Consider the following 72,089-nt stretch of genomic DNA (forward strand, 5'->3'; position numbering starts at 1 on the left):
TTACTGTCGATTACTTGAAATAAAGTAATCATTACAATCGATTACAATTACTCGATTACGAGTACCCCATCCCTGGTCATTGCAAAACAAGAATGTTTCAGATCACAAAGAAAAAGATATGCTCCAAAGCAAAGAACATAGGGAGGTAAAGAATCTCAATTTTATGTGCACAAAATGTAAGGAACAAGCTAAGCTGAAATTAACTCTTTTGAAATATAGGATGGTCTACAGATGTCAGGTTTGTTCAAGGAGATTTGTTAAGTTCTTTCACTTGACATCACATATGAATAGTCACGTGTCTAGCACTGAAAAGACATGTGTTATCTGTTGGAAGACATTTAGTCAAAACAGAAATCTAAGGCTTCACATGAAAAGCCATGCAGTTTCTCATAGGTTTTCTTGTAAATTGGGCAGGAGAAAATTCACTTATCGCCATCAGCTTAACATCCATAATCAATTACATTACAATCCAGCACTTTTCTGTTTCGTCTGTTGCCAGGACTTTGATAAACTTTACCGATTTGTTCTCCACGAGAAAAAGGATCCTAAAATGCACAAAAGGAAATCCTATCCAAAGGAAAAAAACTTCACACTATGAATCCTGGAAACTAGACAGCATCTTATAAGTAAGTTGTCTGCAAGGAAGAATTTAGGTACAAAAAATGGCTAGACTATCATCAAATGACAACTCTGGACTTGAAGCACAATAGATTTTGCTTTGTGTGTGGAAAAATGTTCAAACTACCACGAATGTTGAGAAAGCACATGAAAACTCACCCAAAAGAGCCAGAAAAAAATGAGAAAATCTTTCTTTTGCCACATCTGTGGTAAGCTTTTCATGCAAAAAATAAATCTGTGTTCCCATAAAAAGGGCCACACTGTGAAAGAAATTAAAAACCCTGGAACACAAACGCGGTCCCTAGACAGAAATTCTGTGTATGAGTGCGGTCTCTGTATCAGGGTGTTTTCTAGGAAGAAAGAAATGTTGATGCACAGAAAGGTACACGAAAGACCTGTCAGCCACAAATGTGAAGTTTGCAATGCTGTGTTTGCCAGTCTGTCTGCGTTGAGCCACCACAAGCATAAAATACATCAGATTGAATTTAAGCAAATTTGTTAATCAGCAACGCATACATGAAAAACTGAATTTAAGGGGAAATATGTTTTTATTTAACAGATTCATACATGTAGATGCTAAATGAGTACATATTAGTATACACTAATGTCAACATATTGATCACTGTTAATTATTGGAAATATAATATATATATCCTTATATTACAATACAATATAGTAGAAACATCGACAGCTTTTGTTCTATAAAATGTTTTGAAAAATCAAGGTAGTTAGAGAAATGATTATTGAAGGTTGAAGTTTAAAGCTGAGTTGAACTTGTTACTACAGCAAAGGAGAATACATGGCATTGTAGTTTATCAAAGGTTAAGGATTAATATCCGAGTTCAACTTACCACTAGAGCAAAGCAAAGGCGGATCCAGCCCCGGCCCACTAGGAATGCGCCCCCCCCCCAATTTTTTTTTATTTTTTATTGTTGAAATTTTGTTTGTATAACAAGCATATACATGTACATGTACCTTCGGTTTAGTCCAGTTTAGTACATAAGTTGATAAAATGATACTACTGCGCCCCGGGCCCGTCCTGGACTTGCCATTGCAAAACAGAATACATGTATATGGAAGTTTATGAAGGTTAAGGATGATGTTTACTGATGGTCTTAGTTGACAGAAATGGATTGTTATGAAGTACACTTTAAATCAAAATTTGCTGTAAATTGAGAAAAAAAATCAAAATCGATATAAAATTGTATTGCTTATTATTTAACAAAAAATATGCAAGAACAATGGTTAATATACTGTGATGCAAAGGAAAATTGGACCAATTTTTTTAATTTTCACTATTGCACAATTTTTCTTTTCTTCAGATATTATTCTGTAGGTCACAGTGACCTACATTTTGAATTTTGCAGGTATTAACTCAAATGGTTTTAGATACTTATGTTGGGTACTGAATTTTAAGATCATCAAATCTTGACAGTTGATGCATCCTAAGGTCTTGGAGTATATCAACCAAAAGTAGGCCAGATTGACCTACTTTTGAAATTTCATGGCTATATCTAAATATTTTGGACAAGAGGCTAAGAGAACCATTAAACCTTATCAGTTGAAGCATCTTGTGTCCTTAGAGTATTTCAACCAAAAAGCAGCTATAGGACACAGTGAATTACTCTTGGGATTTTTACACTTTTATCTCAATAATTAGAATAAGATGCTTAAAATCATCAAATTTTGTTAGATGATGCATCTTAGGTCAATGGACTGTTTCAACTAAAATGTAGGTCCTAGTGACCTACTTTTGGAATTCTATAGTTGCATTGCAATATTTAGCGTGCTATGTCAAGGCTTAAAATAATCAAACTTTGTAAGTTGGCATATTTGGTTCCCTGTATTGTGTCACCCCCAAAATAAGTCACCATGACCTCATTTTAAAATTTTAAAGATATATATCAATATTTTAATTAATACATGTACATGTAAGAGGCTAAGAAGCACCAACTCAATCACCAATTTTTGTTCATGGTGAAATAAGTCATGGTTACGATGTACCTACTTTTGGAATTTTAAGGCTGTATCTAAATATTTTCGGATAAAAAGAGATTTAAAATCTTATTCTTTCAGTTGATACATCTTAGTCAACAGACAGTATCAATTAAATGTAGGCCACAGTAACCTACCCTCTAAATTTCTGGTTGTATCTCAATATTTAAAGTACAAAGAGCCTTAAATCATTAAATTTGGTTAGTTGACTCACTTGGGTCCATGTACTATGTCAACCAAAATGTAGGTAACTTAATTTGACCTACTTTTGGGATTTCATTTTTGTATCTGCATATTTCAGATCATAATTAAGAGGCTTAGAATCAATTAACCTTGTCAGTTGATGCATCTTCACTGTGCTCTTGAGTGTGATATCAATTTGAAAAAGTAAGTGACGGTGAAGTATGTTACTGAATTTCAAGGCTTCAACCAAATAATTTTGATACTGAAAGGCCTAGAATTGAAGTGATAGGGTTGTACAATTTATCAGAGGAGTGATTCTAGGCTCTTGGGCCTCTTACATTTGGAGAGATTTATTGCATCTTCATTTATTTTCTCTCATTTGTGATGTGGACATCAAGTTTATTAAATACCATATACTGTATACAGGGAAATTTTTGCCCCCATTTTAATTTTCGCCTCTTTTGCCCTACACACAGGTGGGCTAATTTAAAACAGGGCAAATTAAAAAAAAAACAGTATAATTTGTTAAACAGAATTGTGACTGAGCGAATTTAAAATGGGGCAAAATTGTATGCAAGTTTGAAAGGGCGAAAATAACATGGGGTAAAAATAACCCTGTACACATACAGTAGCAGGAATTTTTAGCAGGGTGCTAATTTTGGCTTATTTTAGCAGTTTTGAAGTAGCCCGCTAATAGTTTAATCACTAAATTTGCATCCTTGCAAATAAGTACTGAATAGTAGAAACATCAACTTTGGTCAGTCTGTTGTTAAGCATAATAATTTTCATCTGGTGTTGGTTTTTACTCAAACTCTTGCCCAAATCGGTACCCAAACGTATATTAAACGTACTGGAAACTCACTAAGAAACAAACTTCCTCTCTTTTACAACGTCATGGAACTGTGTGTCTGCCAAAATTATTAGCATACCTTTGAGCAAACAAAACGCCAAATTTCACACCTGCTGTAGAAACAGGATATAATGTATACAATAAATACAACATCTTGACCTACATTTTGGTTGACACACTCCAAGGACCTTGAAAGCATCAATATTAACAAAGTCTGATAATTGATCATGATTCTAAGCCACTTAATATCTGAAATACAAGAGTATTTAAATAATGCATAGCCATAAATATCCAAAATAAGTCACCGAGACCTACATTTTTGTTGATGTGCTGCAAGACTTAAAAATGCATCAATTAACAATGATTGATAACCCTAGGCTTCACAGTGTCCCAAATATTCATCTAAAACAATCTGAAAATGTATGCCATAAAATTCAAACAACAAATAACAATTTTAAATCCACACTTCCTCAGGAAGGTCTCACATAAGTTTTTTTTTTTCTGGACCAGTGGTTTTAGAGAAGAATTAAGTTTTTCTTTTATATTTCAAATCATAACATTCATTTGCTATTGTGGTCTCATCTTACCTCTGGGGGTTCATGATTGGAACAATTTCTCACATAAGTTGCACATTTTATGGCCCTGTGGTTATTGAGAAGAATTTTTAATAACCCCATCCTATTTTTGCCCTTTCTTGATTATCTCCCTTTGGATGTGGATTTGGTCCTTCATTTGAACAATTTTTAAAATCCCCTTTACCAAAGGATACCTTGTGCAAACTTGGTTAAAACTGGCCCCTGTTCTCGAGAAGTCATTACTGATAAAACTTTATGTACAGACAGATGACAGAGAGACAGATGGATGCCAGACAAAGAGTGATCAAAAAATCTCATTTGAGCTTTCAGCTTGGGTGAGCTAAAAAGTTTATGCACATTGCACACCTCTCATCCACAAATGGCAACTAGCATAAGCTCTTTGAGCTTTCGGTTCAGAAAAGCTTAACAAAAGGCCCAGGGGCCACATCACTCACCTGAGCACATTGGCTTGGAAAAGGCACAAATCAGTTCAGTATTGAGAAGTTTACATGGGGGGGGGGGGGGAGGCTTGAATTTTAAACTACCTGGGGATGCTTCCATATCAATTTAACAAATGGTTTTGCTGTTCTTGAGTGGAAAATTTTTAAGGATTTTCTCATATATATTCCTGTGAAAAATTTTGATCCCCCATTGTGGCCCAACCTACCCCTGGGGGTCAAGATTTGAACAAACTTGAATCTACATGACTTGAGGATGCTTCCACATCAATATGACTAAATAGGCTTTGCTGTTTTTGAGAAGATTTTTTCCTATGTATTCCTTTGAAAACTTTGACCCCCCATTGTGGCCCACCCTACCTCCAGGTGTCATGATTAGAACAAACTTGAATCTACATGACCTGAAAATGCTTCCATATCAATATGACTAATAACGGTTTTGCTGTTCTTGAGAAGAAGATTTTTAAAGATTTTTTCCAATATATTCCAATGTAAAACTTTTATCCCCCATTGTGGCCACACCCTACCCCCAGGGGTCATCATTTGTACAAACTTAAATCTACACTATATAAAGAAAGATTCATATAAAGTTCAACATTTTTCGCCCCCTGGTTCTTGAGAAGAAGATTTTTAAAACATGCTTCCAAATTTTCACTATTTCTGAATTATCTTCCCTTGAATGAGGGCATGACCCTTCATTTGAACAAATTTGAATCCCCATCACCAAAGGATGCTTTGTGGCAAGTTTTGTTGAAACTGGCCCAATAGTTCTTTAGAAGAAGTCGAAAATGTGAAAAGTTTACATGCAGATGGACAATCAGAGGGACAAACAGACTACTGACAAAGTGTGATCAGAAAAGCTCACTTGAACTTTCAGCTTGGGTGAGCCAAAAAACTCACATGCTTTAAGCTCAGGTGAGCTAAAAACCATAACCTTATTTAGCATAGACTCCGCTCAATTTACACAACACTAATGATCCTCTTTATTTTTATTCAATATTATTTTATGCTAAGAAATACAGTATTTAATTTCAATATTTCAACAACCAAAAAGATACAATGGTTATAAAATAATTCTACATGGCACTGTTCATCTTGTGGTCTCATCTCCTTATCTAGAATATATTCTGCTTTTGTTTCTTTTCAAAAGTCTTCTCGAATATTACCCAATTCTGCGCACAATGATTTCTCCAATCATTTTATTTTCTATTTAATTTCACACTTTTCATTAACATGTTAACGCACTTATTCACAATGTTTGAGCTGTATTCAAGGTCTTAATAACACAAAAAAGCTAAATGTGTTGCTAATCCTGAAGCAGGTGTAAACTTCCAAGTCTGCAGAGCAAACCATGATGAAACAGTGTATCCATAATTTCTTCTTGATCTTTTCTAACTAAGAAGTTGTAAGGCTTTGAGTAGCGGATTACACTTCTCTCATTTTCCACTGAATGACCGTGTGTTAAGTTTGATAAATGCTCTCTGTCCAACTTCAAACACGTGAAAATGATCTGCAATATTGATATAACGATGTTATATTTATCTTATACAAGCAAATGTGAAAAAAAAAACCTTTACTTGGACTGATTTCAGTATGTTTCATACATTGGCATCACAAGTACTTGTTTGTACACTAAGCCTCTCCAATAGCATGACTTATCATGCCATTGCTGTTCTTGAGAATAAGATTTTTAAATATTTTTCCTATGTTTCACTATGTCAACCTTTGATTGTCCATTGATGCCCCACCCTACTGCCAAAAAGCTAATTTTTACGTAAGTTTCGTCTTTTCTAGCCCAGTGGTTTTCTTAAATGACCTTAAAGGACACCCACTCTATTCTTGCCTTTTTTAATTATCCCCCCTTGCATGAAGATGTGGCCCTTCAATTGAACAAAGTTCAAAATGTGAAGATGTGAGAAGTAAACAAAAGACATACGGCCAATTAACAAAATTTAATAAGAAATGTACATTGAGCCTTTCCAGCATTGACATTAATTTAAATTTACTAACCATCATGTTAACACAAATTATTCCTAAATTAATTTGTATCTTGTAAAGCAGACTTTTTCCATTCCACTAAGAGCTCTCCTCCATGCCGCCCTAACAAGCTCTCTAAACTTCAAGTTTCCGATATTGAAATCAGCGGTAGTTTTTTCATCATGTGAAAACGACCAGCTCTTCACCTGAAATCAAATTTTTAATGTGCTTAGTTTTAAAATCTACAAATCTGATTATTAACCAGAAATCTATGATGACACTGTAGCTCTACTTATTTGTAATAAAAATAAAGGAAAACAGTTTACAAGCACCTGCACTTGAAAAAAAAAATCTTAGTTAAATGTACAGAATCATGCAGCCTGATGTTTTTAATCTTGAAACAATTGCAAGTTTTGACATCAAATGAAATGTAGGTTTAGCAGTTTGATAGATAATTTCACACAATTTATCCTTTTTTAGCTGGGTTCAATACTCAGAGAGCATTAACTAGCTACTGTCACTGTGTGTCAACTGGATATGCTGACTGCACCACTGCCAAAGTAAATTTACAAAATACAGTCAAACCTCATTATATCGAACTTGATGGGATGAGAAAAAACTTCGAGATATCCAAGGATTAGGATTCGAGATATCGAGGGTAAAATACTTAAAGAATAAGTAGTTGGGACTTACAAATCACTTTGTCATATCCATGATATTCGAGATATCAGTGTTTGAGATACCGAACTGTATATATACGCACTAGTACAGTACTTACCGTAATATGTTTACAGTATACATTACTCAAAATTATAATCATTAACAGATACCATTTAGAACTTTCATACTAACCTCTCCTACAGTCACTGTCAGTAGAGATGAATTACTTTTAAAACCACTGTGACATTCCCCTGTAACCTGTATCTCAGAACTGGAACACTAGTTGTAACTACTCTATCAAGCATCATTTGCATTTTTGGTAAAGCATCGCCTCTCCTGCAAAATTTGAATTGACTCCCTTACTTCATTTAATAAAAATACCATTTTCTTTTTAGAAATTGATAAATAAGAAATAATATTCAAAAGATGTCTCATAAAATAAAATATGCTCAAGATATGGTACTGTATGTTTTAATTCTTTTTCTAACTCACGATAAAATCATCAAATGTAATTTGTCATGAAAAGTTTCAAAATGAAACAAACTCTTTTGTGATGAAAACAATACAACACAATCTAATTCTGAGAAATTGTGTCCCCCGCTTAGGGAAAAAAGAAGAGCATGCGCAGTTTGGGGGGAGGGGGGGCACCCCCCCCCCTGGATTTGTAGAATTATTAAATGTATACATGTATATTGAAATAGAAAATGCTAATATGGATATAAAGATTTGATTGCTTATTCTTTATTATGTGTATAGAAGATTCTTTTTATATAGAATATTTATCACACTGTAATAATGATTTTATGAGTTGTACATGCCAGACGTCATAACTTTTTCATTTCACAGGTTGAATACTATCATTCAGTAAATCCAAAAAAAAAAAAATTCAAAAAAAAAAAAGGATCGTCCGTGATTTGACCCCGGTACCTCTCACTTGCTAAGCAAGAATCATACCCTTAGACCACGGATGCCACTTGATTATACAAGAAATTAAATGCAAACATTAGGTCACATATAATGTTTATCAATATTCAAATTCGATATTGTCAAAATTTTACACAATACATGGTGTCTAATTTAGCCTTTACTAACCAGTTCTTATAGACGCAATTAGAATATAAAGTCCGCCAACAACCTGTATTATATGTAATAACTCTCCACATGCCCCTGTGCTAAAAATAGTGCCAAGAACTTTTAATACAATAAATAAAAAATTTTAAAAACGGGGTGGGACACTTTGAGAGGAGCAAGAGAGGCTTTAGGGAGTTAAGGTATAAAATTTCATTGCAAAAGCTCAAAAGCTTCTTGAGATATCGCCGGGAAATGAAAGTGTTACACACAAACAAAATGTATGAATTTATGACCTTGAACTTTGACCTTTTGACCTCAAAATCAATAGGAGTCTTCCTTAGGCCACAGGGAGTTGTTATGTAAAATTTCATTGCAAAAGCTCAAAGGATTCTCGAGATATCGAGCGGAAACGAAAGTGTTAAAACAGACAGAATTTATGACCTTGACCTTTGATATTTTGACCTCAAAATCAATAGGGTTCTTCTTTAGGCCATAGGGGGTTGCTATGCAAAATTTCATTGCGAAAGCTCAAAAGATTCTCGAGATATTGCGCAGAAACGAAAGTGTCACAGACAGACAGAAAAACAGCTGGACGGACGGACGGACAGCTAGACCCAAATTAATATCCCCCACTTTCAGTGAAAGCGGGGGACAAAAAGATAGGAAAACATGCATGCTGTCCTTGAATTTTGTAATTTGAAAGCTGTTCATTTAAACATGCAACAAAGAGGGATTTGCTATTCTAAGCATCTTACTTTACAAAGCTCACCTTGACACTGTTATCTACCAGTATAAGGCAAAGCCTCACCTCACACCAAATAAATGTTCTGGTAGTGTTCATCCCTAGAAGATACATCAATCTTAATTTGCAAGTTTGGTATGGGTAGGATTTATAGTTCATTGGGAATGGACCTGCCTGAAAAACTATAATCTGGTCAACTATCCAGAAAATGTAGGACAAATCCAGCATCAGAAGCAAGTCTGGTAGTGTGCCTCCTTAGATGTATCAATGCATCACCCATGATAGCTTGCTTATCAAAGGGCTTAATTCAATTACTGGGAATGAAACTTGCTCCAACTAGAGGTACAATGAACAAGCTCATAAAATAGTACCCCCCCCCCCTCAACCTTGAACTTGCTAAAAAGACCTTGGTTTAAAAAATGACACATCCTCTGGTCATGAATATTCTTTTAGAATTATGGAATAGTTGTTGACTAGGTGTTTCCTTTATAACCCCCAAAACTTCAATTGCTGGGGATTAAAAAACAGGAGGCCCATGGGCCACATCGCTCACCTGAGCACATTGGCTAGGCAAAAGCACAAATCAGTTCAGTATTGAAAAGATTACCGGGAAGGGGGGGGGAGCTTGACTTTTAAACTACTTGATGATGCTTCCATGTCAATATAACAAATGGCTTTGTTGTACTTCAGAAGATTTTAAAAAAATTTTCTCATATATTCCTTTGTAAAAATTTGACCCCCCATTGTGGCTCCTCCCTATCCCAGGGGTCAACATTTGAACAAACTTGAATCTACACTACCTGAGGATGCTTCTAAATCAATATGACTAAACACAGCTTTACTGTTCTTGAGAAGAGATATTTTTTCTATATGTACATGTTTTTTTGTAAAACTTTCAATCCCCTATTGGGCCCCACCCTACCCCGGGGGTCATCATTTGAACAAAATTGAATTTACACTACCTGAGGATGCTTCCATATCAAAATGACTAAACATGATTTTCATTTCTTGAGAAGAAGATATTTTCCTATATATTTCTATTTAAGACTTTGATCCTCCATTGTGGCCCCACCCTTTCCCCAGGGGTCATGATTTGAACAAAATAGAATCTACACTACCTGAGGATGCTTCCATATAAATATGACTCATCATGGCTTTGCTGTTCCTGAGAAGAAGATTTTAAAAATTTTTCCTATATATTTCTATGTAAAAAGTTGATCCTCCATTGTGGCCCAACCCTACCCCAGAGGGTCATGATTTGAATAAATTTGAATCTACACTACTTGAGGATGCTTCCATATAAATATGACCAATCAGGGCTTTGCTGTTCCTGAGAAGAAGATTTTTAAAGATTTTTCCTATATATTTCTATGTAAAACTTTGATAGTCTATTGTGGCCCTACACTACTGCCAGGGGTCATGATTTGAACAAACTTGAATCTACACTTCCTGAGGATGTTTCCTTATAAATATGATTCATCATGGCATTGCTGTTCTTGAGAAGAAGATTTTTAAAATTTTTCCTATATATTTCTATGTAAAACTTTGATCCTCTATTGTGGCCCCACTCTACCCCCAGGGGTCATAATTTGAATAAATTTGAATCTACACTACCTGAGGATGCTTCCATATAAATATGACTCATCATGGCTTTGCTGTTCTTGAGAAGAAGATTTTTAAAGATTTTTCCTATATATTTCTATGTAAAACTTTGATAGTCCATTGTGGCCTGCCCTACCCCCAGGGGTCATGATTTGAACAAACTTGAATCTACACTACCTGAGGATGTTTCCATATAAATATGACTCATGGCTTTGCTGTTCTTGAGAAGAAGATTTTTAAAGGTTTTTCCTATATATTTCTATGTAAAACTTTGATCCTCCATTGTGGCCCTGCCTTACCCCCGGGGGTCATGATTTGAACAAACTTGAATCTACACTACCTGAGGATGCTTCCACATGAGTTTCCTGACTCTGTGGTTCTTGAGAAGAAGATTTTTAAAAGATGTTATTAATTTTTCATTAATTTTTTATTATCTCCATTTGAAGAAACTTGAATCCCCTTAACCCAAGGATACTTTGTGGCAAGTTTGGTTGAAATTGGCCCAGTGGTTCTTGAGAAGAAGTAGAAAATGTTAAAAGTTTACATACAGACAGACAGCTGGACGGACAGACAGACAGACGCCGGACAAAAAGTGATCAGAAAAGCTCACTTGAGCCTTTGGCTCAGGTGAGCTAAAAACTTTATTCATCCAAAAAATGTAGGTCAGATCCAGCTTCAGAAGCAAGCCTAGTAGTGTGCATCCCTAGATGCATCATCCATACATGTTTAGTCACCATAGGGCTTAGTTACTTTGGAATAAGATCTGTTCAAAAACATTAAGCTGTAACCCTTTTCACAAAATGTTTAACTGTAAGTCTCATTGTAAGTCTCATTTAAATAAACATGAATCCCACTCACCCAAGGACACTTTGTGACAAGTTTGGTTTAAGTGGCAAACTTTGACCAACTGACTCCAATTTTTTCTCTCCAGAAACCACTTTAATACATATATTGCATTTTCTTATCTTCTATAAAAAAAATCAAAATATCAATTCGAATTGCAACATTTCCTAAACGAATAAGGAAAAGACAGAATAAAATAAGATTGATCAAAAGTACTTTTCAGTGTGTGCTTATTGGATTATCAGGCAACAGATAAACTTCAGCCTTTCTGGCCCAGTGGTTCTTGAGAAGATTTTTCAAGATTTTTTTCTAAATATTTCAATGTAAAACTTGGATTCCCTAATATGGCCCTGCCCTACCCCCGGGGGTCATGATTTGAACAATTTAGAATCTTCACTACCCCAGAATGCTTCCACATAAGTTTCAGCTTTTCTGGCCCAGTGGTTCTTGAGAAAAAGATTTTTAAAGATTTTTACTACATATTTCTATGTAAAAATTGGATTCACTATTGTGGCTCCGCCCTACCCCCGGGGGTCATGATTTGAACAATTTAGAATCTACACTATCCCAGGATGTTTCCACATAAGTTTCAGCTTTTCTGGCCCAGTGGTTCTTGAGAAGAAGATTTTTTAATGACCCCACCCAATTTTTGCATTTTCTTGATTATCTCCCCTTTGAAGGGGACTTGGCCCTTCATTTTAAGAATCTAAACTCCCCTTCACCCAAGGATGCTTTTTAAGTTTTTGAAGTTTGATTAAAATTGGCCCAGTGGTTCTTGAGAAGAAGTTGAAAATGTGAAAAGTTTACAAGTGGATGGACAGACGGACGGACAGACGACGGACAACGGTGATCAGAAAAGCTCACTTGAGCTTTCAGCTCAGGTGAGCTAAAAAAAAAAAAATCTTTTAAAAAACAATTCCTGTCACTTGTATATTAAAATACGAAACTAATGGCAAGAAGCAACATGCAACTTTCCAAATGTGAGCATTAGAAAGTGTATTTGTTTATGTATGTTTTGTTTCTTTCTTTCTTTTTTGGAGAGGGGGATACCATCTTATAGAATTTAAAAACAAAATGACTTGCTTTCACTCCTTACTTATTCTATATACTGCCTCAGTAAAAAGGCTCTACCTTTTAATCCAGGGGTCCCCTCATAACCATCCAGTCCAGGAAATCCCTTAGGTCCAGAGCGTCCAACTTCTCCAGGAATGGAATCTCCAAATTCACCAGGCAGGCCATCTTCCCCTTGTAGTCCAGGCAAACCATCCAAGCCCTCTAGTCCTGGGTCTCCAAAAATACCCTGGAAATATCAAAAATATTTATAAATTCAAACCATAAAATTTCTTTCCATAATGCCATCTCTTTATTCTATCTTTATCCTCATTCATGATGACATGATCTCAATTTCGTGATTTACTGGACAGAATACACTAGACATAGCATAGATTAAGTAGCTTTGTTATCTTTTTAGTATCTTTTTAAAAATAAGCGATTTCCTGTAAATTTTCGGGCTACTATTGATAGAACTATTGACATTATATCATCCATTCATCATTTATTTTAAAAATTACATCTTTTTAAACAAAGCCGAACAGATTGTCAATTACGATGTATCTAAAATGGTTGTATACCACTTTATGATTTCTTTTAACTAGAAGAGAAAGGTGTCAGTAAATGCAAAACTTATTAATACTATCCACATTGTACTATTTCCCAATGCATACATTTATTCTGTGCATTATCTATACATGTTTCTCCATATCATTCTAGATCCATACAGTTGAAAAAATGGAAAGCAAGAAGAACTTGGAAGAAATTGTCAGACAACAAAGTCTCATCATTTAAGTCCTACTTCTCAAAAGCTAACAGACTATGAAACGATATTTGATTTTTCTCTTACTTGAATTAGTGACTCTTACCCTTTCTCGAAGTATCCCACAGAAACCTGGGGGTCCACGGGGGCCACAAGGTCCTGGTGATCCTGCTCTGCCAACTGGTCCCCTTGGTCCCTGCTCGCCAGGCTTCCCCTTCATTTTTAGAGTGGAGGGGACTTCCAAATCCCCAGGCTCACCTTTAGGTTCAACCCTCTCAACTTCTCCAGGAAAACCATCTGGACCCTGAAAGTTTTATCCACTTCAGTGCAGATTCCCAAAATACAAAATTATGATAAACCCTAGCTTATACAGCAGTGGCGGATCCAGAAGTCCATGTAGGGGGGGTTTGAGGCCCGTAGGGCCGAAGAGGGAGGTCATGGGAGGGGGTATCCCCCTCCCATAGGTGGGGGTTAGGGGGGCCTCCCCTGAGAAATTTTCTTTAAAAATGGCTCCAAATGGTGCATTTTCCAGCATTTTAGATTGAATTAGTTAGTTTTTGGCCACTTTTTTTCTAGTTGTTTTTCAAGACCGACCTACCCAAATTTTCAAGAAATTGAACAAAAAATTAAAAGTTTGGGATTATTTTTAACTTCCATGTTGACTTGAAAAATGAGACTTTTCTAAAGAAAAAATTAAATGTAAAATCTGATAAAATTTGAAATATCGCCATTTGCTATATAATATCCAATTCTTCATTTTAAAATGCACATCCAACACACTGTCGCATGTGAAGCTTTGTCTACCAAAATACAACTGCATGATGTGCAATTTTCCAACACTTAGAAAATTCGAATTCTGTGTAGAAACCCTAAATTACTCTTTTCAACTACTTGACTATACTGTTCATATAATTTGCAATGTAAACAAATAATGATATTTCATATTGAAGAATAAATATAAATTATTTTGGGAAATAATTGGAATTATTGCTTATTCATTGAGGGGAGGGGGGGTAATTATAATTTCTAACATAAATGCACTCTTTAATTTTTTTTTTACCCACTTGCCTGCCCAATGTTTGGGAAAAAAAGTCTTGGAAAGAAAATCAATAAAAAAGTGGCCAATTCTTGTTTTGACAGGACCTCTACTTTATACATATCAGTTTTACCACAATTCATTATACAAAGTTGTAACCGTTAGTTGGGTTTTATTCAACATCATTTGGAACTGTAATTCTTTTTTTAAAAAAAATGCAGATCTTTTGCTTTTTAAAATTGCATTGTAACTTCCATCTACAAAAGGAATACTTTCAATGTGCTTTTTGATACAGGCACAACGTAAACAACTAGTATACGTCCCTGATGTATTAATTTTTTTTTTCTATTAAATAATAATCACAGTTTATTCACGTACTTCAATGAAGTAACATTCAATTATCGAAAAAAGAAGAAAATTCTGGAAACAATATTACTTTAGCAATACCAAAACAAAACCGTAATAACTAAATGCAGTTTTGGTTGTTAGTGTATGATGTTGTGTCATCACTAGCTGCATGGACCATCATGATCTCTGAACAGTACTGTTGATTACCTGTGTGTATATTGTGTGCGCTCAAGCGGAAAGGGATTTCGCATGGTGGCTATATATTTCACCTCTTTGTGTAAAACAGTGGGCTTGGAAAGAGTCGCATTTATGCAATATATCGTTAAAATGACACGTAATTTTTTTTTTTTATCGGGCGGGGGGGGGGGGCCTGAACCCCCCCAACGGAAACCCCCCCAAACCCCCCTGAATCTGCCACTGACAGGTAAAAAATTAAATCAGCTCATCTGAGCCTTTGGCTTAATTGGGTGAGCTAAAAAAATCAAATGGGGGGGGGGGGGGGGCATTCCAACAATTTTGTTATTGAACTGTAAACCGGTCCAATCTTTAAAATTATTTGACTTCTTCAGAGACATATATGTCTCCGACTTCTTACATTACATCTACAGTAAATTCTCAATTAACCACCACCTTTTTGTAATTTAGAATTCAATGTGGTGTAACAAATTTGGGATGAATTGAATTTCCCATCTTTGGGGAAACAAGAAGTAGAGTTACCATTCTTGGAAATAAAACATTTAGCGTTTATTTTCTTAGTAGTATTTATCATAACATAAAAACACATTTCAAAATAAGAAAATGCTTTAAATAGGTTTTTATGTATTATAATTTTGTTTTTAAAAAATGCAGTGAGGATTTTCCTGTTCTATTGCCAATAAAATGTAATAGGAATTCCTGTAAATACATTTGTTTAAGGCATTGTCGTTGCTGAAACTTTCACAATTAATACTGTATCACTATTTTAAAGCAAACTTTGCATCGTTTGAAGTAGGGATTGTCAAACCAATATAGTTATTGGTGAACTTTAAGAACAACTGCTTGGCGAAGCCATAACGATATCATTTTTATTAAACAGAAAGCAAATTTTTAATACTGTTAATGTTTAATAAAAATTATTGTTTATTTAATTCTCTAATTACCTTGTCTGTTTTTACAATGGTGATCTGGATAGCAACAACCAAATTAAACGCTTCACTGACTACATGCACCTGTGGTGGTATATGGAGATAACTGACACTTTGGAATGGACGTTTATTGTGAAAACAGGGTGGCGGATGGCGTATGTGAATTTGGCATTATAAAGAGAATTTTATAAAGCAGGAAAAACGTTCCAGAAAAATCATGGCATTATTGTGAGGATGGCATGAATCAAATGGCAATATTTCAAGAATTGACTGTATTTTATTAAGGTCTTCCGCTCCAGGCGGAAGACCTTCTACTGATTCTGATGGTTAAGATTATTAAGGTCTTCCGTTTCCAACGGAAGACCTTCTACTGATTCTGATGGTTAAGATTATTCTTATTATTCTTTTTTTTTTCCTAGACGCCAACTTTGAAGCTTCATATCTTCCTCATTTCTGAACGGATTTTGTTCAAATTTTCAGAGCTTTTAGACTTTGCAAAACACTGTCAGAATACCGTAATACAATTCGGAAATTACCTTCTGTTCACGAGTTATTCCCCTTTGATTGAAATTTTTATGCCTCTGGTTTCCAGACAAAGGCTCTGAGACTGTAATAATTGGAGCCCAAAACCTTTTGAAATTGAAAAGAAGAAGCATTGAAGTTGTGCACATCGGTTTTTGTTTTTTGATTTTTGCATTAAATATGGCGCTAGAGAGGGGTCAAAAGTTAGAACGCGGAAAAGAGCAAAAATTTTGACATATTTTCCTTTATATCTTTAAAACTAAAAATATTTTGTTAAAACATGTAGAATAAAAGTTGTGCATAATAGCAAGAGCTTTCATTTGATATCATTTAAAAGGGGCTGGCCCCTAAAATTAGGGATCTAGAGCCCTTGAAAGTTTTCGCTTTATAACTCAAAAACGATAAATATTTCGATATGGCTTTCGGAATTAAAGTTGTTCTTTAACACCTTATTGATCTCATACAAATGTTGTTTTGTTCGAGTATTGTGTAATATGTCGTAATATGTAGGTAAAAAGCAGGTCCCGTAAACAGGTAAGCGTTTTCATTCGGCAAGTAAATCAGAACTCTTCATTTGTATAACTTTAACAAGCTTGCAATAAATTATATACCCTACTGTATTTAATGCTAATTTTCTTCTAAATAAGGTTTTAAACGTGTTCTGTGGTTCACTCATAAATTATTTTTTACAACTTTCTTTTCTTTTTTAATTTAGATTTAAAGGGAACACGTCTTCAAATAAAGGAAGGAATTAAATGTATCTATATATCTATATAAGTAATATTAAACTTTAAGCATCGAATAATTAATGATCATTAACAGTACGCATTTCTCCATGTTCACCTCGATGTTTATAGTTATGTAACACAACCCGCGATCCCACGTTGCCGAGGTCACCAGTGTACCAGCCACCTGCGGTCATAAGCCATGTAAACAAAACAAACATCTGAGATGACAAATCCATTGCGTAGAAACAACGATTAATGAAACATTATGTTTTTTTTAATTTATATCGAATCTTTAAGATAACAATCTCATCTTTGATTTAATCTTAATTCCAAACACTAGTGCATAAAATCATTACGAATTTTAATCGCTTTCACCGACCTGGTCACTGTCGACACAACAATACAATTAAAAAAAAACAAACAATTTATTTCTCTATCCCGTGTTATTGTATTCTATTTCAATTGTAATTGAAAAGGTGCTACGGCAAATAATTGCAATTAGTGATGGAAATATTAAGTATTAAGACATGTACTTGTGTAAAGTATAATTTTTACTATCAGTCTCTTGTTTCTTCATTTAATTTTTCATTTAATATTAAATAAACTATATACATAAAATAATACTTTTAAACATACAATAATTTACGCCTTCTTACAACAGACAGTTTACATTCCGTTCTGTCTCTGTGTTTTACTTCAAAATCTGTAACCCACTCGTCGTTCACACGTGGCCGCAGAGATTAGCGATCGGTGTTAAAAAGCAATGTGTACTCATAGCGATTAATAGAAAATTGTGTTTAAAATCATTTCAAATCTTCAATATTATTTTATTTCACTCTATCTCACGCTTACTTTTTATCATTATCTTATCCGCCTGTGTATTTATTCATTTTAAGTTTTATGCATTTTAATTGCCGACTTAACCACTAGGTTTGCAACAATTTATTTTTCTGTCTCATGTTTTAAACTGCATGTACACATGCATAATAATTGTAAGTGGGGGTGACGTTTTCAATTCTCGGGAAAATCGAAAATTAAATTAATCACTTCTGAGTTTGCATTATTTGCTACCAAACTTATAATTGTATTGTACAGAATGATTTACTTATGCATTTCTTTTATTTCGTCGAATAAACAGAATATCCCAATACACGATTTTACGGATACATGCTTATAAGTACATGCAGTTTTACATGGAAGAGCGCCCAAACTAAATACATCCTGAGCTTTCAGAATACACATGCTTGTGTACAAAGCAAACGGGTAATTCACAGATAAGGAAAAACAGAAAAAAAACATGTCTCCATAAATTAAATACACAATCGCAATGATGTTTTGATTGATCAGCATACAGTTTTTTATCCTTCGTCCATGCATTTCGACTATACGGAAAAAAGATCCGATTCGGTAAAATTATAGCAAACGTGGTTGAAAATTGTCGGACTTTTTATCCAAATTAAAAAAAAATGTGTTGGTCCTTTGAATGGCAATATATCCGAATGGTACCGTAATTAAACAGCCAATCAAATACATGTGTATATCACGGCGTCCATGTAAGGGTGAAACTTTGTTGGTAAATAAAGTGGTTCTTACAAATATGTCACAAATCTTAAACATCTAAATAATTATTTAATTTTTCCAACAAATACTAATTTGGTTCTAAGAAAGCCACGCAGTTGTATACAAATATTCCAAAATAATCTTTAATGTTTAATGGACTGACAGGTGATCAAATTTTCTCTCATCACGATACGTACCCCCCTCCCCCCTTTAAAGAATACAATGTTTTTCTTTAGAGCCGAAAATGTCAATCGGTTGGTTTGTTCAGGTACGTATACATATAGGTGAGGGCTGGTGTTGAATTCCGAGAGAAATCCACAACCTACATGTATTTTAATGTAAACCAATAATCATACGCGACATTTGTTCTTCGCGAATCGTCAAATGAATGAAAAACAAGGTCTGCAACGATTAATATCATTATTTTATAAACTTTTTGAGGTCTTTTATTTTATTTCTAAAACTTAGAAAATGTAACGATTTAATGCGTTCATTGGAGTGGTCAATTGAGCGTCGAAGTGTGTACTAATAGTTTCTTTGGGTGGGGGGAGGTACCATTTTCGGTGCATTTGATTTCCGGAATTTTGCATTGCACTTCCGAAAATTAATAAATTTCACTTTTAACATTTATTATTTTCATTCCGGATTTTTTGACTATATTTCCAGCAATTTAATGTTAACAAAATAGATGGAATTAAAATTTTAATAGGATATAAATGGTGAATGGCTGAAAATTTATACATTTTATAATGTACATGGTACTTACGGCCTTTGAGCAGTAAATGATGGAATACGGAGAAAATGATCAGCATTCCACAGGTGAAATGTTAAGGAAAAATGTACTTTTTCTTTGTGGAAAAGAGTGAAAGAGAATAATCTAAATGTGGAGACTACACTCTTTTTATTTGATACATATGTATAGATTCTGTTTTTCATTATGAATGTGAGATGTGGGGATTTCATAAAGCCCCACATGTTGAGCAAGTACATATTATCTTTTTGAAGAAAATTATGTCGCTTCGAAAATCTACAAATAACTTAATGGTTTATTTCGAATTTGGTAGATGCCCAATGTATGTTCAAAGAAAACTTCGAATTCTGAAATATTGGTGTAAGTTGCTCAATACAAATAATTGCATTCTGCGGACATGTTATAAACAATTATTATGTGAGTATGAAGAACAACAGGAAAATTTTACAAACTGGTTAAGTGCAGTTAGAAAGCGTTTTTAAAACGCTATTTGGTTTGAGTGATAAAATCCTTTAAAAAGAATATTGATGACTACCCTAACTCAAATCTGCAGCAAAATTTAAATTCTAATGAATCGATTTCGACTTCTTTATCAAAATTTTCCTGAACTTTTCCATAGACCTCTGGCTTTTCCCTTAATTCTGTAACACTCGGAACTCGAGAGTTACCCGCTAGGTGTCGTTTCTGCATCACTTCCGTATAATTTCTACTTTGACATTTCCAAATCTTACATTTCTTACGTTTGACGATGAATACTCGGATTATTGTGGAATGCATAGGCAATTAAATAGCACGATTAAAGACAAAGATTATCTACCGAAACAAGATATAATAACATATTTTGGTGACATGTGGTAGGTATATGATATTTGAGGCCCGATATCCAAGAGGGGTCCAGTGTTAACAAATGGAAGTGACTTACCTTCTCTATTTCATAATACCGCGGGTATGATTTTTTAATAAAACGTTAATTCTACGTTATTTTTTGGATTTTTCATATGGGATACATTGTAAATGTGTACTAGAAGATTAATTTATGGAAAAAGACAAATAAAAATATTCTCGGACCCCGGGGTGTATATTGGGGGGGGGGGGGGGGTTGTCCTGTCCACAAGCACCTGTTCAGCATTCAAGCTTAAAAGACCATTCAAACAATACAAATCAGGAACAGTGCAAATCTCTTGAAATCAGAGGTAGAATCAAGTGCCATGGATCTATCATGTTGTAAATTTTGAACTTACCGGTTGTCAGTTAATACAAAATTTACATGTCATGTTGTAAATTTTGTATTTACTGCCACCCGGTAAATTCAAAATTTATAGCATGAGAGATCCTTTTCATGCTAGCACTTACCCCGACACGAGACCTTATACGGTCTCATCCAAAGGGCCGATCTCCACGTTTTACTATTTATCCAAACTGGGCATAAAACATTCTCAATGAATTTTTAAATCATTGTGTTGAACCTAACAAATTATTCCGACTCGCTGTATGATCTGAAAAAACATGGCTGAACTTATCCATTCAGAAACCACAGATTGGGATTGTTCTTAACCAGTGTGTGTTATGGCCTTGATGCAAGGTCATTTGGTCGAGTCAAGGTCACTGACAGAGAAACTGTAATTTCGCTACCGTATTTGTACTAGTGAAACATTGCTGGTATCATGCAGAGTGTGACATGGCCTTGACTCAAGTTCAAGGTCACTATGGATAAGATGTTTTGACTTATGTATGGACTAAAAAAACATGACGTGTCACTGTGAACTTTTCAAGTCGGTAACACACAGATTGGGTTTTATGACGAGAGTGTGTCATGGCTTGACGCAAGGTCATTTGGAATGTTCAAGGTCACGTACATTCCTTTACAGTTTTTCCTAGCGAAATATTGTAAGTTGCTTCCCCTTACAAGATTGCTTACATGTATAACTTTAGAGTGTGGCATGACCTTGACTCAAGGTCACTTCTTTCCGCAGCTCCAACGGAAGACCTAATCGTTGCTTTGCAACGAGCTCGCTCTAGTTCTTATTATTCTTTTTTTTTTTTCCTAGACGCCAACTTTGAGACCTCATATCTCGCTCATTTTTCAACGTATTTTGCTCAAATTTGCAAGGTTTATAGACGTTACAAAACTCTATCAGAATGTTGTCAAACATTTCAAAAATCCACTTCCGCTTTTGGGTTATTTCCCTTTAAATGAAAATTTAGGGGGCTTCATTTCCAGACAAAGGCTCAGAGACTAAAAGAACTGAAGTAGAAATTTTACCGAATTTAAATAATAGAAGCATTGAAGTTGTGCACATCGGTTTTTGTTTTTCAATTTCTGTATTCAAAATGGCGCTAGAGAGGGGTCAAAAATTAGAACGCCTAAAAGACCGAAAATTTACACATATTTTCTTTTTTATCTTCTAAACTAAAAATATTTTGATAAGACATGTAGAACAAAAGTTGTGCACAATTTTAAGGCCTTTCATTTGACACCACTAAAAAGGGTCTGGCCCCTAAAATTAGGGATCTGGGGTCCTTTAAAGTTTTTGCTTTATAACTCAAAAACGGTAAATATTTCGAAATAGCTGCCGCAAATAAAGTTGTTCTTTAACATCTTATTAATCTCATGAAAACGTTATTTTGTTTGAGTCTTGTGTTCTAAATGAGCTAGAAGCATAACACATATACAGGTAAGTGTTTTCATTCAGCAAGTAAACAAGAGCTCTTTATGCGTGTAATTAAGATAAACTTACTATAAATAATAAACCTTGCTCTATTAGATGCTAATATTCTTTAGAATCAAGTTCTTGAAGTATTTTGTGCTTTATTTCCAAATTATTTACTGACAACTTTCCCTTTTATTTCGTTTGTTTTCAAATTTGGATAAACCAGTCTACTAAACAGGGAAAAAAAGAGATAACCTTTTCTTCTTATCATATAAAAACAAACAATAAAGTTAGAAAATAAAACAAAACTTTAAACATAGACTATTCACAGCCAGTAAGTACACGCCTTTTACATTCACCTTGTGTGTTTACAATTATGTAACCCCTCCCTCGATAGCGCGTGGCAAAGGAGGTCACCGAGGATCAATCGGCGTGTGAACCAGCGACCTAAGGTCATACACAAAACAAACCATAGAATGGCCATTCCAAATACATTTTAACTAAGTGATGAGTGTATAAATATGTTGAACCTTTCAGATTATTTCATATCTTTGATTAAGTCGCTAGTACATTTCAATTTCTATTTTATTCGCTGAATTACAAGAAAGTTGCATATTTATTCTTATAAACATTGCATTGTTGAGATAATTGCGCTTTGTGGAAAATTACTTTAAAATAATTTCGAATCTTTCATATGATTTCGTCTTACTGTTTATTATCACTCGCTCGTTTTAATCAGCTAGTCTTAACTGCCTTTCACTTATTCACTTCAAATTCAATGCATTTTGAATGCCGAGAAGACCACTTTGTTTGCGTATTAAAGAAACAGTTTATTTATCTCTCTTTGTTATTATTTAACGAGTTGCTATTTCTTTCATGAACATTATACAGGATATATATAATTATCACGATAATTGTATGTTGAGGTCACATTTTTAATTGTCAGGAAAATCGAAAATAAAATTAAGTACTTTTGAGTTTGTATTATTTTCTTCCTAACTTACAATATTATTGCATACAAAATACTAGGTCGGACGCAAGTAACCTAAATCTTTCACTTGTATTTGAAAATTCTATCGAGCGTCGAATGAATTTTACCCGTTCAAAAGCCCTTCCTATGCAGTTTTCTTTGGGAATCAATTGGCTTAGATAGTCTACTCCGACATGTGTTGACAAAACTCACGCAATGAGAAGCCATACATTTCAAACTTGTGACCTCTTGGTCAGTGCATGTGAAGATTACGCATGGCAATTAGTGTCTGGAAAACGAAGTATGTTTTATAAGTGATTTGACAGGTTAAGATTTGTTCTCATTCCAAATTAAATACAAACACAAACCCGTTATTTTCTTTGTTATTTTATACCGTCAGTTATATCAGATAGATTGTGTTTTAAAAACGTGCTGTTTAGGAAGATTAATCTTATGCATTTGTTTTATTTCATCTAATAAAATGAATTTACCCATGACACGAATTACTTGTACATGCATGTAAGTACGCGTAAATGCGGTTTAATTTGTTTATGTGGAAGAGCGCCCAGAATAAATACACTTCGAACTCTGGAATTTCCCTATTTTACTGTTTAAATCATAGGTCCGCTCAGCTGACGAGTTGTTTTAATAACGGTAATAAATTATATTCAAGTCCTGGCCAGCGATCGTTACGGTTGGTGACATTGCAATTAAACAGGTCGGTACTAAGGTACTGAGATACTAACGGGTATATATATTTTCACCTAATATGTTTTCATTAAGTGTTTTCATAAGAAGTAAATTTCTGGAGGATATCATGTTCTCCCCGATCACATCGATAGCGTGTAGAAACAGCGGTATATGAACACACGCTTTTGTGTACAAAGCAAACCTGTAAACCAAAAGGATGAGAGAAAAACGACGAAATAAAAACATTTCTCTATTTACTGAAATTATTGTCTTTAGACAGATAAAAATAAATGATTATCCGCCTGAGAACATGTGAAAATTATACCCAAATACAATGTAACGAAGGATTTTGGGTTTAATCCCGAGTACGCAATTATAGCAATGAAGTGTACATGGACATGCAGAATACCGCTTTTTTTTTATCCTTCGTCCATGTGTTCCTCCTTAATGGAAAAAATTATCAGTAAATTATATTATACCGAACGAGGTTGAAAAATGCAGAACTTTATTTCTTAAAATTAACAGCAATTATCCGACTTTTCTCATATCACTGTAAAAATGCCCTAAAAACTAAAACCGTCTGGTTTGACTTTGTCAACGCGTTTTAGATCGGGTTTGAGATTTTTATTAAATGTCTGGAGTATTTCGCTTATTCTACAAGTCCTTATAATGAAAGAAAACACTGGCAGATTTAGAGGAGGTTCAGGGGGCCTGCCCCTACTGGCAGATTTAAGGGGGGCGTGGGGGCGCACGACCCCCCCCCCCCTAAAATTTTCAAAATATGACATGACTAATATTAATAATGCCATACTTTGGTTTTATAATTAATGGTCAATTAAAAAATGGTAATTTTATTTTACGACCAAGTATCGGTTTTCTTAAAAATCAAGTCTGAAAACCTTGCATTCCCTAGGCTATGAATATTATCTCATAATTATTCAAACCGGAAAACGTCTCCCGATTTCGTTTGAAGGGTAAACAGCACTTGTCAATTTCCTATCATGATGCAAGGAAAAATACTGCGATATTTAAGATATCCGACCCATAATAGCCTCAGATTCAGTGAATTTGAATGTATAACAGATATATATTGGCTGAATACTCAGTATAAGTAGACATTATCTTCATGTTTTAGTATCAATATGTAAGAGCGGAATGTGTCCTAATTTTTGACCTTGTCCTGTCCTTGAAGAGTTATCCCCCTTTGCTTTTAATTAATAAAAATCAATTCTAAAGAAATCTATCTCGTAAAACTTTAGTTTTCAATCGCTTTTCTATTCCTTGTAATTGAATACATCTTTCCACTACAGCATTTTTGGATATGCTTAGTATTTAAATTTTTATTTTCAAAAATTTGCGTGTCCCCATAAACATCAATGCAATCTTCATTAATTAATTACTGCTTAGGTAATTATATTTTTGAAAATTTCTCTGGGTAAATCCTTTACTACTCTAAAATGCTTTGAATTAATAAAGTATTTAATACAGGATGGATATTTAAGGTTAGAAAATTAGGTCCTAATAAGGGTCGGATACCTTAAAGGCTGGTCGAAGGTAAATAACATTCGGCAAACCTCGGCTGATTCCGTCACCTTCATCCAGATGAGGTACGAATCGGCCGAGGTGTGCCGAGTGAGGTAAATAAATGAATTTAAAATCAGACGGTCTACGTTACAAACCTATCCACTGATTGATGTATTTATTTATCAAATGGTGTAACTATGCAGTAATTTACTTACATAGATACAAGACTTTTTTAACGTCAGGATATAGGTTAGGATGGTCAAAGTGTAACTTCGACCACCTGGTTAATTTCGACCGTTCATAAATACCTTAAAATAATTTGTTTATAACCCATTATGGTGTACACACATCTATTTTATGCAGAAAGAAAATGCATTTTTCATATACAAATCAATGTCGATAATAATAGGCGAAATTTATTTCTTCACTGGAAAATTATATCCAAGAAGAAACTTTATCGCCCGAAAAATTACGGACGAGTCTTTTTAAACCATTGCGGGGAATTATCAGTTTATCACCTCTGAAAATATCTTGGATATACAGAAAGACACAGTGGATATTCCTGGCGTGAAATTTATCAACTATGTTTAAATTTGCACTTAAATTCATACCTTTTAAATTTATAGTATTTAGTTTTTACAAATAAAATGCAAATCAGCTGAACAGAAATCGGCCGAAGTTACCCTCTGCATGAATACGGCGTCAGCAGGTAACTCAGTTCGACCAATGAAAATGACGCAATGCTATTTGTTACCAGAAAAAAATCATGACCACCGTCCGTATAAAAAAGTATTAGGATAAGTATTATGTACAAAGAATACTCCGTAGAAACTAGTTCTATAACCGTGAAAAAATCATGTTTTGTTTACATGCGGTTTAGATGCCTGCGCATATATATACATGTACATTTGTAGCATGCCTTGACAAATCGGTAAATCAGTCTCTAGGCAGCTGGTGGACTTAATGTCTTCAAATTAGGTACATTTTGAAAATTACTTTTTTCTTTTTGTCAGCATTTTTTCACAAACTTTTATGTTTTACAGCAGAATAATTTAAATTAATATATATTTATCAAAGACCTTAATATATTTAAAACAAATGCTTTATTTATTTTATATGTTTTATTCGAGTTGGCAGGTATTGTCCACAGTGGTCTACACAACAGTGGGGCAGCCGGCAAACTGGCACATCCCCCAACATCAACAATTAAGTTGTGCCCTCCCTGACGGGAAAAGTAGCACGCTGGGTTGACCTCAATCGTGCTACGGACACATTTCAACACAAATTATCTTTAATTATATTAATTATAATTAATTATATCAATTATATTACATAATTTTGCTTTAGATTTACTCAATATGAGATATAATTTTCAAAGTCAACATCACATATATCAACATCAACCATCACATATATCAACATCAACCACAACAAGTCAAGAATATAAATAGTTCAATGGTTAAATTGAAGGTGACGATTTCAAAATACAAAAATTAAATCAGATACTTTCATCACCCACCTTTCACTTTCATTGAGGTAGAGTCTATAACATAACCCAGTCACGGTTTTCGGGAAAATTATTTCCGGTATGGTTTTTTGTAATATAACGCATATTCGATCCCGATGCAATATAGTTTTGTAAACACTATGGTGTGTGGTAAATAATACGATCAATAGCCATAATCGGAGTCTTAATATTAAGACATTCAGGCGAATGAACGACTTTCACGAAGGTTAGGGTATTTAATAGTTATAACATGATAAATTAATAGATTGCGTTTAGCCACTGGTAGAACTAGTGACCTAGTTAGCATGTGTGTATGCCATCTAGTGTATGCACAGCAGAAAAGACTTGTCTTTCTCAATAATTATTTCTTACGCTAATCTTCCGAGGGTAAAAGGAATCCCGCCCATAAAGACAATCACATACAGTGAAAAAACAAAAATCCCTAATTTGTTGACTTGCAGTTTTACAAGAAGTGATGATTCTTTAATATGACCCTGGTTTATAGCCATTAGGTCACAGAAAAAAATTTCCCAGTTACAAACCAATTTTATCTAGTCTTTGAACAACATAACCTAGTCACTGTGAAACTTTACTCAGTCATTGGAAAGCCTAACCTAGTCACTGTTCAACATATTATACCCAATCAATAACATAACCAATTCACTGTTCAACTGTGAGATAATGAACACACATAATTTAGTAGATATTCATGGTTTTCTATATTTATTTAAATCCCATTTTAGCTTTGAAATACACTGTAAAAGATGATAAAAAACTTACTGACTATAAAACTTTCTGGCAAAAATGGGTTGTTATATTTTAATTTTTTTTTTTTGGCAATCACTTCAATATGTTACAAGTGAATCCCTCTAAACTGCACTGTTCTAGCTTTTCTTTCTCTTTTTTTCTTTTTCTTTCTCAATTGCAAGCTTAAATGAAACAGCATAACCCAGTCACTGTTTAACAAAACCAAGTCACTGTTTAACAAAACCCAGTCACTGAACAACATTACCCAGTCACTGTACAACAAAACCCAGTCACTGTTTAACATAACCCAGTCACTGAACAACATAACCCAGTCACTGTACAACAAAACCCAGTCACTGGGAAACCTAACCCAGTCACAGTTCAACATAACCCAGTCTCTCAACAGCATAACCAGGTCACTGAAAAATATAACCCAGTTACTGAGAACCAAATCCCAGTCCCTGAATAACATAACCCAGTCACTGAAAATCATTACCAAGTCACCGTGCAACATAACCCAGTCTCTCAACATCATAACCCAGTCTCTCAACAACATAACCCAGAGAGAAACATAACCCAGTCACTGTACAACATAACCCTGACACTGAAAAACATAACTTAGTTTTTGAACAACATTACCCAGTCACTGAGAAACATAACCCAGTTACTGTACAACAAAACCAAGTCACAGTTCAACATAACCTAGTCACAGTTCAACATAACCTAGTCACAGAGAAACATAACCCAGTCACTGAACAACAAAACCCAGTCACTGTTCAACATAACCCAGTCACTGAGGAACATAACCCAGTCACTGAGGAACATAACACAGTCACTGTTTAACATAACCCAGTCACTGTTAAACATAACCCTGTCACTGAACAACATAACCCAGTCACTGAACAACATAACCCAGTCACTGTTTAACATAACCCAGTCACTATACAACATAACCAAGTCACTGTTTAAAATAACCCAGTCAACCTTCCACTTAACCCAGCCACTGTTAAACATAACCCAGTCACTGAACAACATAACCATGTCACTGTTTAACATAAGCCAGTCACTGAGGAACATAACCCAGTCACTGAACAACATAACCCAGTCACTGAACAACATAACCCAGTCACTGTTTAACATAACCCAGTCACTGAACAACATTACCCAGTCACTGTACAACAAAACCCAGTCACTGGGAAACCTAACCCAGTCACAGTTCAACATAACCCAGGCTTAACAGCATACCCCAGTCACTGAAAAATATAACCCAGTTACTGAGAACCAAATCCCAGTCCCTGAATAACATAACCCAGTCACTGAAAATCATTACCCAGTCACCGAGCAACATAACCCAGTCTCTCAACAACATAACCCAGAGAGAAACATAACCCAGTTACTGTACAACATAACCCTGTCACTGAGAAACATAACTTAGTTTTTGAACAACATTACCCAGTCACAGAGAAACATAATTCAGTCACTCAACAACAGAACCTAGTCACAGAGATATATAACCCAGTCACTGAACAACATAACTCAGTCTCCGATCAACATAAACCAGTCCCTGCGCAATATAACCCAGTCACAGAGGAACATAACCCAGTCTGAGAAACATAACCCAGTTACTGTACAACAAAACCCATCATTGGGAAACCTAACCCATAACCCAGTCACAGAGAAACATAATCCAGTCACTGAACAACAAAACCCAGTCACTGTTTAACATAACCCAGTCACTGTTTAACATAACCCAGTCACTGAACAACATACCCATGTCACTGTTTAACATAACCCAGTCACTGAGGAACATAACCCAGTAACTGAACAACATAACCCAGCCACTGTTTAACATAACCCAGTCACTGAACAACATACCCATGTCACTGTTTAACATAACCCAGTCACTGAACAACATAACCCAGTCACTGATTAACATAACCCAGTCACTGTTTAACATAACCCAGTCACTGTTTAACATAACCCAGTCACTGTCCATTATAATCCAGTCACTGTTCAACATAACCTAGTCACTGAACAACATAACCCAGTCACTGTTCAACATAACCCAGTCACTGTTTAATATAACCCAGTCACTGAACATAACCCAGCCACTGTTTAACACAACCCAGTCACTGAACAACATAACCCAGTCACTGTTCAACATAACCCAGTCACTGAACAACATAACCCAGTCACTGTTTAACATAACCCTGTCACTGAACAACATAACCCAGTCACTATATAACATAACCCAGTCACTGAACAACATAACCCAGTCACCGTTCCACATAACCCAGCCACTGTTAAACATAACCCAGTCACTGAACAACATAACCATGTCACTGTTTAACATAAGCCAGTCACTGAGGAACATAACCCAGTCACTGTTTAACATAACCCAGTCACTGAACAACATAACCCAGTCACTGTTCAACATTACCCAGTCAATAAACAACATAGCACCGTCACTGTTTAGCATAACCCATTCACTGAACAACATAACCATGTCACTGTTTAACATAACCAAGTCACTGAACAACATAACCCAGTCACTGTTTAACATAACCCAGTCACTGTTCCACATAACCAAGCCACAGTTTAACATAACCCAGTCACTGAACAACATAACCATGTCACTGTTTAACATAAGCCAGTCACTGAGGCACATAACCCAGTCACTGAACAACATAACCCAGTCACTGAACAACATAACCCAGTCACCGTTCCACATAACCAAGCCACTGTTAAACATAACCCAGTCACTGAACAACATAACCATGTCACTGTTTAACATAACCCAGTCACTGTTTAACATAACCCAGTCACTATACAACATAACCCAGTCACTATACAACATAACCCAGTCACTGTTTAACATAAGCCAGTCACTGTATAACATAACCCAGTCACTGTACAACATAACCCAGTCACTGAACAACATAACCATGTCACTGAGGAACATACCCAGTCACAGAGAAACATAACCCAGTCAAAGAACAGCATAACCCGGTCACAGAACAACATAACCCAGTCACAGGACAACATAACCTAGTCACTGTTCAACATAACCATGTCACTGTTTAACATAACCAAGTCACTGAACAACATAACCCAGTCACTGTTTAACATAACCCAGTCACTGTTCCACATAACCCAGCCACAGTTTAACATAACCCAGTCACTGAACAACATAACCATGTCACTGTTTAACATAACCCAGTCACTGTTTAACATAACCCAGTCACTATACAACATAACCAAGTCACTATACAACATAACCCAGTCACTGTTTAACATAAGCCAGTCACTGTATAACATAACCCAGTCACTGTACAACATAACCCAGTCACTGAACAACATAACCATGTCACTGAGGAACATACCCAGTCACAGAGAAACATAACCCAGTCACAGAACAGCATAACCCGGTCACAGAACAACATAACCCAGTCACAGGACAACATAACCTAGTCACTGTTCAACATAACCATGTCACTGTTTAACATAACCAAGTCACTGAACAACATAACCCAGTCACTGTTTAACATAACCCAGTCACTGTTCCACATAACCCAGCCACAGTTTAACATAACCCAGTCACTGAACAACATAACCATGTCACTGTTTAACATAAGCCAGTCACTGAGGCACATAACCTAGTCACTGAACAACATAACCCAGTCACTGTTTAACATAACCCAGTCACCGTTCCACATAACCCAGCCACTGTTTAACATAACCCAGTCACTGAACAACATAACCATGTCACTGTTTAACATAAGCCAGTCACCGAGGAACATAACCCAGTCACTATACAACATAACCCAGTCACTATACAACATAACCCAGTCACTGTTTAACATAAGCCAGTCACTGTATAACATAACCCAGTCACTGTACAACATAACCCAGTCACTGAACAACATAACCATGTCACTGAGGAACATACCCAGTCAATGAGAAACATAACCCAGTCACAGAACAGCATAACCCGGTCACAGAACAACATAACCCAGTCACAGAACAACATAACCAAGTCACAGGACAACATAACCCAGTCACTGTTCAACATAACCCAGTCTCTCAACAGCATAACCCAGTCACTCAACAACATAACCCAGTCACTGAGGAACATAACCCAGTCACTGAACAACATAACCCAGTCACTGAGAAACATAACCCAAGCATTGAATATGAATTAATGTGCATAATTTGGTCTCCATATATAAGGCATATATACGAAAGTGGTAAGGAAAATAATTTATTTGACACTATCATTATTTGGAACATAAACTAATGTTAAGCCTTTTTCTAGACCTCTGCTCCCAATTTTTATACAAATTGGGTTTAGTCACTGAGGAACTTAAAGATAAAAATAACGCAGATCAATTAATCCTAGGGGAAAAAAATGGCCACACAATATTAAGACCATACAAATGTATTACAGGCACTATTTAAGAAATAATGCATGGCTGCACAAGTGTTCCTTTTAAATTACACCCAAATCCAATGGTATGAATTCTGCATGTGAAATTCATTTCACTTGTCAGAAAAACAAAACTTTAATAGATATTTTCAAAGTCAAATTACATCAAATTTTATCAAATTTTTCCTACATTTAAACTAATGTTTCTAGTAGGAATTAATGATAAAACAGCTTGGTCTGGTGTGGATTTGATTTGAATGAAATCACAATTATTAGAGTTTATGAGTTCATCTAGAGTAAACAAGTACAATTGATCATGAGCCCTGACAGAGTCCATTTTACATTATAACAATATTTCATCAGATGGTGATATATAATAACTGTAAAGAATCTGCAAACAAATATTGTTCAACATGTCATATAGCAATTGATGTAGAACATCTTTTGCAATGCTATCACAATTGAAATATTCCAATATATATCAAATTTGCAAACTCAATCAACCGGAACATAAATTTGTTATTTCAATGGATAGAGAAGTTCTTCAGCTTCTCTATATGTTATGTTCTTGACAACAGAAGCGATAATGATTCTTGCTTCTACAAGCAATACATCCTTAAAGTATCTTACTCCTTCATTCAATCTCTGTCCTGTCCTAAAAGAGAATGAAAATAATTAAGAATAAAGTTGTCTATGGAGATCAATCAAATCAAGAAAAAATCAGACATGAATTATGATTAAATTATGGATATGAAGAGACATATGGTTTACTTTAAAAGTTAACAATTTAGTTACAAAAATAACCCCTGACTGACATTACACAATATGCCTCTCCATTTTCTTCAACAAGGATGAATAAAAAAATATCATACTCATCTTCCAGTGTTGCCATAAGCTTTCCATTATTGCAGTTTTTCAAACTAAGGTAATATCCTGGAGGACTGAAGAGACCACTAAAATCGACAAATTTTTTTTATTAAAAAAGTACAATGAAGAATGCTGAACATGACTAAGTCGTCTTTAATTTGTTGAAAAGGGGGAGTGGAATTAGCTTGGTGCAAAATGTGTGCTTCTTTTATTTGATATTTACAAGCAAAACAAAATTTTCACAACTTTTGGTGTCTGCCCTATATAATCTTTATAAGAGGAATATTATGTGTGAATGAAATTTTCCCCTACAAACAGTCTCGCTAATATGCAAAAATAAAGTTATCACCAAAAAAAAAATTTTTTTTACAGTACATACAATATTCTTTAATGGGTACATTATGTCTACCTCTTGAAATCAATCCTTAGTAAGCAGATGTACTGATGATGTATGTCTAGAAATTTATTTATAAATCTTAGTCGGACTTATATGAAGTCTTGATGACAATTTACTTCACTCCAAGAGTTAAATATTCACAAAACTCTAAAGGTGACAGGTTAAGATTCATCTTCCGTGGTAAGTTTATATAGCTATATAATATAGAATAGCAAATTAAATTGAGGTATAAACTTACATGATTGTTTTTGGTTTAAACAAGCCAAATTCTTCTAAAACAAGAGCACTCATTTCAGCCCATCTCTATTGGGAGGGAAAAAAATAGGCAAATAAACTTGTTTCCTTCTCTAACACACACACATACACACCCACACACTCACGCATATATATATACAGTCAAACCTCATTATCTCCAACTCAATGGGACCGAGAATAAACTTCGAGATATCTGAGGGTTCGAGATATTGGGGGTAAAATACTTAAAATATTAAGTGTTTGGGACTTCCAAATCACACTTCGACATATCCATAAGATTCGAGATATCCGTGTTCGAGATACCAAAGTTCAACTGTATATATATATATATATATATATATATATATATATATATATATATATATATATATATATATATATATATATATATCATGAGTAGAGAAAGAAAAAAGAAAACAATCATGTTATAAATCAATATCCGTAACAACACCTGCACATGAGCAAGAATATGCAGGACTAGCCTTGTAAAATACATTGTATGCTTATACATTAAAATCTAGAGAGAGTACATATGGATGTTACCTCTTTATGAAAAAGTTTATTTCTTTCTTCCATTCCTTTCACAGAGTTATTCATCACATTATGGTTGGTCAAGTCATTCCTGTCAATCCATCGCAGATGTCCCCAGTGTGGTTCATAACACCTGTATAAGGAATATTATAACACTCGATCAAGTTAATTTAATTTTAACCAGTTGTTACGGTACATCTTGTAAACCAAAGTGCATGAAACAGTGTTAAACTATGAAAGACATACCATAAAATCTCTTTAATTTCCAATAAATGGAATATCATTTTATTGCCCATAAATTTAATGAAGACAATTTAAAAGTAAATAGGCTGCTTTCAATGTTTATTATTTACCTCTTATCACCCTCTTCTATTTCCAATATTTCCTTCAGCTTTGTTTTGATGTCTTTTGCAAACTGTTAAAATTTTTAAATAATTATAGGCAATTTTTCTCCTGAAAATCTCTCTGCCATAAACAGGTAGTGTTATAGAACTATTACTAATCACTTAGAGCAGGCTATACTATCCCCTTTTTAACTATAATCTTCATTGTTGAGCTTTTATATATATATCATGCTGTTTATATATCTAAACATCAATTCTTAATAAATTTCTCTAACTTGACCTGAAGATTGAGTCAGTTTCAGAAAGTGTTGATATGGATTCAGAAAACTGATCAGAAAGTCAGATCACACCATATGATTGTGTGAAATAAACAGTAAAATTGAGTGATAAATAAGACAGAATTAAATTCTGAACCCAGGGCTGTTAGATAACCATGCATGCAACAGATACTAAAAATTACCATCGTTGCTATATTGTAGCCTTGTATGTTTCCTGTTCCCTTGTTTATGGGAAGATCCATCCTTGGCCATTCGCACAAAATGTTAACCAGTTTCATGGACTGTTCAGTCTATAAACAAAAAATGTTAATTTTTCATGAACAATATAGACAAACCTTATTGTTATACTTTTATGTTAAGTCAAATTTGATTGGTTTAAAAACATTTGTTAAAAAGTACTGCTACCCTACCGCATGTGTAAACTATGCCCTCCACGTAACATTACATAGCAACGGTGACATTGCATGACGACGGGTAACAGTGCAAAATTGGGCAGAATGTATACCCGTATGGTTTACTGTGGGTTCTTTTTTTTAAATGCTTTATTCTAAATAGATTTGGTATAACAAAGGAAAATATTAAATTTTTAAGGTTATCCCTTGAAAACCATTACTGCCTGGTGTCCATCATGATATCTTTAAACTATTTACATTATAAAAACTGGAGGCCCATGGACCACAACACTCACCTGAGTAACTTTGGCCCTGCTGTTCTTCACCAGACTTTCCCCAATGTTATACCTATTGTGGCCACACCCTACCCCCAGGAGTATGATTTTAACAATTTGTAATCTTCACTACTCCAGGATGCTTCCACATAAATTTCAGCATATCTGGCCCAGTGGTTCTTGAAAAGGAGATCTCCAAGGATTTTTTCATATATATTTCAATGTAAAAATTTGATTCCTATTGTGGCCCAACTCTTACCCCGGGGATCATGATTTTAACAATTTAGAATCTACACTACTCCAGCATGATTCCACATGAGTTTAAGCTTTTCTGGCCAAGTGGCTCTTAAGAAGATTTTTTAATGACCCCATCCTATTTTTGCCTTTTCTTGATTATCTCCCCTTGTAAGGGGGTTTGCCCCTGATTTTAACAATTTAATTTCCCCTTCACCAAAGGATGCTTTGTACCAACTTTGGTTAAAATTGGCCCAGTGGTTCTTGAGAAGAAGATGAAAATGTGAAAAATTAACAGACGGACAACGGGTGATCAGAAGAGCTCACTTGAGCTTTCAGCTCAGGTGAGCTAATAATATGTTTTTAGGGTAACATGTGAGATTGTTATCCCTTGAAAACCATTGATGACCGACCTCAGCTTTGCATCAGACAGCAATGGTTTTCACAGGATATCAATTTAATGTGTTACCCTAAAACATCATAATAATGTTTTATTTTTATAATGTAAATAGTTTAAAAATAGTATGATGGACACCAGAAGAATTTGTTTCATCAGATATTTAATGGGTCAGGTGACATGGAAAGTAACCAGAAAGACATTGGAATGCATTTATATACTAAAGGTGTGAATTGCATGTATATTAATTATTATTATTATACTCACTTCAGCTTTTACACTCTTGTGCAACCAGGCATTGCATTCTGATATCTGTTTAGTGGAAAAAATATGATGAATTAATGACTAGTACATTTAATAAGAATTTTCATTTGTATCATCTATATCGCTATGACCAAAATACAAGGGTTGTCCAGTAAAATTATAAAATGACTAGATGTAAAAAAAAAAAAAAAAAAAAAAAAAAAACAAAAGCAAAACAAGAGGCCCATGGGCCAGCCACATCGCTCACCTGAGTAACTTTGGCCATGCTGTTCTTTACCAGATTCCCCCCCCCCCCTTGTAATACCTATTGTGGCCCCTCCCTACCCCGGGGGGTCCTGTTTGAACAATTTAGAATCTACACTACCAAAGGATGCTTCCACATATGTTTCAGCTTTTCTGGCCCAGTGGTTCTTGAGAAGAAGATTTTTAAAGATTTTTCCTATATATTTCAATGTAAAACTTGGATTCCCTATTGTGGCCCCGCCCTACCCCCGGGGGTCATGATTTTAACAATTTAGAATCTACACTACCCCAGGATGCTTTCATATAAGTTTCAGCTTTACTGGCCCTGTGGTTCTTGAGAAGAAGATTTTTTAATGACCCCACCCTATTTTTGTCTTCTCTTGATTATCTCTCCTTGTGAGGGGACTTGGCCCTTCATTTTAACAATTTAAATTCCCCTTCACCCAAGGATGCTTTGTACCAAGTTTGGTCAAAAGTGGCCCAGTGGTTCTTGAGAAGAAGTCAAAAATGTGAAAAGTTTACAGACGGACGGACAGACAGACAGATGGACAGACAGACGGACAGACGGACGGACGGACGACGGACAAAATGTGATCAGAAAAGCTCACTTGAGCCTTCGGCTCAGGTGAGCTAAAAAAAAACAACAAAAAAAAACAGCACTGCACTCTTAAATTTACACTACACTCATTAACACAATAATTTTCTAAATGTACATATACAGCTGTAGCAATTTTTATATAGATATATGTGTAAATATGGCATTATATGTTATATATATGGTATCACCTTACAGAATATGGATCATATCGTCAAAATGTCTTAACAATCTCAAGTTTCATTAATTTTGATAATCTGCTAAAAAAATAAAAGTGGATCTGCTTGCATCGATACACTGGATTTTCATTCATTAAATATACAAGGGATTAATCTCTCTTGAAGTTTTGCATTAGTCTGTTATCGAGGTACTTACAAAATTTAACTAAAGAAGCAATCTGACAAACCGGCTGTTTTCTGATAGTATGTGTTGACAGCATCTTTCATTACTGCCTGAGTTACTACAACTGTTTACTCGTATATGTTTTGTTCTGTGACTATAAGTCCAAAGTTCTGCTTAAAAAGTTCATAGGCCATTTTTATATCAAAGATCAAATAATATTCTATTTTTTTTCCCCTCTGCTTATATTGTTAAAAGGTCTGAAGAAAATATCTTTGGCAGTTTTCTATTTGTCAGCTTTTGATGAAAAAAAAATATTTGAATGAAAGATATTATAATGGGTAAACCTCATTTCCCTCCTAAAACACAGATTTGTTTATCAATTAAAAAAAAATTATTAAACCTAGCTCTACATAATCAAAGGGAATTGCTTTCTCTTATAACTGTGTATACTTACTGTAAGAACTGTAGAACTCTCTCAAATGCCTCACCTTTGAACAAGGCATATATCTAAAATAAAAGAAAAACATATTTACCTACAAAAATGAAATGACAAAATAAAACTGTATGTACACATGCTTCTAATAATTATCTAATAATAATAAGATTCTTAACCAGTTTCCTTTGATGATGAGGTGTGTTTTCTTTACTTGAAAGCTTTAAATTATATAAAAGTAAATTGTGTCTTGTATTTATTTAAAATATTAAACAGCAAAACGTACATCAACACATAAACACTGAACATATTTACACATTACATTTATCGATACAATTTTTAGTGAGTCTATAATACAATTAATACATACCAAATAGCTTGAAAACTTCACAACATGACGAATCTTTATTCGAACAGGACAAGCTTTCTTCTTGCTGTTTTGCACCAATCTACGCTTTCGTCTGTATGTGTGGTCAGACTACAAAAAAGAGCTAAGCTGAGATAAAGGTGCAGTGACTGGGTTATGTTGTTCAGTGACTGGGTTATGTTAAACAGTGACTGGATTATGATCCTCAGTGACTGGGTTATGTTCCTCAGTGACTGGGTTATGTTAAACAGTGACTGGGTTATGTTGTTCAGTGACTGGGTTATGTTGTTCAGTGACTGGGTTATGTTGTTCAGTGACTGGGTTATGTTAAACAGTGACTGGGTTATGATCCTCAGTGACTGGGTTATGTTGTTTAGTGACTGGGTTATGTTAAACAGTGACTGGGTTTTGTTGTTCAGTGACTGGGTTATGTTGAACAGTGACTGGGTTATGTTGAACAGTGACTGGGTTGTGTTCCTCAGTGACTGGGTTATATTAAACAGTGACTGGGTTATGATCCTCAGTGACTGGGTTATGTTGAACAGTGACTGGGTTATGTTAAACAGTGACTGGGTTATGTTGTTCAGTGACTTGGTTTTGTTGAACAGTGACTGGGGTATGTTGAACAGTGACTGGGTTATGTTGAACAGTGACTGGGTTATGTTCCTCAGTGACTGGGTAATGTTAAACAGTGACTGGGTTATGTTGAACAGTGACTGGGTTATGTTGTTTATTGACTGGCTTATGTTGTTCAGTGACTGGGTTATGTTAAAGGATGACTGGGTTATGTTGAACAGTGACTGGGTTATGTTCCTCAGTGACTGGGTAATGTTAAACAGTGACTGGGTTATGTTAAACAGTGACTGGGTTATGTTGTTTATTGACTGGGTTATGTTAAACAGTGACTGGGTTATGTTGTTTGGTGACATGGTTATGTTGTTCCGTGACTTTGTTATGTTCCTCTGTGACTGGGTAATGTTAAACAGTGACTGGGTTATGTTGAACAGTGACTGGGTTATGTTGTTCAGTGACTGGGTTATGTTGTTCATTGACTGGGTTATGTTGAACAGTGACTGGGTTATGTTCCTCAGTGACTGGGTTATGTTCCTCAGTGACTGGGTTATGTTGTTTAGTGACTGGCTTATGTTGAACAGTGACTGGGTTATGATCCTCAGTGACATGGTTATGTTGTTCAGTGACTGGGTTATGTTGAACAGTGACTGGGTTATGTTAAACAGTGACTGGGTTATGTTGTTCGGTGACTTGGTTATGTTGTTCGGTGACTTTGTTATGTTCCTCTGTGACTGGGTTATGCTGTTCAGTGACATGGTTATGATGTTCAGTGACTGGGTATGTTGTTCAGTGACTAGGTTATGTTGAACAGTGACTTGGTTATGTTAAACAGTGACTGGGTTATGTTAAACAGTGACTGGGTTATGTTGAACAGTGACTTGGTTATGTTGAACAGTGACTGGGTTATGTTAAACAGTGACTGGGAAATGTTAAACAGTGACTGGGTTATGTTGAACAGTGACTGGGTTATGTTGTTCAGTGACTGGGTTATGTTGTTCATTGACTGGGTTATGTTGAACAGTGACTGGGTTATGTTCCTCAGTGACTGGGTTATGTTCCTCAGTGACTGGGTTATGTTGTTTAGTGACTGGCTTATGTTGAACAGTGACTGGGTTATGATCCTCAGTGACTGGGTTATGTTGTTCAGTGACTGGGTTATGTTGAACAGTGACTGGGTTATGTTAAACAGTGACTGGGTTATGTTGTTCAGTGACTGGGTTATGTTCCCCAGTGACTGGGTTATGTTCCTCAGTGACTGGGTTAGGTTAAACAGTGACTGAGTTATGTTGTTCGGTGACTGGGTTATGTTAAACAGTGACGGGTTATGTTAAACAGTGACTGGGTTATGTTAAACAGTGACTGGGTTATGTTGTTCAGTGACTGGGTTATGTTGTTCAGTGACTGGGTTATGTTGTTCAGTGACTGGGTTATGTTAAACAGTGACTGGGTTATGTTCCTCAGTGACTGGGTTATGTTGTTCCCCAGAGAATGGATATACCGTAGCCCAACTGGTCTAGTTCTCATAAAATGTAATGTGAAACCCTAGACAGTGGGTTATCCTTCTCAGTCCTCATCTTTGCCTCATTATTAGTTTATTAGAAGTAGAATAAATAATGCATACTTACATCTTTTCTTGCTTTGTTTTGTTTCTTTTGGTTGTTTCGTTTGTCTCTGTCATATCCCTGGTGACATTCCAAGATTTTTTTGCCCATAATAATGAAAGGGATAGCATCATATTCTATATGGGGTTCAGCATTTTCCTGTGTGTCCACAAATCTGATATGGGATTTATCAATCTCTCCTACATCTACAGTAATCGCAAAAGAATTTTCAGTGTAAATTGATATTAACAAATGTGAATCTGATAAGGGGGGAGGGGGGGTGTTACTTTGAACAAATACATAAAAAAGTTTCTAAGTTCAACTTCTCATGACAACTTTTCTGTAGAATAAGTTGAGAAGTTTTTAAAATGTTTACAACATCCAAAACACCAACAACACAGACAATGGACAAATTTCAATGACATAAGCTCAACTAAGCCTAGAATGGGGATGGTTACCTTCCTATTACTTGTTCGACCCGTGTGGTTTCGACATAAATCCATGTTCGACACAAGTGGTTTCGTTCTGAAGCAATTAATTAACACCTGCAACAGTTTCACATTTTGTTTTTGTCTACATAGGATTTTTTTTATCGACAATGGATATTTTAATTATTAATTTAAAAGCTATTACGTTATCAATATACAGCTACCCATGTACTTACCTGTGAGCAGATCAAAACCACTTGATAGGTCGTAACCATGCAGGTCAAACATGGAATCAAAATGTAACCACCCGACACCATGAGTCTATGGTTCAGGTGAGCTTAAAATGGTTACAATAATGAGAAGATTCAAGAAATTATTTGGAACGACTTTACCGGTCCCCAGAAAAACGCACTAAACTATAGTGTCACCGTAGGCGACTTCAGTATATATGAGATCGCGTGAGCGATCGAAAAAAAAATAAAATATGAGGTTTTAAGCCTTTTTGACCCCAAAATCGAATTCTACGGTTAAAAGTTTAGTTTAAAACTTCGTTTTTAAACGAAGTTTTTAACCTTGTTCTCTGAAAAAAGTAATAAATATTATTTATTCAGTGAAAAGGAGACAAAAAAATAATTGTGAACGAAGCGCGTGCGGCGCATGCTTAGTGCCATTTCTTTCTTACTTAGCCATTTTTTTTCATGTAAACAAACCAACAAGATCTCGTTGAAGCTGAATAAAGATCTTGCAAAAAATACAGATGCAACTGAATTTCTTAATTAATCTAAAAGAACAAGACACTGACCCTAATCTCTCTGATGGTATGCGAGGACTACCCCAAATCTCCAAGGCGGATGCTAAACCATGCTAGACTATCCCATGTGCAAGGACTAACCCTAATCTCTCGGATGGATGCGAGACTAACCCTAATCAGTCGAAAACTTATGCAAGGACTAACCCTAATCTTTCAGGTGGGTGCAAGACTAACCCTAACCAGTCGAAAAATGTGCAAAATCAACCCTAATCAGTTGAGTGACGTAAATCTTATGTCATAGTGCAATGAGCACACGGATCTTGCGGATCTGGGGACCGGTAAAGTAAAGTCTACCCAATTATTTTGCTAAAGTTGCATTTAAAAATAAAATATCGCAACAAGACCTTACCAACATCCTTTCCAAATTGTTTGGAACTTTTTAAACAACGGAACCTAGAGGAAGTTGCATAATCATACTCCTATAACAACTTGTCCAATTTTGTGGAAGATGTCACATACCCAGATAGTGATGTTGATCTTACATCGAACAGATCTTTCCAAGTGTCACTATGGATAAGAAAAAATAATAATAATAATAAAAAAAACTGTTAACACTAGACTAAATTTGGCACCCTCTCTCTTTGAATCCGGTTATTATCAGTGATTATATCTTTACAAAACTTTATCCAGGTGTTGAGAATTTCTTGAATACCGCATATTCACTATATCATAATTATCTTCATACAACATTCCTACCTTGTTTCTTCATCCATTTCATACAGTTGCTGAGATGAAAGGATAACGGCATTCAATACCTCGAACTTTCCTTACTTGGATTTCCAAACAGTGTCACGAAAAATACAATCGGGTTCGGTGTTAAAGCAAATTGTACATTTGAAAACCATACCGGAAATAATTTTCCCGGAATCCGTGACTGGGTTATGTTATAGACTCTACCTAATTTTCATTGATGCATAGAAAAGGGGAGATAACCCGGAAACATAGTGACTAAGTACCGACACTGTATGGGTGGATAACAAAATTCCGACTTTACTCAATCATGAGTTTCTCGCAAAATAAGAGGCGAATGATGACATTAATAACAGAGTAGAGCTTTGATAACGACGCATATTGTGAGACGAGCTCAAATATGCGGTAATATATTTAAATTAGAGACGACGCGAATAATTTCATTTATATTTGCACATCGATCGAAAATACCCCGTGTGCGGTCGAAGTTACCCAACACACATATCTTGTAAATCGAACACATTTATTTTATATCATGACGAATAATACATATAATACAATTTAATCTGAACAGTAAAAGGTATTCCGAAGGAAAAAGGATCCAGTAAAAGTTGAGCGTAATACATGTAATAGGCAGTGACATACTTGAACAAATCTAAATATAAAAAAAATAATCGGTCGAAATCACACCACCCTACCCTACAGTGTATCTGTCATATATGTATAATACTTATAAAAACAAACGTTGCAATATTTAATTTTTCAATATTCAGATATTCTTTGTGTATCATTGTGCTTCGTTTATTTCATACTGCTATAAAGGGAACTGTACGTTACAGCGAGTTTGTTTATTTTGTTTCGTTGGCTGCGGTGGAGATACATGTGACGTAGGTCAGTGAATGGAATATAAAAAAAAACCACTTTTTGGAATAACATTAGAGTTACATACAAATATCAGGTTGACTAGCATCCTTGCTGAAATAACAATGAATCAGAACGACTTCTAAGATACACGAAGTTCGGAGATTCACGAAGTTTGGAGATACACAAAGTTTCTGCTTTCTCAAGAGTAAATTTGAAATAAAAATTATCGAATGATTAATAAATTTGTACATTATTCTTAAGCAGACGTGAAATTCCTACAAAGACTTTAGAGTGTTGTAAGTTACAAACTAAATTCATATCTTATAGGCTTTTGTGTAAAGGAAGTAATCAGTACCACTATTTTTGTGTCTGGTTTTACTGACTCTTAAAATTCACGTAAACCCAGGAGCTTCCGGGGGCTTCGCGCCCTGGGTCACCACCAGGGCTTCGCCCTGGACCCACTGGGGACCTTAAGGCGTTCCCCAGACTCCCTGCCTGGGGAAGTTATCCACGTCCCCCCCCCCAATCATAAATCCTGTATCCGCCCATGGCGCCCTTTTGTATCCAAAATATACACAAGATTTAATAAATCAATTTATTATGTGGCTTTGGGCCCCTACCCCGACACAAAACTGGTCGGGCTCCCTTTTCAAGATTCCTGTATCCGCCACTGAAAAAGAATGTGTTGTTCTCTTGGATGTCGATATCTGAATTATATTTTATTTAAACACCTAGTCTAATATATCATGGGCGCCCATAATAGGACGATTATTTGTTTTAGCTCACCTGAACCAAAAACTCAAGTGAGCTTTTCTGATCAAAATTTGTCCGTTGTCTGTCGTCGTTGGCGTTGTCGTCGTCGTTGGCGTAAACTTTTCACAATTTCAACTTCTTCTCCAGAACTACTGGGCCAATTTCAACCAAACTTGGCACAGAGTATCCTTGGGTGAAGGGGATTCAAGTTTGTTCAAATGAAAGGCCACGCCCTCTTTCAAGGGGAGATAATAAAGAATTAGTGAAAAATTAATAGCATCTTTTAAAAATCTTCTCCTCAAGAACCACAAAGCCATGGAAATTGAAACTCATGTGGAAGCATCCTCAGGTAGTGTAGATTCAGATTTGTTCAAATCATGACCCCCGGGGGTAGGGCGGGGCCACAATGGAGGATCAAAGTTTTACATAGAAATATATAGGAAAAACCTTTAAATATCTTCTTCTCAAGAACAGGAAAGCCCTAATTGGTCATATTTATATGAAAGCATCTTCAGGTAGTGGAGATTCAAATTTGTCCAAATCTTGACCCTAGGGGGTAGGGCTGGGCCACAATGGAGGATCAAAGTTTTACATAGAAATATATAGGAAAAATCTTTAAAAATCTTCTCAGGAACAGCAAAGCCCTGATTGATCATATTTATGTGGAAGTATCCTCAGGTAGTATAGATTTAAGTTTGTTCAAATCATGACCCCCTGGGGTAGGGCGGGGCCACAATGGAGGATCAATGTCTGAAATAGAAATATTATAGGAAGGTATCTTCTGATGAAGAACTGCAAAGCCATGAATAGTCATTTTGATATTAAAGCCTCTTCAGGTAGTGTAGATTCAAGTTTGACCCCCGGGGATAGGGATGGGCCACAATGGGGGATCAAAAATTTCTTAAATAGAAACATATTGGAAAATATCTTCTTCTCAAGAAATGAAAACCATGTTTAGTCATTTTGATATGGAAGCATCCTCAGGTAGTGTAAATTCAATTTTTTTTTTCAAATGATAACCCCCAGGGGTAGTTTGGGGCCCAATGGGGATTGAAAGTTTTACATAAATACACATAGAAAAAATATTTCTTCTCAAGAACAGAAAAGTTATGTTTAGTCATATTGATATGGAAGTATCCTCGGGTAGTGTAGATTCAAGTTTGTTCAAATGATGACCTCTGGGATAGGGAGGAGCCACAATGGGGGATCAAAATTTTACAAAGGAATATATGGGAAATTTTTTTTTTAAATCTTCTCAAGTACAACAAAGCCATTTGTTATATTGACATGGAGGCATCATCAGGTAATTTAAAATTCACCCCCCCCCCCCCCAACCCCCAGTAATCTTTTCAATACTGAACTGATTTGTGTCTAGCTAATGTGCTCAGGTGAGCGATGTGGCCCATGGGCCTCTTGTTTAAAATAAAGTGGTTCTTACGGATGTTATAAAAAACCTTATAAACGGCTAAATAATTACATGTATTTAATTCATCTACTACAAATGTTAGTTTAGTTCTTTGCTTTCATAATCTAACTTTTTATAAATTAACACGAAAGTCGTGCGATCGTATACAAATACTCAGAAGCAATCTTTCATATTTAATGAACGTATAGGTGAATAAATTTCCTCTCATCACTATACGTAAACCCCCATCCTCGAAATAAATAGAATGTTTTCCTTCGCAGTCGGTTGGTTTAACCAGGTACATGTAAGTACAGGTGAGGATGGAGCTTTACAGAAGCAGGTGATGAATTCCGAGAGAAAGGCACTGCCTATTTTATATACATGTACATTCCTAGGGACCTGGTTTTCTGAACCGATCTCACTGTTATTCAAAGACCTAGTTAGAAACTCTCTCTTTCTCTCTCTCTCTCTCTCTCTCTCTCTCTCTCTCTGAAATGCAGGCCCGTCGATTGTAAAAAAAAAATAACAAAATAATTTCAATTTTTAATAAGTATCTCATCTCCCAAGCCAAAGACACAAGTAAGCTTTTGCTGTTCATAATTGTTCATCTTTGTTTGCTATCTTGGTGTATATAAACATTATCGTCATTGTTGTTCTAAAGCTACTCGTAAATTTTTCTCATTTTTATCTTATCAAGAACCACTGGACCATAACAACGAAAATTAACACAGAATATTTTTGGTAAAGTTTTGTTCAAATGAAGGGTCACATCCTCTTTTAACGGCTACATGCAGTAAAAATTAGATTGGGTCCAGGCGCAGATCAAGGAATTTTTTTCCACGGAGGGGCGGGGGGTATGCCAATAAAAAAAAATATTTCAACCCAGAAATTCCTTGACGAGCCAAAACAGAAAAAAAGAAACTCTTTTCCAAAACGTGAAAAACCTATTTCGTGTGTGTGTTTGTGTGTGTGTATGGGGGGGGGGGGGTCTTTGACTTTTAAATCTTCATACCTAAGACTTTTCATACCATTTTAACACAGATCCGCGTTTTCGAGGAAGGGTCCGCGTTTTCTTGGGGGGGGGGGGGCATGGTCACTTTTACTTGTTTAGTATATACATTTAACTGCCCCCCAGCCCCCTCTAGATCCGCACATGGGGTCATTTGAAAATAGTATTCTCAAGAATCCCTGGACTAGAATGAGAAAATTTCCAACATAGCATACATTCATTTTTTTTTTCTTCAAATATTGATTCCAGGGAGAAAGTTTGGGCCGGAAAGAATGTTCATAATTTTACACAGGAATTTATATATCCCCCCAAACGAAGTGTGTGGGTTTGGGGTGGGGTGTTTTGAGTCTTTTGGAATCACACTGTCCGTCTGCCTAGCTGTCCGTCTGTACGTGATAGTTTGCCAAGGATATTATAACTTTGTTATGAAGAAACTGGAAGGTCATACTTGGTACAAAGATTACTAATGATCCGAAGGTGTGTCATAGTTTTGATCCAACATCATTCCGGCAAGTTCAAGGTCACTGGAAAAAAATAGCAAGTATCATACTTGATACAGAAATTACTTATGACAAAATTAAAGAGTTTGACACGACCTTCATCCAAGGTCATTCCTGTAAGTTCAAGGTCACTGACAGAAAAGTGTAAGATTACTGTATGTGCTATAATTTTGGAAGCTCATACTTGGAACAAAGATTGCTTATGATCCACCGGTTTGAGATAACATAGTACTAGACTGGCAGAAGAAGTGGCAAAATTCGTGCCTGGATTATAAATTTATAAGGGTCAAGGTCACTGGCAGATAAATATTAATTTTTTTCCATGCTATAACTTTGTAATATAAAATCACTGGAAGCTTTTACTTGATACAGAGATTGCTTATGATCCAAGAATGTGTTTTGACCTTGATCCAAGGTCTTTCTGGCAAGTTCAAGGTCACTGACAGAAAAGTGCAATATTCTTTTTCAGGTATATCTTAGTCATTGAGTATCACTGGAAGCTTATAATTTGTTCAAAGGTTGTTTTTGACCTTAACATAGGTTATTTAGGCAAGTTCAAGGTCACTTATATAATAAGTGTAAAATTCAAAAAGGTCTAGTCGCCCAAGTGGCGCAGGGGTAAGAGTGTCTGCTCTAGAGTCGTGGATTAAGGAGTTGATCCTTACGTCACAGGTTCGAATCCCACTGTGGGACGCAGAGACTGATCCTTCGGATGAGACCGTACAAACTGAGGTCCCGTCAGGCAGTAGGTGCTGGCACGAAAAAGATCCCTCACTGCTCAATGGCCATGTGTGCCAAGTATAGGTCAAAATTTGCAAGATCTCCATCGGCAAATGGTGGCGTCTCCATATGATTGAAAAATTCTCAAAAGGGACGTTAAACAACATACGAACAAATAAACAAAAAGGTCTATAATTTTGTAATAGAAAAAATTGCATGCATTTGCATTTCACTGAAAAGATGATAAATATATCATCCAGAGTGTGTAATGGCCTTGGCTTAAATTCGAGGTCACTTAAAATATGATGTTTTGGATGAATAGTCTGAAAGAATACGTGACTGTGAATTTTTTTTATGTCGGTGACATAAAGATGGTGTTTGCTCTTAACAAGCTGCAGAATGTGTTATGGCTTGACGCAAGGTTATTTGGACAAGTTCAAGTTCACTGACAGGGGAATTTTACATTCCTTTACTGTCTTTCTACTGTTGAAACATTGAAAGTTGATGCCCCTTACAGGATTGTTTATAACCTTAAAATGTTGCATGACCTTGACTCAAGGTCGCTCTGTCCTGTCTGGAGCTCCGACGGAAGACCTATTCGTTGCATTGCAACGAGCTCGGCTCTAGTTGTCATTAATTTTCTTACAGCATTTTCAAAGTACTGAGTGTGAATGGGAACAAATTATCCTCTTATATAAAGATGGCATCCAAATTGTCAAATTATGGGTGTTCCTAAGTTTATTAAAAACAAAAGAGTTATTGACTGAGATTTGAGCAACATATATTTTGTTGAAGAGTATTCCTAGCAACTACAGGTAACTGAAGCTTGTAATACTTTGAAAATCTAAGACATTGGATAGAAATGTTTTCATCTAGTTTCACTTACTGGTATGCCCTTTTGACCAGCTATTCCAGGTATGCCCTGTTCTCCTGGTTGTCCTGGGAAACCTGGTTGACCTGGTTGTCCAGGAAGTCCATCAAAACCAGGATCACCTGGATCTCCCCTAAAACCAGGCTCACCCCCAGGACAAACCCCACAGTCATCACCTCTTCTACCTGAAACTGAACAGATAGGGAAAAAATTGCATGAAGAAAAAAGACTTCTTGGCTTTACATCAAAGCTAGTTAATTCATGGTGAAAAGGGAAAACCTTAATAGGTGCACATGTAATTGAATAAAAGGTTTATGATCCCCACAATGCCTATTATCCCCATACACCCCAGTGACATAGCTTTTTAATATTAAGTCAATCCTTTTTAGTGTCCTAAGATATCCACAAACATGACAATGCTATCATTTGGTTTAGATCTGCTCTGAGTTTACACAGGCCTACTAGTCAATGAATGATCAGAGGATAAGAACCAGCTGACTAGCCTTCACAAAGCACAGAATAGTCAGCTGTCTAACAGGTAACAGCATTCAAATTCACATCTGGAATAACAACTCTTTAAAGTTGGTGCTAAAATATTAAAGCTCATTATTATTTAACAAATTCAACATTTTTTTTTCAAACTATCTATTAACATATTGAAGAAAAATGACACACCTCTTTCTCCTGGGATTCCATCACGCCCATCCTCTCCAGGGAATCCTGAATCTCCTTCCTCTTCGGGAAATCCTGAAGGACCTCTTGGACCAGTAACATCCAGACCATCTCCAGGGATACCAGGGAATCCCTCAGGACCAGGTTCTCCCCAGGACCAGGAAGTCCATCAAGACCAGGACTGGTCTTCCTACTCAGCCCTGTTCACCAGGGTATCCTTGAACTGTTTCTCCAAGTGGTCCCAAATCTCCTGGCACTCCTTTTAATCCAGGTATTCCAGGCAAACCAGGCACTCCATCAAGACCAAAGCCACCTGGAATAAAATAAGTAATCATTGCTTGAGCTTAGAAAATGTTAACCAGGGTTTGAGAAAATGCAAACAAGTGCACAATGCTATAATTATTCAAAGAAAATAAGAAATTAAAAAAACTTAATTTTTGTACTTTGTGCAAATCAACATAATAATCCTAAAAAATACCTTGGTCTCCCTTGTCTCCTGGATAGGAGAATCCAACAGGTCCTCTCCTCCCAGGTATTCCATCAGGCCCCGGTAGGTCAGGAGGACCATATGTCCCATTTGACCATCTGGACCGTCATTTCCTGTGCAGTATACAAATTATAAGATCAATCATCTGACAGCATGTCTAAATATCAATTCTCACATCTACTTATACTTAGTAATTATTAATTGATTTCCTAACACTTACCCGGGAATCCTGGAAGACCTTGTGGGCCAGGGTCACCAGGTCGACCTCTGGGTCCAGGACGACCTTGACCCCCACCATCTGGATCTCCTTCTGGACCCTGCAATTTCATTTTTTTTAAATAATTTACATGTACTTGAATATTTAACTGAATTCTAAACACTAAAATTTAGTAAAATCAAAACTATTTTTTATTCATTAAGAATTTGGAAATAAGTATGGATCATTTTTTTATATATATTTTGGAAATGACACAAAAAAAACTGCGCTTCCAAATATTCCAAATTTGGAATATTGAAGGATTAAAATCATCATGTACAATTTCAAAAATTAATCACATGCAAATTTTGGGGAGAAAGGTTCACAAATGGAAACAATTTTGGGTCTGATTCTAGATTTTCCAAAATGAGGACTGTACTGAGCAATTAATGTGATGCAAGTAATTCACTACTACTTTTGAAATCTATACATATTAAAAAAATTGAATATCATTATAAAGATATTATGTAACATTGCCAAATAATTGTATTGTCATGGTAACCTACCGGATCTCCAAGGTCACCCCTCATCCCCTGAAAACCAGGGTCTCCAGTTCTGCCCTAAAAGCAGAGAAACAGCCTTAGGAAAGGTGACGAAAATATACAAAATTTACCCTGATGAGAATATTGTGACAAGATCCAATTATAAATTTCTTATTCAGAACTCCATAAATAGTGTAAAATCTTAACTTTCTAGTCTATCAGTTATTGTTTGTTGCCACTCTATTTTACTAAAATCAAAAATAAGCCTTAATGCCTTAGTTAATTTGAGGGGTGGATCTTACTGTTTCTCCTGGTAATCCATCATATCCTTGTCTCCCCTTTTCTCATTGTTCTCCATTCAAACCATACTAGGGTCCTGGTGGGCCTCCTTACCTCTCTTGCCCTTAAAAAAAGGGTCAAAAAAACAAAATATATTATTATCACCATACCTAAGACATAAAATTAAAATCGCCATAAAAATAAGGGCAAATAAAGAGTCAAAATGATCCCCCCCATCATTGCATACCCTCATTCCTTGCATTCCAGGCATCCCAAAAGGCCCTTTATCACCTGGCAAACCTGGAAATCCCTGAAAACAAAAATCCAGGTAAAAGTCAATGAAAGCTACATTATAAATCAAATCTATCTCTATGTTTTCCAGTTACATGTATTTCAAAAAATTGTTATATAATAGGAAATTAAATTTTTCTACTGCAACTTATTACAGATTGTTCATGTCTTTGGCCTTCAGATAAAGGAATAATAAAAGAGCAAAGAGCTAGGTTCACTTTATGCATAAAATGGCCATGCCATTATATCAATTAATTGACTATCACCCTCTGTCCCATTTCATATATCAAAAAAAAGTAGAGACTTAGTGCTTTCATTTCCTATAACAAAATTTATATCAATTAATTGATTATCACCAAGGGTCCAAGTTATAAATGCTGCATTTTCAACCAAAACTGAGCAGTTTTGATTTTTCAGAAATTCTCAGGGCCAAAAAAGGCCCTAAGTGGCTCTTGCTCTTTTCAAGTTAAGTTGTATTGTTATGACAGAGAGAGTAACAGTAGGGAATTTCCCACTAACCGGATCACCACTCATTCCATTAAATCCGGGTCGTCCAGGTCTTCCTCCCTCACTTGGGTCTCCCCGATATCCCTTTTCTCCCATCAGAACCTCGTCCGGTTTGTTTCCTGATAAAGTTGTGATGGAGCCTTTGGGACCTTTGAGACCAGGTAATCCTACCTCTCCCTGAAAACAAACAGGCAATCATGTAAATTATAGGTCAACACAACAGGTCATATTCAATGTTTTACATTTACACTGGTGACCAAAATAAACTTTCTAATGCCTCTTTAGCATTGGTTAAATAATAAAGGATATTTTACATGAAATATTCTTAGACTATTTACATTACACGTTCTATTCTTCAACAAAATTGTGGTGAATGATTACAATGCATGATAAGTGATTTATCTACAGAAGTATACCTGTAACTTCAACGACCAATGAACACTGACCTTTTCACCTTTGGGGGGATTTCTACCCTGGTCTCCCATGCTTCCCTTTGGCCCTTTACCTCCTGGAATTCCAGTCGGCCTCTAAAAATTTTAAAGAATTAAAATTTAATTAGAAAAGATACATTTTAAGATAAATGAAGGTACCACAATATTCAACTGAGCTACAAGAAAATTATGAAAACTACATCATATGAATGCCCTAAAATATATTCAATACTACTTAGTATATTTCCTGCTTCCCCTCCCTGTACCCCACTTCTTTGATGGCTTCATTGTTGAAATAATGAAGAGATATCATAAAGATCTAGCAAATTTATGTCAGTATACTTTATTTTGAAAATATGACCAAAGAAAACAGACCAAAAAAATTCCTCAACACTGGGACAGGTACATGTACTTATCTTCTTTCATGTACGAGGGGCATTTCAAAAGTTCTGGCAACTGGTATATAAAATTTCAACTACATTACGGATTAAAATGACTCTGATACCACTGTAAAGCTTAGGCAAATATGCATTAGTAGTGACGTATTTTACATTCAAAATGACGTATAGGTCTGCTAAAATGACGTCCTAATTAGGTATACTCTGTATACTGGGTGTAAAAATGACTGATAAGGAGAACAATTTTTCTGTTGAGCAAAGAGTGTATTGCAAAATTCGCTCATTGCTTGGCTTTACAGCAACAGAAATAAAAGCCGATTTAGATGTAGTATATAGAGAGCATGCTCTTTCATATCAAGCAATAGCAAGATGGGTAGTTCAATTTAAAGAGGGTAGAAAATCAATTGAAGATGACCCCCATTCGGGGCGTCCAGTTTGTGCATATGGCGAAAAAGAAATCGTCACTGTTCAAAATACGATAACTGATGATGCTAGATATACAGTTGAGGAAATAGCAGACTTAACAAACATTAATTCGTCAGCAGTTTTTTGTATTTTAATGAAAAACTTAAAGCTTAGGAAAGTCTGTGCTAGATGGATGCCGCATCTTCTCTCGGAAGAGCAAAAGCGCATCCGGGTAGAACACTCAAGCTCAATAAAATGGTGCAAATGATGTCGCTGGGGGTTAAGCGTAAAAAAATAATGAAATGTCAAAGAAAATACTTTTTGAATGAATGCATGAATATGTAACCTTTAAGGCAAAAATACAAAAATGAAGTGAACAAATCATATTGAGATATTTTATTTGGCATATAGTGATTTTTTGAAACGTACGTTACTGTCGCCAACATCGAATAATTACACTTAAATGGCTATTTTTTGTACAAATAACAGTTGAATTTTAAATTAGATAGCATATGTCTTCAAAACATTTATTTGTAAAATGCTTTTAATAAATTATTGAGCATAATCACAAATATATTACCAAACTTTGATCTGATATCCCCATGTCGCCAGAAACAAAATAAAAACGGACTGTGACATTAAATATAGTATGAGTATTAGTTATTGTATGCCTGTAAGATTGGAATACGTTTTATTTGGAAGGAAACTTCTTGAAAATTAAAAATAAATGGTACAAAGCCTTGTATATGTTACCAATACTCTGAAATTACATTTTATCTTCCTATTTTACATGCGTATGGATAGGCATGAAACATTCGTTGTATTAGTTTAATAGATGAAATAGAATGATATCATAGTTAAACATGTGATACTTTTTCTTCTATCCAACAACTGTATTCCATGCTCCAACCATTATTTAACAATGTCTTATTGTTAGCTTACTATTTAAGAGAAAATTATTAAATGAAACAACCGTTACCGAAACATTCGTTACCAAACCTCTGAAAAAAGAATGATTTATGAGTTCAAACATCTTCTGCACATATACGTAGTCAAATATTTTGCGCCAGTATTCAAATTTTGACATCCGGAGTACGGTACTGCCTTTTTATGATTTTTTTCTAAAGTCTAGACAGTGTTGGTGAGTTTGTTTTCTAGAATGCAATAATAATGAATCAAATGTAATGAATTAATATGTAACTGTTAATATTTATATAACGACCGACAACAACTACGCAACCAGTATCAATCTACAACTGAATGTCCTCTGTTAGTCTTGAAAGGTGTTGAAACGTTCGTTACCGAAGGTAACGAATGTTACAAAATTTTTAACAAATCATATATCAAAATTGCAACAATATTTACAGATTTTATTTCATGACTAATTGTTCGAATGTAAACTTAATTGATTGATTTGTATCATTTTAAGCTTAAGTTGCATAAATTTTAATATAAACTGATTATAGAGACGCATTATTGAACACACACATTAAATCTGAAGAAAAACATTTATTGAAATTATTTTGAAAGACATTTTTAGATTGAATCATATGATATTGATTAAACAAAGGCTTGAGTTTCTATTCTGAATCTACATCAGGGTTTTTTGTTTCTCTCTTATAATTTTGATACTGTTAAACTCGCATTTTATGTTATGTAACGTACGTTTCAGCATTTTATTTTAGTTGAACTATGGCATTTACCCAAGCAGAAATACGAAGGAAGTTTCCATTGATGGTTAAATGATTTCAAGCTAAAAGTCATCAGAAAATTTGTTATTTACATTATTTTAGGTTCTGTTAAAACGTCTATACAGACAATTTTACATATATCTCTTATCCGTTTGTACATATAGTACAGTTCAAGGAAAATATGACACGATGATATATATGATGCAGTTCAAATTATGATTTCTTTTGACATTTTCAATACCATGGCACAAGTAGAGCAGAAATTACATCTCATGAATTGGTCCATGTAGTTGGAATTAATCTTAAAAACAGTAAATATTACTTCTCATGAAACATTCGTTACATACGGACGTTGTTGCATTTGAAAGTGTAAATAAGAACAAGATCACAATTCATGAACAACATTTTATTTAACGTTTCTATAAATGGATCCTCTATTCATTTAGAACCCCTATTTGCGCTGGGCAGTTTTGATTTTTCTTGAGGCATATTTGAAATATAAAATTTTAGAGATATGTCAAATTCATTTGAGGAAAAAAATATAATACGACAATTTGACTGCATCAATTCATAAAATACATTATGACAGTTGGCCTTTTTTGACTTATCACGAAAGTAAATAGACTGATTTGCTTTTGACATTGAGGATTTATTACAATCTATATTATTTCATCCTAAAATCTTAAAGGAAAACTATAATATGATACGTAACGCTTGTTTCTCAGCAAATAATGATCAACAATACACCTTTATTTCAAATTGACGTAATTTCTTAACCAATGAACTTAACTTGAAAAATCTTTGGGAATACAAACTTGATATGTTGATCTATCCGAAAATGTTATTAGCAGATGGATAATCAAAAGTCGATTTTTGAAGAAAAAATATCTTGAATTGCACCAATTTATTGAGTTTGGGTGAGAAATGGCTTCACAGTTACTAACAATTTATGAAGATTGTGACCAAAGGTGAATAAATGAGATTGTAACTGGTGATGAAACATGGATATATTTTTTTGAACCGGAAACTAAGCTCAATAATAAAGTTTGGATCGGTGAAAATGATACAAGGCCTCAAATTGCACGCAGAAACCGGTCTGTCCGGAGAGTAATGTACGCCTTATTTTTTTATTCTAAAGGCCCTGTTGCTCAAGTTCCGGTTCCAGAACACAGCAGTGTTACTGGTCAATTTTATGCAGAGAATGTCTTGTCTCAGATTGTAGAGCACTATAAAACGACCCGACCAACAACCAGTACTACAGGAATAAAGCTCCTCCATGACAACGCACCTGCCCATAGATCAGAGGTAGTAACCAAATATTAAAAGAAAAATGGTATTGCCGTTTTACCACATCCACCCTACAGTCCTGACCTAGCTCCATGCGATTTTTGGTTGAATGCCGTTATCAAAGAAGCCCTCCGAGGACGGTGAATTGAAAGTAGTCATCAGTCCGAAGTGCCGTATTCCAGTGTATGAAGCGTATACCGATAGAGGACTATAGGGCAGCATTTTCCACGTGGATTTCGAGACCGAAAGAGTGAGTCCAGATCAACGGAGACTATTTTGAGGGATTGATATAATTTAATTTATGATAATGACGCTCATTAATTTACTGCACACCAGTTGCCAGAACTTTTGAAATGCCCCTCGTATTTGTATTTCTAGACTTATAATGTTACAAGATCAAATAAAATTTATGTTATTATTTTGACCACTTCCTGCAGGAACTGTCAAATAACAATAAATGGTGTATAGTGACAAAAATTATCTCCCTTATACCGTTTTCATTTATTATATAAAAAATCAATATGGTACTAATAAACATTTGTGTTTAAATAATAAAAATAGAAATACAGTAAAACATGCTTATAGCAAACACACTTATAATGAATTAATGCCTACAGTGAAGTCATTTTCATTCCCCATGATTTTAAACTTATTGTGAAGCTAACAGATATAAAGAATTACGTTTATCACAAAGTAAAATCACAAGTCCCTGGCACTTCATTATATTACTGTATGCTGATGGAATATTTAAGAACTGTAATTTGTTAAGCAAAGTAGTTTCATTACATTTGTCTTAAAATCATTTTAACTATAACACATGTATAATCTGTACAGGTATAGCAAACTATGGAAACAAAAAAAATCGATTTTTTCCTTGTGAGATCCTGTTGCCTTCTGATAATTGTACATGTCTCATAATAGAAACTGACTGAACATTTCTTACCCGAGGACCTGGAGGGCCAAAAGGCCCAGGGGGTCCAGGTCAACCTGGAATGCCTGGATCACCCTAAAAATAGATATATCCTAGATTTAATCATTATCAGACATAAACTGGAACAATTACAGAAATATTTATTATGGAATAAAGCTCTTAAAGTTAACTGAAATCTAAGCATAGAACTTAACTTGTTAAAGTTACATTAAGATTTACATTTCATTATATATATTGCGAGATAACACGTCTGAAATCCAGTTGTTATGGTGATGATACCTACACTAGGACCCCTTCATACTGGATTACCCGGATCACCCTTTGGACCAAATCCATAAAAGCCATTTCCAGGATTTCCCTGTGGATTATAAAATACATTTTATTGCCAGAAGATACATATTAAAGCCAATCTTTTGAATTATCTTATGAACAAAATACAAAATTGTACATTATAAAATCACTAAATCCAATCTGAGACTTGATCAGCCACTTTAGAGACTTGTGCATTATGTGCTTTATGTATGCTTTACAGATTATCCTAATTGGATTGGAAGACTTGAGTAATTTCTCTGTCTGTCCATCAGTCTGTCATTCTATCTGTGTATAACACTTTATGTCTGGACAATATCTCAAAAAGCCTTCGAGCTTTTGCAATGAAATTTATGCCCCAACTCAGGCCTTCCAAAATGTGCTGGTACCCGGTACTTTTACACGGCTGATATTACGAAAATATTCATTGGAGAAAAATTTGATAACATATTTAATTAAAATCTCTTCCACAAGCTACCTCCTATTTTTGAAAAAGTACCGCCTGTTTCTAATATTTTTGAAGCCCTGCCCAACTGCCTATGGCCTAAGGGAGACCTCTATAAATTTTGAGGTCAAAAGGTCAAGATCGGTAATTCATACATTGCAAGAAATGGTTTCCAGATGGTAAACTTACTTCTCTTTGAACTTTTTCAATGAAGATTTATATCATACCTCCAAGTCACCTAAAGACAACCCCTGTAGATTTTAAGGTCAAAGATCAAGGTAAGAAATTCATACATTTAAAAAAAATGATTTTCAGATGATCACTTTAGTTCACATAAAGCCTTTTCAATTAAAATTTTTTATCATTGCTCTTTGTGACATAAAGACAACTTGTAAAGGTTTTGAGGACAAAAGGTCAAAGAAAGAAATTCAATTATAATTGCAAAAATTGAATTCCAGATGATAATTTTAGTTTTATTTGAGCTTTTACAATTAAATATTATTATATCATTACTCCCAATGACTTAAAGAAGATCCCTTTTGAATTTTAGGTAAAACGGTCAAGGTCAAAAATATCTTGTAAAAAAAAAAAATAATAATAATGGCTTCCTGGTGTTATATAGAGTTCTCTTTGTTTTCCAATAAAATTTTATACTTTTAGTCAATATGACTTAAAGAAGACTCTTTTGATTTTGAGAAAAGGTCAAAGGCCAAAGTCAGAAATTTATATATTGCATACATAATTTTCAGATAATAACTTAAGTTTTCAGTAAGCTTTTGCAATGAAACTTAAGGTCCTGAATTTCTTTAAATCAAGAAAAACCCCTCATGACTTTAAGGCCAAAAGCTACAGCTCAATGTCAATCTTTTTTTCTTTCACAATCTGCATTTTTTTTTCAGATCTTCCTTGCTCTTCATATAACTTGAAGCGGGGGACACAAATTCCCTGAATTAGCTTGTGATACTTTTGACATCAGTTAAACTGCCTTAAAATTAATTAACAAATAGGGGTTGCTTGTGGGTGCAAATACAGTTGCCAAAAAAAGAGTAAACAAAATGACAGCACAAGATGTCAATACTTAAAAACATGAAAGATTTTTATATCTTTTTTGTGTGTTGTTTCCATGACAACCTACCTTGGGTCTGGGTAAACCTGGTTCACCCTGAGGCCCCCGATTTTCTGGCAGTCCATCAAGTCCAGGGTTACCCTTTTGTCCTTAAAATAAACAAACACATATCCTTTTTATTTTAATATTCTGTAATAACAGACTGCTTTGTGTCATTCATGTTTACAATAAAATTCTAATTAACCTATGGAATTTCACACTACTCCCAATATCATGTTTACTACATCAATTTTTGATATGTAATATTTGCTGTAAATTTACAATGTCTTAGCATGGAAAACATTGGCTAACATATGCCAATTTTATTAGAAAAAAAATTGCATTTTGAAATCTATGATAGAATAAATGTTTTCATACCACCCCTCTATTTCTCTCCTTTAATTATTGTTCACTTTGTCTTTCATAATATAAGTACTCAAAGTATTTTTCATAATAATTTCCATTGCATGACATAATTTATTACATATTAAATGATTACATTACATTTGATACATGATTAAATTATTTCATACCTTTGTCTCATTACATCCAGGGTAACCCTGTGGACCCCACAGGTCCCTCTAAACCTTCATAACGCTAGAACAAGAAAAAAAATGTCAAAACAATAACATATCACTCTGAAGCTATAAGAATGACCAATATTTACAATTTCATATATACACATGATAAATGTAATAATTATAAATGATAAAATCACTTTTTTTGGTGAATACTAGGATTAACAGTTGTGACACTGCAGAAAAATTTCATAGCCGGTTATTTAGTTTTTTCTGCAATGGTTGCAAGTGATAATCTCCATATTAACACAGAAAGAAAGAAATTTTATTGTTTACATGTATATCTGTATACATTATTCTATAAAGTAGGTGAAATTATGTTAAATATTGTTTTATCGATCCATATCATACATCACATTGATGAAAGAGCCAATTCTTAAGACATGGCTTAAAAAAACAGATCTAACTTAATGAGTTTAGAGTTAATCAATTGATGAACAGCCATTGGTTTTCATCAGAGAGAAAGGCAAAAATATTCAATGTAAATATTTCATACCATATATAGTTATATTTTATAATGCTGAAAATAATGCTGTTAATGAAAGAAAAAAATTAAATGTAGTTACCTACTACAGTGGTGATTTACAAACAGCTAGAAAATATTGTGTTAAATTGAACCACTGAAGAAGAAAATGTTACCCAAATGGCCATATTTAAACAAGGATGTGGGTACAATTAAGACTACATACTTTATAATTCAGAGTCAAATATCATACAATCATGATGAAGACAAGAGCCAATTACCAGCACAACGAGAGATGACTCACAACGAGAGATGACTTACAACAAGAGATGACTTATAACGAGAGATGACTTACAATGAGAGATTACTTACAATGAGAGATGACTTACAATGAGAGATGACTTATGAGAGATGACTTATAACGAGAGATGACTTACAACAAGAGATGACTTACAATGAGAGATGACTTACAATGAAAGATGACTTATGAGAGATGACTTATAACGAGAGATGACTTACAACGAGAGATGACTTACAACAAGAGATGACTTACAATGAGAGATGACTTATAACGAGAGATGACTTACAATGAGAGATGACTTACAATGAGAGATGACTTACAATGAGAGATGACTTACAACGAGAGATGACTTACAACGAGAGATGACTTACAAGGACTTAGAACATTGTTTTGAAAAATATTTGATTTATCTTCCAAAGGATTTGAGACAAGAGGCCCAGGGGCCACACTGCTCACCTGAGCACTGTGGCTAGGAAAAAAGGAAAAATCAGTTTAGTATTGAAAAGCTTAAATGCATAAGTGGTCCCAACCTACCCCTAAAAGGGAGTGGAGGGGAGGGTATGATTTGAACAAAATTAAATCTACACTAACTAAGGCTATTTACATCATTTTTTGACTAACTGTGACTTTTTTCTCTACAAGTTTGAACTTTCATTGTGGCCCCACCCTACCCCTGGTGGTCATGATTTGAACAAACTTGAATCTTCACTATCTGAGGATGCTTCCATATAAATATGACAAACTGTGGCTTTGCTGTTCTTGAGAAGATTTTTAAAGATTTTTCCTATATATTCCTATGTAAAACTTTGATCGTTCATTGTGGCCCCATCCTACCCCCGGGGGTCATGATTTGAACAAATTTGAATCTACACCACCACCTTAGGATGCTTCCACATAAATATGACCAATCATAGCTTTGCTGTTCTTGAGAAGATTTTTAAAGATTTTTCCTATATATTCCTCTGTAAAACTTTGATCGTTCATTGTGGCCCCACCCTACCCCCGGGGGTCATGATTTGAACAAATTTGAATCTACACCACCGCCTGAGGATGCTTCCACATAAATATGACCAATCATATATACCACTATTTTGAACTATTTGGAAGAAGAGCTTAAAGCAATTAAAGAAGTAGGGAAGAATGGTCAGATTTTCAAGTCTGAATGCAATACTGTTACAGCCACACTCTATTCTGGCACCAGCGTTCTGCACATTCAAGGATCGTCGGCAAACTCCTGGCTTGACAAATTCCTTCATGACATCAAAAAGAAAAACTCTAACAGCATTAGTAGTATGTTGGGACAATCTATTCTACAAATGGCATCAACGCCTGTTAAAATTGATTCTCTTCTGACAGCGAGTACTGGTTATGTTCAAAATTGTACACAGTGTGCTGGTACAATACAAGCTTTAAAATTGGCAGTCTGTGAGTTAGCAAACGAAATACAAGAATTAAAAGAGAAACTCAAATGCAAAAACAACCCCACTTTGTTTGACAAAAACACACAGACACTTTTTAAGGTAGTGAAAAACAAGGAAACTGATGTGCAGGGTTTGAATTCTTTACCACAAAATTCAGCATCTCGACACACACAGTGTGATTTTACAGAACCCGACAAGGAAACAAAATATACCTCAGATTCGGGTACTAACACGGAACCATATATCAACACTACACCAACATGTACACCCGAAAGATCCTTTGAACAAAAGAAAACTTCTGGTAAGGCCAAACTTATTATAGGCAGCTCTATATTACAAAGGGTGAGAACCAGGGGACTACAACAAGGTGTCCATGTAAGAACCAATAGAGGGGCCAAGCTCTCCAGAATCATGTCAAAATTATATCAAACCGCTGTTGAAGATTACTCTCACATAATTGTCCACGCCGGGGGAAATGATGCCTCATCTCATAGAGATATAGATGCTGTAGAACACGACGCTGTAGAAATAATCAAAACATCAAAGATCGGTCTCCAACAACCAAAGTTTATTTCTCAGAAGTTTTACCGAGACGGGATGTAGATGTTTCACATGTGAATAACACGCTAAAATATGTTTGTGATGAGTACGGAGGTTTGTTTATATCTAATAAAAGTGTATTCAAAGAGGTCAACAGAGTGCATTTTTGGAAAGACGGGATCCACCTATCCGATAAGGGGACGTCAGCGCTGCTTAAACAGATGAACAGCGAAGTTCCAATCTTACGTGGCAAGGGAGCCTTAGGGGACAACAGAAATTCCAGCTTTAACCAGTCCGTAACTTGTTATTTCTGTGGTGAACATGGACATACCTCTCGCCACTGCAGGCACGGACGAAAACTAGACTGCTGGAACTGCGGCGAACTAGGCCACAAGACCAAATTCGGTGTGTATTAGGTATCAGGCAAGGAATGTGTAGCCGTTTACGACAATACTAAATCTACTTTAAATTCAAATAGATATTCTATTCTAGGTACTGTATGTACTGAATGTAACAATTTTCAATGTTCTTGTTTAAATCACGCTAACAACTTTGTATATAATACCTCTGTTAAATTTGAATTGCCTAGAAAACCATATATTAAGAATAACACTCTCTTGGACAAAGTGAAAACTTCTCTAAATGAAGAGAGCTCATTTATACAACCTCCTAACATTACTCCTCTTAAGATAAGCTCATTCAAACCTGTTTCACAAACAAAAAATCCAGTTCTTGTGACCAGTAACCAAATTCAAACTTCACAAACACATAATGACCCAGGATTTGGATTGATAAAAAAAGGTTTACGATTCGGAAATTTAAATATTTGTCATATTATTCCTAAAATTGATGAAATTAAACTGTTGCTTCAAAATCGGCAATCTTTAGATATTTTAGGATTTTGTGAAACTTTTTTGAGTGAGCAAGTAGGGAACTCAGAACTGTATATTGATGGGCTTGTTTTTGAAAGAAAGGATTGTACATTAAAGGCAGGTGGTGGAATTCTTATTTATATTTCTAGTGATATAACATATAAACGTAGAACTGATTTTGAGATCAGTAATATTGAGACAATCTGGCTAGAGATAAATCTGAAAAATTCAAAACCTATATTTTATTGCTCTGCTTATCGTCCACCATCTGCCCCTCCTGCTTTACACCAACCCGTATCACTCAGAATGGTTCTGATTTTGAAAATTTACAGGATATAGTTGATATTTTTAATAAACACTTTACAGAAGTATCCAGTAAGTTATTGTCAGATATGTCAGTGCAAAATTTTGATTCTGAATTATTAAACAACTTTACAAAATCAAAACTTGGGAATGAAAACTTTTTCAGTATTCACCAAATTAGTGAGACAGAAGTATTTAATAATATATGTTGAATGCACTTGATGTAAATAAATCAGCAGGTGTTGATTTTATTGGCCCTCGTCTACTAAAACTTTCAACTAATGTCATAAGCAAATCCATTACAAATCTTATAAATGCTAGCATCATTAATGGTGTATTTCCATCACGTTTAAAGAAAGCAAAAATCACTCCTATTTTTAAGAATGGTGACCATGCGGGTACTACTAAACAGAGAACCCTAGAGAACTCTAAAGAACCTTAGAGAACCCTAATGATTTTGAATTATGTATGGTCTGTAAATGAATTTTTTATGTATTAGATAACCAGTATATCAAACAAAAACAAAATCAAATTTGAAAAAATAACATTTTGACACGTTTTATGCTTAATTTTAACAGATTACTTATCTCTGAAGACTTTTATCATACCTTTCATGATACATGTATAAGTAATAAGAAATTAATTTTATTCATACGTTTTACATTAAAGTGAATGGCTAAGAGTTATCATAACTTTAAAAATAGTTATAATTAAAAAAAAAAACCTGAAAAATAATTGTAAACTTGTGATAAAATTAATAATAAACGTTTTTGAAATTCAATCGGGATCGGGATGACATAAAATATTTACCCGTACCAAACATTCTAACAAATGCTCATGAGCAGCTCATGAGACTCACATGAGAATCTAGTAAGAAATGTATGCAAATTAGGTAGAATTTGATTTTGCTCCTGTGCAGATTGTTAGTCTTTGTTAGGGAGGAAAATACTAACCAAAATGTACATGTGCAAAATTATGCTCACTTGGATGCTCATGAGCAAAAGTCTATTCATTTGCTCACGTATGAACAGCCTTATATAAAGATGTAGCATTGGTAGTAATTTTTCTAAGTTCAGTTTTCTCACGTGAGCAAGAGGTTAGGAAATTGGACATAGTCAAAGTTCAGTATTACAGGTAGAACCAAAACCAAAGAATTACAAGTCTCATTTCCTCATGTGAGCATTTCAAATGCTCACGTGAGGAAACACAATACTTTGTCACTCTATGTGGTCCAAGCTTTACAAGCCTTCATTACAATTGCCCATGTGTTAACTGTTAATGCTTCCTGAAGATAGCATCACAAATAATTGGGGGCCAGGCAGGAATTTCTTAATTTCTTGAGCTTCTAATCTTCATCCCATCAGTTTGCAAATGCTTTCCTCTACCTAAACAACCTGTTGTGTCCCCCACAGTTGCTTAAAACTAGCAGTATCCAATGAGGGGAGCCAGTCAGGATTTGTGTGCGCTTTGAGACTAGTTCAAAATTTCAATCCAAAATATTTGTGAAGGACAGGAAAGTATATACTGGTAGATTTATGCAGTAAAGAAGTGAAATATGCTTTGGGAAATACATGTCATCACCATATTGAACTGGATGTCAACATTTTAAAAGCTACAAATGTATATCTTATGTCCATGAAATGAGGAAATATTAAAGATCAATTACGAATGACCACAGGCAAGCAACAATGAAAAAGAACTGTGATATTTCAAAGATTTCCTGGTACTAAAGAATGCTGAGAAAATGGTAAGTGCATGTGCTTTATAATCTACCTCTCATTTCAGATTACTAATTATAAAACATAATATGTTTGTGTGTTAATTATTAATGAATACTTAATTTAGATAGAAATGCAGTATGTTATCAGTCATTACAGTTATGAACATGAATTTACATCATTACATAATGTAATTAATATTTATATAGTTCTGAATATAGGATCAAACAAAATCCTTTATGTATTGCAAATTCTCTATAGATTCTTTTAAGAACTATAAATATGGTAAGTTAGATTAGGTCAAAGTGTACATAACAGCTCAGTGCAGTAATCTATAATTTATCTATGATAAGATAAGTTGCTTAATATTGATATGATTTTTTATTGACTGGCCTTTCATGACCAATTGAACCATGAAAAATATAGTAACTATAAATTCAAATTTTTTGCAGATAAAAGTTGCTGATCAAGGGATCTGCAGACTAATCCTGGTCCCTTACATATAGACGGAGTTCTGAATTTGGCACTCATTTAAAATTGGAATTGGAAAAAAATCTACATAGCCTGACATATCAGAGACAACTATAATCCATCTAGTGCAGTCAAAAACTGTTGACTGGACATTTATATTGGATGTTCTAGTGTAAATCTACTGGAAATTTAACTTTTTGATAATTTATACAATAATGTGTATTGTACATAATTAATTAATTATACATGTATAATTAAGATTAATACAGAGAAATGTGTTCAATGTAGTATATACTAGTTGTTCATTTAATTTAATTTTAATTTTCATTTCATTTTAAGTTTGAAAAATGAAGTTCACTGAATATTTATGCATGTATTTACATGTTGCTCAAGAATATTTAAAATGTTCAATATTATTGACAAATCATATTTTAAATATACATGTATATATTATATTTATAATCTAAATTTTATTCTATTGTTGTTTGTTCAAGTGAGCAATTGTTGCACATGAGACTAATGAGCCTCATGAGACTAATGAGCCTCATGTGAGCAATATTCTAGGTGAGCAAAATGATTCCTCACATGAGCAAAAAATGCTCATGTGCAGAATCTTGCTCACGTGAGCATTTCACCTAATTTGCATGTTAAATTGCACATGAGACTCACATGAGCAACTCACGTGAGGAAATCTGGTTCCTCATGTGAGCTGCTCATGAGCAAATTGTGAGAATGGTTTGGTATGGGAAATCTAAGTTAACATCTTCGAAATTAGATTTGTATGTATCAGACAAAGTTCTTAAAAATGTTGAATCAGAAAAACTCCTGGGAGTACATATTGATCATTCATTGTGCTATGATAATCATATTGATTCTGTTTGCAAGTCCTTGACATATAAACTATTACATTACGTAAAATCAAAAAATTTCTCCCATTACACACACGAAAACTTTTCTATAATGCATATATTCTGCTTTCTTTGAATTATTGTTTGAATATTTGGGGCAATGCTCCAAGTGCTGGCATAGAAAGAGTTTTTAAACTAGAGCAGAGCTCGTTGCAAAGCAACAAGTAGGTCTTCCGTTGGAGCTGCGAACAGGAAGAAGTGACCTTGAGTCAAGGATATACCACATTCTAAGGTTATAAGCAATCTTGTAAGGGGTATCAACTTGCAATGTCTCACCAGTAGAAAGACAGTTAAGGAATGTTGTTTCTCCGTTGATGACCTTGAACTCGTTCAAATGACCTTGCATCAAACCATGATACACTCTGGTTATAAGCAAACCCCATCTATGTGTTACCGACTCGACAAGTTAACACATGTTCTTTCAGACCATTCATCCAGTCAAAACATTCTTTCCTTAGTGACCCTAAATTTAATCAACATGGCCGTAGGAACCGAGGAAGGGGGGGGGCGTGCCCCCAATAATTTTGCCGATATATAGATTACTGTAGTAGACATAGATACTATAGCTTGTGCCACCTCAATAAAAACGTCTGACAACCTTCTTTTTTTTTTGCTTGTCAAGGAATTTTTGGTAGTTGGTGACCTTTTTTTTTGCTTGTCAGGAAATTTATGGTAGTAGTGCCCCCTCAACTGTCAACTGAAAATGTATGGCTGTGCCCCCCCCCCCAAAAAAAAACTGAATTTGCTTCCTATGGGCCTGATCAAGGCAATGATACACTCTGTATGATATCAGCGATACCCTTTTGTGCTTTTGTGTGTTTCGGACTTGACAAGTTCACAGTTTGCATTTATTGCATGATAGTGAGGGAGACATGAAGATTTCTTCGCCCATAAAAAATCATATTCTCCGAGGGCAACATGAAGATTTCTTCGCCCATGAAAAATCATACTCCCCAAAGGCAACGCCCTAGGGAAATATGATTTTTCATTTGCGAAGAAATCTTTATGTCTCCCTCACTATTATGCAATAAATTGTTTATAATACCGAATTAACCAAAATGCAGGAATTACAAAGGAGATCCAATGAATAAAGCAAACGTGCATTTGATGAGAACGATATGAAAGAGATGTAAGTTACAGGTACACCAATAGCCTCGTTTCATTAAAAAAAAATTCCTACGTGACAAGTTTGTGTGATCACACCAGTAACATTCAAACACCACCATTACATTTTTACACATTTAAATCGGCACAATCAATCAACGATAATATGTTGACGGTGCGACCGTTGGGGCGAGTGCATTGTTCACTTAATTTTAAGATCCGCCTCTTCAAACAGCACGAGACATTTAGAACGTCTAGACTGTGACGTCTCATGACGTATGTTAGCTGTATTTCCATAAACGAATTTTGAAAAGTGCAAACATTTTAACAAAGAACATTTAATCTACTATCTGTATGCAATTCCATTAATTAAAGTGATTTTTGGGGTGAATTTTTAGTTGTTGTTACCGCGCGAACGAAGTTAGCAGCGTCGCTATAAACAATCCAACTCCTCACTCGTTTAATTGTGACGTCACAATCGTGAAACACGACGTTTTGTTGCAGGGCAAACATGATGGACACGTGACTTTCTCAGCCAATCAAATTCTATTTTACTAGGTCAAACTCCAAGGTCAAGGGATCATAATTGTTTTTACTTGAGGGAAGGTCTTAATTGTTACAAGGAATACACATGTGGTATTAAAAAAGCCTTAGCACAAACTGTTCAAAAGTTAAAACCAAGGTTAAAGTTTTTCAAAAGTAGGACATACTCAAAGGTCAAGGCAAAATGGTCAAAATTATAGGTATACAATGACAGGTCTTGTCACAAGAAAATTATTCTATGTAATATAAAAGCCCTAGTATTAGTCATTCAAAAGTTATTGTCAAGGCTAAAGTTGTTTAAAAGTTGGTCAAACTCCAAGGTCAAGGTCAAATTGTCAAACATATTTATACCCAAGGAGGAGACTTATCACAAGGGATACAGATGTGAAGTATAAAAGCCATAGCACCAACTGTTCAAAAGTTTTGGCCAAGGTTATAGTTTGGTAAAATTTTGCAAAAGAGGATCAAACTCCAAGTTCAGGGTCAAGAGGTCAAATATGTTGGTACCTGAAGGAAGTCCTTGTTACTAGGAATACACATAAGAAATATGAAAGCAGTAGTTCCAACCAATCAAATTTTATGGGCATAGTTAAAGTTTTTGCGGACAAAGAGGCTAATACATTCTAACAGACAAATAGACAGGTGGACAGGACAAAAACTGTATGCCCCCCGGATCTTCGATTACAGTAGCATAAAAAATGTCGGCGTCTTTGGGTTTTCGCATTGGCCTTAAATCTGAAAATCCAAAGGATTACAAGGTGCCTTACGATACGCTTTCACATCATGTTCTATAACCCAGAGCATATTGTCTGCAAAGATAAATATTTAATTCAGTATTTAATTAGCTATGCGTAATTATCTATGTTGTTTTAAAAAGGAAATATAAAAAAAAATATTTCTTTTCTATTTTTCGATGTAGAGATTTACAGAAAATGTTTTCCAATTTTAAGTCCTATCACAATACACATTTTAAAAAAAAGTGTGTGTTGGAGGGGGGGGGGGTGATTACATTTTTGCTGGGATTCGCCTATGTATGACCGTAGAGAAATAAAGAGTGGGGAGGGGGCAAGCAGCAACTAAATCAAAATTTACATATTAAAACTACAGCAAAAGACTATTTTCAGAAGGTCTGCCCCCCCCCCCCCCATACAATCCCTACAACGGAACTGTGAAAAAAATACTGATCCTACATTCAGAGTCCCAGAGCACCAGGAAAGAGTGGCAAAAAGAGAATATCGTTTATTTCAGTCTATAAGTCGAATCAAAATATCTTTTCCTCAAGAGTCTTCTTTCTTTGAGTTCATCCCAGTGATCGTGTGATTTATTTCATTTATTTTACGTTCTGTACTGGACTTGGAAAATGAGGACATCTTTAGGTTCCTGAGCTGGCCTTGAAGCCCGCAGAACAGATTTTCTGCTTTATGATAAATTCAAGTGATATGTAATTCGGTATTAATTTTGTGTTGATTTTTTTAATGTTAATTTCATCAAGAAATATGAAAAATTAATGTTTTAACTATACATAGTGAGGCATTTTTTGTGTGGAACGATTATTTTGGGGTTTTCACGATTTTTTCATAAGGTACACATGATGAGTAAGTGCAATAAATATAATTTGTGGAAAAAATGTCCAACAAGCCCCAGGGTTGAATATCGGGGGGGGGGGGGGGGTCTGTCCACAAGTACCTGTTGTCAAGCCCGTAGAAAGCAATTTCAGTTTTTTGGGAGGGGGGGGGCAAATAGAAATTTCCACAGGTACTTGTACTCGTTTTTTCCTATGGTACACATGATGAATAAGTGTAATAAATATAATTTGTGGAAAAAAATGTCCAACAAACATCGGGGTTGAATTTGGGGGGGGGGGGATCCTGTCCACAAGTACCTGTGGAAATTTCTTGATACATAAACAGAATTTAAAAGCATGTATAAGACATCAATTGAAGAGGAGAGGGCACAGCCGTAATTAAAAGTTATATAGAGTCTAGGAAGGAATGAACTGTCATTAAATTTTCGTTAAGAACTATAACCTAAACTCTTCACTTTCAAATTTTCAATTACAGATTCTTGTTTTTAAAAAGCTATACATGTACATTTATATGTATCTATTAGATGCATAAATTATGTTATTAATCATTTTATCTTAAAGGAAAAGTAAAAATCTCAATCAAACTTGTTCCGCATATCAGACCCGTGCCCCCCCCCTCCCCCCCCCCGGTTCCTACGGCCATGCATATTATGCTCACTGATTCATTACTCAACAGATGCTTCATATACATGTAAGAAGGGAAGACTGCAGACTGCAGGTGTGATAAATTCACAGCATGCAGCTAAAGCCTTAATTCCAACTTTGTTCCAAAATATTATTATTCAACGCGAAAAATTAGAATTAGCCGAAAGAATATTTTGAATCACTTCGGAAATGCTGCCGTAGCACCAGACTGAGTTCACAATATCGAGTGATTTTGATTGACAGGTGTAGCGCCGTTGTGCATGGATTTTGTGTAACTATACATGTACTGCAGATTGTGATTGAAAATAATAAACAAACAGATCTAAAGAAAAGATATTGTATACTGTACATATATTTGTTAAGAACCAGTTCATTCATGAAACGAATTTAGTCGTATTATGTGGGCCCATGTTAGATTTGACAGGTTGATTTACTAGTAGAAATTCAATGGACCACAGTCATTTAGGGTATTCCGAATCACCCCGCATATCGCGACTCTCGGTAATTTACCTTACCGCTGTACCTCGCACGACACATGCACAGGTGTGACAACCAAACAGTCAGACAGGGATAGACATTAACTTTCAGATTTACTTGCCCTTCGGGCAAGTGATCTCAAAATCTGACTTGTCCGAATGCAAAACTTTGTTGCCCAAATATGGACAGAACTTCAGAAGATTTTTTTTTATTACTGTAAATGTTATGACAAGAAAAAATGTAACCAAATACACTATTGTCAATTTGGCAAGGTGAGGTACCTGAAAAAATTTCGATGCTGCGTTTGTACATAAATGTATACCACTGTCCTTGTAAATTTAATGTTAACACACACTGCCATATAGCAATAACCCTCCGTATTAATAAAATTCATATTTTTAAAAATTATTTTCGGTAGGATTCTTTTTTGAATCGTGATTTTCTGAGATAACTGTGAAACAACGCTGAAGGAAGATAGTTGCTACGTAACATACATCGTTCTTTACTTTGATCAGGATACATCGTGTTACACTTTACTTATATTCTGTAAGTGAATAAATTATCTAATTTCCAAATAAGTTAACATTTTAGATGTTAAACGAATAGCACATTTTCCAGGAGAAAAAAAACGGAATAACGAACCCGACTTTCAAATGAAAGGTATAATCCAGAAATTGCGACAAGGAATTCCGAATTCAAAAAAACTTATCAATCAGTCAGTTATCTGGCGGAAATCAAATCTTCAATTTATTGTTTTCTTTTATATAAATTAATGTAAACTAAATAAATATGTACATTTCTTTGAGAAAAAATCGCTTGCCCGATCGGACAGGTACGTCGTAAGACTCACTTGCCCGAACTGAGAATTTACTTGTCCCGGGCAATCGGACAACCGTTAATGTCGATCCCTGATTAGTAAGGTCTATACTTATTGCATACAACAAATAAAGAGGTAAACATAATGCATTAACTAAAAGAATTAATTATTTTAATTCATTAACTTCCTATCCTTTTCGAAGAAAATGCCCATGTAGAAACGTTGCATGGTATTTCTCATCGATGTCGTGACGTTGTTGGTGGATGAAACATGGCATATAAGGTATCGATAGAACGGCAATTTTATAAGCTTTTGTGAGTATTATTTGTTTTTAATAACACCTCAAAAATATACTAGTTATGGCCGCATTTGTAGCCCCCTACAGTTTTGAACCACGTGTGTACTTGCCCCTAGCCAAATAAATTGCACACGCTACATGTATACTTGTTATATGTCGACAGATTATTATTTTTTTTAGAACATTGTTTTTCTTAAATGCAAGGGGTATGAAAGTAATGATTTGACAAAGCATCAATGTTGATATGTACGAGTACACGTATGCAGTGCATATACGTCAGTCTTGATAATCATGAAATCTAAAAATGAGTTGGTTTAATTCCTTTTCACAATTTTGTTATCATCATTATATCATTATTTGGTAGCCTACTCGTAGAATTATGACAGTTCAATGTTAATTATTTGCATTAAAAAAATCACATAGGTAAAAAAAAATTACATAATTATCATGATTATATATACAGGACAACAATTTACAATCAGGTAATTTCAGAAAGTAATATTCTGTTGGTATTTGCTTTTCTGCATGATCCGCCTCTGAGAATGTTGTTTTATAGTGTGTCTACAGAAGGGGGGGGGGGGCTTTAATAACTTAATAAAAAAACAACAACATTCAACAAGAAAATAATTCTTTTTATTTTTTGATACTTTAATTTTGGT

The 72,089-nt window shown here is 35.0% G+C and overlaps 2 protein-coding genes and 2 long non-coding RNA genes across 4 annotated transcripts; all 4 read right to left on the bottom strand.

Annotated features, from left to right (window-relative positions):
• Positions 1–12,670: 12,670 nt before the first annotated feature.
• On the bottom strand, positions 12,671–50,675 carry LOC133183126 (collagen alpha-1(X) chain-like). Its single transcript, XM_061318090.1, has 9 exons — positions 50,610–50,675; positions 50,332–50,385; positions 49,790–49,886; positions 49,561–49,682; positions 49,369–49,395; positions 49,086–49,233; positions 48,426–48,595; positions 13,494–13,691; positions 12,671–12,874 (listed from the first exon to the last, which is right to left on the bottom strand). Exons 2-9 carry the CDS (start codon positions 50,353–50,355, stop codon positions 12,671–12,673), a joined length of 990 nt encoding a protein of 329 aa, XP_061174074.1. The 5' UTR covers positions 50,356–50,385; positions 50,610–50,675.
• On the bottom strand, positions 32,491–36,252 carry LOC133183769 (uncharacterized). Its single transcript, XM_061318678.1, has 7 exons — positions 36,209–36,252; positions 34,826–34,933; positions 34,375–34,436; positions 34,034–34,154; positions 33,474–33,538; positions 32,844–32,924; positions 32,491–32,626 (listed from the first exon to the last, which is right to left on the bottom strand). The coding sequence occupies exons 2-7, from the start codon at positions 34,919–34,921 to the stop codon at positions 32,491–32,493; spliced, it is 561 nt and encodes a 186-aa protein (XP_061174662.1). The 5' UTR covers positions 34,922–34,933; positions 36,209–36,252.
• An 18-nt stretch (positions 50,676–50,693) lies between the features above and the next one.
• On the bottom strand, positions 50,694–51,455 carry LOC133183128 (uncharacterized). The gene is made up of 3 exons (XR_009720583.1): positions 51,397–51,455; positions 50,834–50,896; positions 50,694–50,710 (listed from the first exon to the last, which is right to left on the bottom strand). It is a non-coding gene; the product is annotated as an uncharacterized LOC133183128 (long non-coding RNA).
• Positions 51,451–56,603, bottom strand: LOC133183129 (uncharacterized). The gene is made up of 3 exons (XR_009720584.1): positions 56,540–56,603; positions 51,831–51,911; positions 51,451–51,561 (listed from the first exon to the last, which is right to left on the bottom strand). It is a non-coding gene; the product is annotated as an uncharacterized LOC133183129 (long non-coding RNA).
• Between the last annotated feature and the right edge of the window lie 15,486 nt (positions 56,604–72,089).

The sequence above is a fragment of the Saccostrea echinata genome, unplaced genomic scaffold, assembly GCF_033153115.1.
Source record: "Saccostrea echinata isolate AGI-Se365-2 ecotype Australia unplaced genomic scaffold, CSIRO_AGI_Sech_v1 ptg000009l, whole genome shotgun sequence".
NCBI classification, from domain to species: domain Eukaryota; kingdom Metazoa; phylum Mollusca; class Bivalvia; order Ostreida; family Ostreidae; genus Saccostrea; species Saccostrea echinata.

What these genes read in the sequence shown, in the direction of transcription:
- LOC133183769 (XM_061318678.1), bottom strand. Translation starts at nt 34,921, where the DNA reads ATGAAACTGGTTAACATTTTGTGCGAATGGCCAAGGATGGATCTTCCC. An exon ending in GCTACAATATAGCAACGATG is followed by an intron (nt 34,437 to 34,825) that starts GTAATTTTTAGT and finishes AAATTTTAACAG; the next exon opens with TTTGCAAAAGACATCAAAAC. An exon ending in TTTAAACCAAAAACAATCAT is followed by an intron (nt 32,925 to 33,473) that starts GTAAGTTTATAC and finishes TGTCGATTTTAG; the next exon opens with TGGTCTCTTCAGTCCTCCAG.
- LOC133183126 (XM_061318090.1), bottom strand. Translation starts at nt 50,355, where the DNA reads ATGAGGGGTGACCTTGGAGATCCG. An exon ending in TGGTCTTGATGGAGTGCCTG is followed by an intron (nt 49,234 to 49,368) that starts GTTTGCCTGGAA and finishes TCCTGGTCCTGG; the next exon opens with GGAGAACCTGGTCCTGAGGG. An exon ending in GTGGGATACTTCGAGAAAGG is followed by an intron (nt 12,875 to 13,493) that starts GTAAGAGTCACT and finishes TGATATTTCCAG; the next exon opens with GGTATTTTTGGAGACCCAGG.